This window comes from Oryx dammah, unplaced genomic scaffold, assembly GCF_014754425.2.
Source record: "Oryx dammah isolate SB20612 unplaced genomic scaffold, SCBI_Odam_1.1 HiC_scaffold_18, whole genome shotgun sequence".
In the NCBI taxonomy this organism is placed as follows: domain Eukaryota; kingdom Metazoa; phylum Chordata; class Mammalia; order Artiodactyla; family Bovidae; genus Oryx; species Oryx dammah.
The window spans coordinates 104,983,448-105,055,536 of record NW_024070202.1 but is presented as its reverse complement, the minus strand read 5'-3'; the positions used below and the strand labels follow the sequence as shown (position 1 = coordinate 105,055,536).

Sequence of the window (72,089 nt, the reverse complement as noted above, 5' to 3'; positions counted from 1 at the left end):
GGTTTCCTCAATGGCTCAGTGGGTAAAGAATTTGCCTGCAATGCAGGAGACATGGGTTCGATCCCTGGGTCAGGAAGACCCCTTGGAGGAGGAAATGGCAACTCACTCCAGTATTCTTGCCTGGAAAATCCCATGGACAGAGGAGCCTGGTAGGCTACAGTCCAAACGGTCTCAAAGAGCTGGGCACGACTGAGCAACTAAGCATGCACTCGTAAAATAATATGCATAGCACTTAATTACACGCTACAAATTGTTTTAAGGTAACTGGAGTAAGTCATTTAATTTTCAAGACATGAGGTGAGTTCTATTATTGTCCTCATTTTTAAAGAGGATAAAACTAAGGCTCAGAGATTCTCATAGAGCTAGTAAGCAGCAGAGCAAGGATTCTGACCCAGGCAGTCTGGCTTCAGAATCCACTGCCTTAACTAAAGATCTCAAAAACCACCTATTGGTGACACCTCAATAAATATGAGGGGGGAAAAAAGGGCCTGGAGCAGTAATGTTAGTCACGGACAAGATCTTAGAGCCCCTTTCTTTTATATCACACTGCTTCATCTGCTCTGGTTCCTAATGATCCCTATAAACTCCCAAATCATGGGATGTACCTTAAACCAACAGGTGTTTCATCATTGAGAAACATCTGGGTCCCATTCTCTGCCTTTAACATTCCTCATTTATCTGTATAACACATTTTATCAATTGGTGATCTAATAAATTGGAAAAATCCCCAAAGACAGCAACCTACACTACCTGCACCCTTGCCATAGAAATGCTTTAAGCTAATTGTGTGGGTGGCATCTGGCAAACTTCCTGATCTCTCTGATCCTCAGGTTGGAAAGGTGAGGAGGTAGCAGACAGTCAATATGAATGAATCGTTTAAGGACCTGGGTTCTGGAATCAGGCCTAGATCTGAAATCTGAGTGCCACTGCTCTGCTCATTAATCATCTGAAGCAAACAAATCTTCCTAAACTTCAATGCACTCATCTGTAAAACAGGCATGCAAGTACCTATTTCATAGACTTGTTACAGTAATTAAATAAGATAGTGAGTATAAAAATGTAAAATGCAAGCTTTTTTTTTAAACATTGAAATTTTTTTTTTGGCCACACCACATGGCATGTGGGATCTTAGTTCTCCAACCAGGGATTTAACCCAGGCCCCATGCATTGGAAACACAGTCTTAACCACTGAATGGCCCGGGAACCCTGTAGGAGTGTTTTTTAAACATTAGCTATTAACAGGGTCACTGCCCTATACACTAACCATACTTGGGATATTTTTATGAAAACTGCTATGTTTAATTGATATTTAATACATATAAAAATACATGTGTAACATATATGTAAGCTATAAAGCAAACAAAGTACGTACTCATAATCCCACCATGCAACTTAGGTATCCACAAAGTGGACCACGGCACGTGTGTGTGCTGCTTCGGTCCTACCCCTGTGCCTTGCGGGCTTCCTGTGGAAACTCACCTTGAATTCTGTATTTATCACTCCTTCCCTTTTTGAATAGTTTTATTATATAGGTCCCTATCTATTAAAAATATTGTATACTTGCTTGGTTTTGACCTGTATAAAAACATGCTATACAAATATCCCCTGCAACCTGATATTAATGCAGTATATGTTTATATTCTTGTTACGATATAACTGCATTTACCCAGCTGTATGATAATCCACTGTGTGATCATTTATTTACCCATTCTATGTGGACGAACCTTGGAGTGTTTCCAGATTTGCACTATTACGTGTTGTTGCTAGGAGCACCTCTGGACTTGTTGCTTAGTCTACATGGTCAAGACTGTTCTATAGAGTCTATCTTAAAGGAAGAATAACTAGGTGAAATGTCAACATTACAAGTTAACGTCAAAATGTTTTCTCAAATAAGGCAAGTTATCTCCTCAAAAGTGTCAATTTAATTCCCCCCACTAGTTTCCTTGGTCTACAACATCCTCCTTTACACTGTTCTATCAATGTGTTGACTTGCTAGCACGGAGGTCTTAAAATTAGTTTACTGAAGTTTTTGGTTTTGCATTTCCTGGATTATTAACGAGATTGACCAGTTTTTCATACATTAGTGGATAATTTATATTCCTGTTAAGTGCTTCTGTCTTTGACCATTTTTCTTACTAAGCTCTCATTTCCTTGCTTTGTGTTTTTCATATATTCCAGCTCATATTTTTTGCTCTCTAGGCCTTTCTATATTCCAGACTATTTCAGGGGTATTATTTCAAATATCTTCTCTGCCAGTTTTTGACTTGTCCTTTTGCTTTCTTTGTGGTGATTTCTGGTTTAAAAAGGTTATTTTTAAGTTAAATTTATCACTTGTTTCTATGTTCAAGATTTTATTTTGAAAAACCTGGCCATTATCCTGTACTTTCTTCTAAAATTTTGTTTTTCCTTTCACTCCTTAAATAACGAAGAATTGACTTTTGTATAAGATGTAGAGATTCAGCTTCATTTTTTTCCCATGTGAATAAATTTTCCTAGCAACATTTATTGAATAATCTATATTTAATCTAGTGATATATAATGCCACTTTCACCCTATCATTTCCATATATGCATGGCCTGTTTCTGAGTTCGCTATTCTATACCACTGTTCTATTTGCTTACTTCTGCACCCATAGTATACTTCACTTATTACTTAAAAAAGAAAAAAAACCTGTCTTGCCAACTGGCAGAGCAAGCCCCCATCTCACCCTTCTTCTTTAGGAGCATACTGCCTGGTCTCAGACTTTTGCTTAAGAATACATCTTTACTATCAGCTCATCCAGTTGCCCCCAGAACACTTCTGGGAATTTTTTGATCTGTAAAACATCAACTTGGGGAGAACTGACATCTTTACATTTTGATGCTTCCAATAAACACGACATACCAGTTTGTCGTCTTCTCATGCATTTCAAAAGTTTTATAACATCCTCCAAAGGGACCACACACTTGAGGACACCTTCCATCTTCTGATGCTCTTGTGTATAGGATCTTTTTGAAATTACATTTTCTTGGCTGTTTGCAATTGACTTTTATATACTGATCTTATTTCCAGCAACTCCTAATTACTCATCTATTGATCCCCTTGTATATTCTATGGAATCCCAGCATTTCCAACTTTCTTTGCTATCTTAATACTTTTCCCCCCCTTCCTCACTGTGCCGAAACAACAGGATTAGTTCCTCATGAAAGCTCTCTCTTTACCAGCACTCACAAACAAGAGGTCATGTGAGCACACAGTAAGATGGCGGCCACCTCGAGGCCAGGAGCACAGGCCTCACAAGAAACCATGCTGGCACCCTGATCTTAGGACTCCCTGCCTCCATAATGGTGACAAAATAAATGTCCGTTGTTTATGTCACTTTGTCTATAGTACTTTGTTATAGCAGCCTCAACTAAGATACTCAATGATACAATAAAAACGATGTTAAACTCAGGATTCAGTTACTTTTCCTCTGGGAAATCTCACTCCAGATTACTTGGTCAGCTAGACTGGCAGGGGAAGTATGAGGGGAATATTTCTGTTCTTCGGTGCTCCTTTATTTAACAGGGAGCTGTTAAACTAAGGGTCCTCATTAGGGATTCAAGCAAAATTACACAGTATTTATTTGACAGGGTGCTCAGATTCACTCTTTTTAACACTAACTGTTAAGGTTCTGTGTAGGTCTTATGTCCCAATCTCCTCCTTGAATTCAGAATAAGATTAAGTGAAAAGCCTGGAGGACTGTATGAGCAGAAGTAAGATTTCACTTCTAGTCTCAGTGGAAAGTCATGCAAGAAAAAGGTGAGAGTAATGAGCTGATCATGTGTATGGAGATAAAAGGTTAAAAGTGCGTGTATTTGTTAATTAGATTTAACTGCAAAGCACAAACAAGTGGCTACAAGGTAGATTTATTTGTGTTGCCAAAAGAAGTCCAGAAGTAGAGTGTCCGGGACTGGTATGGTGGCTCCATGGTCATCATGGATCCCAGCTTCCTCTTTCTTCCACAGCCCGAAGACCATCTCACGCTTCAAGATGGCTACTGGAGATTCAGCCACCACTGGAGATTCAGCCACCATGGCCACATTTTAGGCAAGAAAGTCAGCTGACAGTGAAGAGAAGCACACAGGATGAGCCTCCTGGCAGACTTAGGTCACTGAAGGAATTTTCCTGGAAATGCCAACAGATGACTTCTGCTTACACACACACCCCCACCCCCCCGACCCCCCCAGCCCCGAGCAATTCTTAACTGCAAAGGAGAAGAGGAATGCAGGACTTTTGCTGTTTACACCGTCACCCCCAAAAAGTATGAGTTCCATAAATGTAGAAAGAATAACAGATACTGGGCAGCAAATGCATGCTTCTTCTTTTAAACAATGCGTCTTATTTTCTGTATTTTACAACGTTTTGACATCTTGGGGCCCAATAGATCATGGGAGCCACCGCCCCCACCGCACCCCCAAATGGCAGCTGATTCCTAAAAACAGTAGGAGTTGCCCACAAGCATGCCTTTGATATGCACACCAAGCAGCCCTGAGCTCACAGCCCTCACCACGACACTGTTCCTCTGCCTGAAATCCCCCCACGGCCAGGTACCCGACACCTGGGGACCACCCATTACCCACTGCCTACTGAAATGTATTCGAGCTGACTAACCCTAAACTTGCTCGGCTCCCCTCTCCTGTCTCACCCACGCTTCCCCCTTGCTCCCGCTGCCTCCTGACTTACCCTGGCACCTCCCCATGTGTTCATGGTGTGGCCCATGCCCTCCACTCGAGAACTGCAAGTAAGGAACTCTTCTCTCACAGACAGCTGCCTCTGTCATCATACCATTCCTGATTAAAACCATCCCCATATCGTAAAAACAAGTAGACAACTGGCAATCTTTCCCACAGTATGGCTTTCCACATCAGAAAGCTGGAATCCTGGCCACATTTGAAGGTTACCTCACAAAAATCTGCTTACAGAGTGTCTGGAGGGAAGAAAAAAATGTCACTCTTGCCTCAGCATCTCTTCTGAGCACCAGACTCATTAATCTTCACCCTCCCAAATATAAGCTAGAAAGTCTACAACTAAACAAAACTAAACTCAGTATCTTCCATCTTCTCAAATCTGCTCCCACATCCATTTTCCTTGTTGTTGCTCAGTAGCTAAGTCGTGCCGAACTGTTTGTGACCCCGTGAACTGCAGCACGTGAGGTTCTCCCTGTCCTTCACTATCTCCTGGAGCTTGCTCAAACTCATGTCCATAGAATCAGTGATGCCATCCAACCATCTCACCCTCTGTTGCCCCCCCGCCGCCCTGTAGCATACTGGACACCTGACAATCTAGGGGCCTCATCTGTTGTATGTTTCTGCCTTTTCATATTGTTGATGTGGTTCTCAAGGCACAAATACTGGAGTGGCTAGCCATTCCCTCCTCCAGTAGACCACACTTTGTCAGAGCTCTCCGCTATGATCTGTCCATCTTGGAGGGCCCTACACAGCATGGCTCATAGCTTCAGTGAGTTATGCAAGCCCCTTCACCACAACAAGGCTATAATCCATGGAGGGGGATCTTCAAGGCCCCGGTGTCCACGTTCCTTAGTCTCAAATAAAAATGTCACCATCTCCGCAGCTGCCCAAGCAGAAGCTTCAAAATTTTCTTCTGACTTTTCTCTCACCACCAACACAAGTGTTCTGTCACCACTAGATCCTGGGTAAGAGTTACGTGTTCTCTGCGTCCCCAGCTCAGGGCCTAGCACAGGATCTGGCAAACAGCAGGCACACAGATGAATGAGTCCATGTGAATCCCATACGGCCATCATGTCACCTCTCATCCCCACTCTACTAACCCTTCCCAGGCTTATTCAGTAGCTTCCTAATGACCTCTCTGCTTTCCTCCCTCTAACCCTTCCCGTCTGCACAGTTCTTAAAGGATAATTCTGATGAGATGTCCCTGTTGTGAAACCTTCTAAGGCTCCTACTGCCAAAGTTCTCTGCAAGCTTTCAACGCCCTTTGCGGTCTAGCCTCAAACTACTTTTCATGTTTTCTCTTTGAATGTTTCATAGACCTTTAAGTTTCGGGACCTCTGTTCATGCTGCTTTCTGACCTAACTATTCTCTTCTGTGTCTCGCAGGACTGTTTCTACTGTGACTAGAGTATCATACTTGACTACACAGCCTCCTGCTTTCGTCCGCCCCCACCCAATCCCCACCATCCTACACCACGAGTTCCTTCAATGCAGGAGCCCTGTTATATTCAGCCTTACATCCTGGCTGCATAGATGCATGGCATATGACAGGTGCCCACATGGCTTCTGAGTTTAAAAAGATGCCCAGGTTAATGGGAAACAGCCACAGAAGAGTAACAACAAAGCCAAGAAAAAAGAATGACCACAGTGGAATACGTGCTCAGTAATCCACGGGTGTTGACAACACAACCACAAAAAGGTAAAGGACGATAAACTGAAATGCCCTCTAAGGATCCCGTGAGACTCAGTGAGATGGACGTGGAGACTGGAACAGAAATACACCTTATTTAAATAACCGCAACAACAGTAATAACATCCAGTATGTACTGAGCACTTGATGCAGTTACTATGTACTATATAAATTACATGTATTATTTACTATGTTCTTCACAGGAGGGCCATAAAAGTAGGATTACTATTACCCCTGATTTATTCACAGGAAAACAAAACAACAAAAATCATGGTATGGAACATTAGGAAACTCACCAGAGTTCACTCAGCTGTTCTGACCAAAGCAGAGATTCAAATGCAGGCTCTCTGATTGCAGAGCCTTCAGTGAACTATTATGACAGACCACCTTTTTTCCAAGTGACAGGTAGAAGGGAAAAACAAGAAAGTGTCAAGATGTACACCAATATGGACAAGCAGGACCCTGAGGTTCAAAGCATGGCAGAGAGCTAACAGATGGACAGTAAAGAGAGAATGAGAGGGGACGTCAATGATGCTGGTGCCAGCCAAAAATCTCACTCTCTAAAAAGTGAGCCTGACAAATTCTTGAACAATCTTCCAGATTATCTCAACACTCAGAAGGAAGGAAACAACTGGAGGAAACAATAAAAGGAGCAGACACCCTGAACTTATTTTAACCAGTAAAGAGACACTGCTTGATAAAAAAGAGGAGGAATATGTAAAGATAACCTGGTAGGGAAATTAACTGTGACTTATTTTCCTGTGGGAATCATTAAACTGAAAATGAGAAAGAATACTTTAGACTTGGTGGTATTTCCCCATCACTCATAATTCTTCCCCAACTAAAGCCTAGAAGGTACGGAATCCTGGTGTGATTCAGATGCACCCTGCATGGGGCTCCAGGCAGAAGTCAGCAGTGGGGTTCTGGTTATTCAAGGTCAACAGGAATGGGAAGGCGGCTATGCTGCGGTGGGCCCAGTCGCTGTCATTTCTGACTCTTTGTGACCCCATGGACTGTAGCCCACCAGGCTCCTCTGTCCATTTTGTCTGTGGGATTCTCCAGGCAAGAATACCAGAGTGGTTGCCATGCCCTCCTCCAGGGGAATCTTCCCAACCCAGGGATCAAAGCCAGGTCTTTCGCACTGCAGGTGGATTCTTTACCGACTGAGCCACCAGGGAAGCCCAAGAATAGCCTATCCCTTCTCCAGGGGATCTTCCTGACCCAGGAATCGAACTGGGGTCTCCTGCATTGCAGGTGGATTCTTTACCAGCTAACCTACAGGGAAGCCCCTAAGGAGGCTGTGGGCAGAAAGCAAAATGCAAACCTCACCTATCCAAGTTCAAACCCCAGATGTGCCTCTTACAAGCTGCACCACTGACATGTGTCTCAATCTCTCAATTTCAAGTTTCCTCACCTATAAAATGGGGATAATATGACCTTCCTCTTAGTGTAATAATAGTTAAATGAGTCAATAGTAAAAACTACTTAGCTCAGGGCGTGGTGTGCAGCCACTAATATGATTACTGTTACCTTGTAAGATATTTCTCTATAACTCACTAACCTTGTGACAAGCTGATGATTTGCTTGCTGTTACTCTCACCAATCTTCAGGGCATATAATGCAAACCCTGACAGCAAAACAAGTAAGGTGATCCTGCCCTCATTTGCATCTCAATGTCCCAGGGCAGTCTGACAGAACAACAGGCATTTACAAAGCCCTAAACCATCACTGCGCTGAGCTGAGCTGGACAAGGGTGAAAGGGCAGTCTGAGTAAAAGACAACCCTGCCCTCAAGAACTGCACATTATCTTTTAGGAACAATGAGAAACTACCATTAATTTCCCCTAAATGAGCTACGAAGGGTAGGCTGAAACTCAGTTGGCAATGACAGGTAATCCTCTAAACAGCCACAGAAAAATGTCTTTGATGATTCTGGATGTCTTTGGACAAGTAAGCATCCAGCGATTTTTAAGAAAAGGATGACTCTCTGAGAACTGCACCTCGCAGCAAATAGTGGATCTCATATGTGACAGTCTTTAAAGTCAACCCTTCCAGGCTGTATATACTTAAAGAGGAAAATACAAGAAAAAAAGAAAAAAAAGACGACATGTCTAAGCATGAGGTGGTACTAGCTTCATGTGAATGAGAGCAAGCCTGGCTTGGAAATAATGGAAAAGTTGTTTTTTTTTTTTCCCCAAAATGTAAACAGCTTTATTTCTTATTATAAAAGTAATACATACTCAATGCTTTAAAAAAAAAAAAAGAATACACAAAAGTGTAAAGTAAATCATACACAATCTTCCCATTCAGAGATCATCAGAACATTTTGTTTTTTCTCCTTCTAGACTTCTTAAGGTATATATCTATTATCAATTACTTCTTTTTCAAATACAGGATATATTTTCAAACCACACATGCTGTTTGACACTTTTTCTCCCACACTTCCCCGTATCATACTCATCATTAAACTAACATGGAATCCCAAAATCAAAGTCACAGAGCAGTATTCTACAGGTACAGTCCCTGACATTGTAAGCCCATGAAATAAGGAAAAAGACCCCTACAGTCTGTGACTGCTATCGGATTCTCCTCTGAGACCAGCCTGGGAACCGCAGGAGGCTTCTCAGCAGCTGGGGCTGCCTGCAGGGAGGGCAGAGTTGATGCTCCCGCAGCCCCCCAGGTTGTGGACCCCAGGTCCGTAGCATCACGTGCACGCTGAGGCCTCCGCCCTGAACACCTAATTCTGAAAGCCCCACTGCCCACCTCAGAGCCTCTCAAGTGAACTTCAGTGGGAGTCTGCAGAAGAGCCCCTCAGCTCACAGGATCCTGGAGGACACACTCTCTGGCCCCTGCACCCAGACTCAGAATCACTTGGCCAATAAGCTGTTTTGTTCACCATGTCCCTTTCCCAAAGCACAGCTTCATCACCCAGTTTAAACAGGAATACTTATATGCATGACCTCTTACAACTTTGAAGGGGCATAAAAGTAGCTTCCCTGAGGCCAAGAATAAAAAGTTGCCCCAAAGACCAATTTTATCTACTTTACCATTTTGCTTTAAGGAATGTGGGGTCAAAGAGTGAGTACTACACCACCAAACAGTTTTAATGTGGGAACCAAGAGGGCAGATGTAACATGCTGATTAATGGTCCCAGTTACAGGAAAAAAGAAAAGAAAAAGGTGGCTGAAAAAAAATTTTTTTTTAATTTAAAGATGGCTGATATGAGGAAACAGTAATTTTCTCCCATATCTTGGCATGTAAAGGATAAAGTAAGGGAACTCCAATTTTCCTTAGCCAAACTGTAGTATGACTACAAAAAGCTGCTGAAGTGTGCAGAAGATACCTTAAAACAGCCAAGGGCCCATAAAATAATGTGTGAATGCGGTTCTTGTTTAAGTCCAGCAGGATGTAAGCTAGAGTGAGCACCACACTCAGAGGCAGGGGGAGAGGACACACAGCCTGGGACACAAATAACCAGGCTGGGCTAGAGGCGGAGCTGGAGCCTGAGAACAGGGATCCACCGTGTGCCGACAGCCTGCCCAGCAGCAGCCAGCCTCTGTAACACAGCAGCGAATGAGCACGCGCACCTGGCAGGGGCTGATGCCAACCTCAAAAAGTGCAAGACGCATTTAAATCACTGAGTTTATTTTATATAATCGTTACTAGCAAATTATTAGTGCTCTGTGATTTTCAGAATCTTATAATGAAAGTGACTGTGTGTACCCAAGTGTACACAGTATGTACAGCAGAGGACTATGTAGAAAAATTAAAGGGACACATACCTGGGGCGCTAACCTAAGACGCAGTGCCAGAGGCAGCTTAGGGGCTCCCTAAACAGAGAGAGCTCTGCACGAGACTAAAAGGACAGAGAAAGACAGAAAACAGTGAAACCAGAGCCCCTGGATCACCTCCTGGAGAGGAACAATTTCATCCCCAGTTGCACTTTAGGTCTTCACCATTGGTAAACTGTTTCATAAATGCTACTAGTGAAACTGTCCAAAAACAAAAGACGGGACTGAGGTAGCTTAGTCTTGAAGCTATTTAGGTTAGATACTAACTGCTGCTCAGCAAACCCCTTCACTTTGGGCTAAAGCTCATTATCCTATTGGGATCATTCACATGTCAACATTTATTGCCTACTCTGTGCAAAGCACTGGTTAAACACGCAAGTACACAAAGAAGATACAGCCCTTGCTTTCTGGTCTATACACTAGATAAGGAAATCAGTATCTACAACCATGGGATAAATGTCTGACATACAGCAATACTCAAAAACACTGTGGTGGTTGACTCGATGCTATAATAGAAGTGTGCACATAAAAGTGGGGGGGGCGGGGGGCCTTCCCAAAGGACATTCATCCCTTTGCCATAACATGGATGAACGTAAAAGTTCACAAGTTTGTACACAGAAACCATCTCTTAAAGAATAAACAATCAGTGAATACCATTAACAGGCAGGAGCTACCAGAGTTCATGACACAAAAAGAGGAAGGGGAGTGACAGTCAGAAAAATGTTATCACTCGTTTTATAATGAAGAGTACTTTAATTCTTGTCCTTAGAAACTATAAACACTAGCATGATTTGGAAATGAGACTGTACCAAACACCGGCCAGAGAAGAATCGTCCAGTCTACGGCTTCTCTTTCATCTGGTCACTCAGAAATATAATATTATCTGTAAAGAAGCCAAAGCAGAAATGTTATTTTCAGAACTCCTTCTCTACCTCACTTAATCATTCCCTTCTACCACATACGTATTTTAGTGCTAGTCACCAAAAAGACTTTAGACAAATTCTCAAAATACTAGGTTCCTGCTGAGAAGGGGACAACAGAGGATGAGATGGCTGGATGGCATCACTGACTCGATAGACATGCATTTGAGCAAGCTCCAGGAATCGGTGATGGACAGGAAAGCCCAGTGTGCTGCAGTTCATGGGGCCGCAGAGTCGAATACAACTGAGCAATTGAACTAACTGATGTTCTTAACAGGTATCTATGATACGCATAATGGAGGTAAAAGCTGGGCTTTTAATGGTTTATCAATAATTCAGACCTTTGAGAAAAGGTGGGATACTTCTTGTCTTCCCTTACAGTAGCAAAGGTCTTCTCAGTAGTAACTTTCTACAAAAGAGCTCGTCACACACTTTGACGCTTGCAACACTCAGATAGAAGCCAGTAAACCAAGGAGCACATCCTAACACAGAAGAGGATCGTGGCATCACATACCACATGCTGGAGGGAGAGGGAAGGATGGGGTTCAATACGGCCTCATCAGGACAGAGAGATCTATTTGTGTTTTTTAAGTCTGAATACTCATACAGAACACAAGGTACTTTTAAATTTCAAAACAAAATGAGTTTTACACATTTAGTCCAGGAAAATTTTCTAGTAATCAATATTTCAGAGTGAGCATTTTTATCCAAAAACATCAGACACTGCTCCTAAAAGGTTGTCCAGAAACAATTAGTTTAGGACAAGCAAAGGAGAAGCAGCAGTACCTTCTACGTAATACTGAAACACTGACATTCTTAGAACTTTAGAATTATTCCAAAAATGGTTACTAAACAATAACTGAGTATTTGTTCATGACTACAGTCTTCTAAAACTAGAGTATTTTGGTACAGAATGGTTATTTCAGAAGAGATTATCCAAGTTGACATCACTATGTAAAAAGACAAGATTGCCACCTGCTGGTGGTTATTTTGAAGTTACACTGATTTCTAGGAGAAAAAAATATATAGCCTATAAAACAGATGAGCCAAATTATACTCTATTCCCTTCCATCCTAATGGCACTAAAGACCTATTCATTTTACTATTAGCCATAAACTTATGTTAATTGCTTAATCATCCATACTGGTGAATAATAGTGACAAGAAGAAAATGGCAGATAATTTGAAATGTTTCTCTTTGACCTGGGTTATAAAACTTCACACAATTTAAATCTGAAATTTGCCCACACAATAGGTTTACAGTGGAAGATTGAAGTATTAAATGCTTCATAAATATGTCAACTATTTTATTAGAAGGCTTGATTTTCCACTGCTGAAATCACAGGCATAGTTTTATACCATACACAGGTCTGAAAAAAAAATTTTGAACAGTTAGATACCTCTCCAAGAATGAGCCAAGGAAGAACAGGGCAAGCGGGAAGTGATTTACTCAAGACCTCAAGAAATATGAAAGCAAACTGGTCAGAAAGAACCTTCTCTTAGGTTTAATAATGAGGGGAGGAAGATTCCTATATTGGTTCTCAAGGTCAATATATTTTCAAGAAAACAGTAAGAAAATATATGCTTATTATTTATAACAAATTATAATTTATCAATAAGGTATAGTAGTTAAGACATGAACTCTGGAACAAGTGCAAAGAGAAAAAGGAAAATCTGTCGGTTAGGAGACCTAAGTTGTCAGACTTTTAGCCTCCCAAATCTAAATTCTTTTTTTTTAATGAGACTTAAGATATATATAAGCCATGTAATATAATGTATAGATTGCTGTTCATGGAGCAATCAAAAAATTTCAATACTATGACATCTAGTAAAAGATAAATTTAATAATGAGTTCTTTAATACTAGCTCTGATAATAGCACTATAAAGAAGAATCCATACATTTCCAAGACACCTACTGAAATATTTATGGATGATACAATGTTTCAGATTCACTCAAAATGATCCAGGTTGGGGAAAAGTAGGCTGGGGTAGAAATAATATTTGCCATCTGTTGATAACTGGTGAAGCTGCATGATGGGAATTTTTGTTTTTCACGCCTCTCTCCTTTCATGTATGTTTGACATTTTCCATAATAAAAAATTAACTTTTAAATATCTAATTTTGGCATATCTCAGAAGCTCATAAATAGCTCTTTCATCCTCATCTACTTAAGAAAATAAAGTTTCTTGAGTTTTATATCCATAAAAAACAAGAAAACAGAATGAATGTTTAATAACTTTTATTTTAGCAATTAATCCAAAAGACAATGCATCATCTATCTCTTTAAGACACATTTTCAATAAAACGTTACAGCTTTTGTATTTACATATTACAGTTGTTTTGGTCAATTATGTTCTAAAAACAACTGTAATGATAACCTATTCAAGGAGAAACCTAACATTCAGAGCCTCACTATTGCAAAGTTTATTTAAATATTTTAAAATTTCTATTTATGTATGTACTTTTGTTACATTTAACAGAATAATGAAATATTTTTGGCTATATAATATATTATATTAAGATATATTAAGGTACACTTCTAAGGAGAAAATGGGATTGAAAAACAAGTTCAGAGAAAAGGGAATCATAAACTTTCCAAATGTTGAAGAGCTTGTATCTTTTTAATGATGATGGATACCAAATTGTTATGGTATTTAGATCCCTTAATACCTTTAAGAGCAACATAATTTTATATTAAAAAAAACTCTTAATGTCAACTTAAACATGTTCAAAGGGGTATATACTGGTTTCAAAATTCTTGCAGAATTTTCAGAAAAGCTTAAACACTCTCCTCTAGAGGATATCTTCTTAACCTCCTTTAAGCTCTGTGCGTCCATTTTTCTGTGTTGTTTTGTACTTTGTTTAATGAGAACCATAGGAGTTTAAAACAAAATCATCATGTTAAGTACCAAACAGGCTCTGAATGAAGCTGTACAAATGTCTGATGCCAATATTCGTGTAACTCTTCTTGGTACATGAAAATCACAAGTAACTAAAGCTGTGAGTACAGAGATCACTTTCTGAAAGAAGAGATACATATATAGAAACTTAGAGCAGGCCCACAAACTCCACTCAGGATTCTCCTGGTGAGGTGCCTTACAATCTCATAAGCATCAGCACTAATAGCCTCAGGTAAGGCTACAACATAGCCAAGCATTCAAAGAAAGAAAAAAAAAAAAAAAAGAACAGCTGTTATCACAAGAGCCTTACCAGCTATAATTGTTGTTGCTTGTCGTCTCACATTGTTTTTATCCGTATATTCACCATAGTCTACTTTCCCTTCCACATAAATTCGAGACCTGATACAAATAAAATTTACCAGTTTTAGTCTGGAGATTTCAATATGCTTTACAGCAGAGTCAGGTCAGAGAAGAGTAATAAGTATACTCTTCAAGGATGAAATAGATAATCACACATACCACTTCTCAAAATTCAGAATTAAGACTGCTAAAACAGTTTCCTGATGTTAGGACTCCACGCCTTCACTGCCTGATCCAGGAACTGAGATCCTGCAAGCCACGAGGCACAGGCAAAGAACAAGAGTACCGAAACAGAAAGTACACGTGGACGTGCCTTGCCACACTGTGGAAAAAAGGATGTTTTCGTCCTTTAGCTGCCTGTGGCCCTTATGAAGTTTAAAAAAAAAGTTCCAAATTTTAAGTCAAAAAGAAAAGCAACCTTAAGACCCTGAAAATGAAGAGCATCCTTTAAATCTCTATGATTGATTTCCAACATGTGATTTTTCTATCCTCTTTGACCCTGAATTATCTAACAGATTTGTTGATTTTTTTTTTCACTTATTTTTCAGTTCCTTCCTATAGTTAGGTTCATGAACTTACTCTCAAATGACCTTAGATTATTAAAATTCAAAATACAAGTTTTCAGCTTAGTAGTTCACCCAGAGTTAATTACTAAGACTATTCTGCACTCTCTAGAAGGCTGAAATAGGAGACAAATGTAACGCCGATTTTAAAGGGTAGAAAATGGCCACAGTGGCACCAATTTCAGAATTTAACAGCATGGATACTGCACAATACAGAAAGCAGACTAGTAAAACAGCTGGGTGCCAAAGGGAACAGTCACACAGATTCATCAACCAGTAGCTGAAATTGGATACCTTTTCCTTGAAATGTCCTCTGTGTGTTTTCTGTGAGATATATATATTTACATACTATACACACACACAATGGAAGTTCATTTGAAGAAAAGGTATGCAATTATTGAAAAAAATAGAAATTTTAATTATTGCTAAACTTATGTTTCATGAAATGTTTTATTTCTATAATACATTTCTAAACTATGACTACAGCTGCTGTTAAACACAAACTTTTGTCCTTCTAAGGGTTTGGAAAAGACACTTCTTATACATAATCCAAACATTTCAAAAAGGAATTGCTAAGTTCATATAAAATTATCAAATATGAATTAACTGCCCTGAATTATCACCAGAACACCTCACTGCATCAGGCTCCCAACCTCCCAGACCCTCTGTCAAGCCACCACGGGGTGCCAAGGGCAAGACACCCACCATCGGGGTCGCTGGCCATGGCGGCCTGGGAACCCCCACGAGCACTGCTGCGCCCGTGACAGGCACACGGCGCCCTCTGCCTTCTCTCTGGCCTCATCAGTACTGTTCAAGTTCACATCCTACTGTCCTAAGTTCTTAAAAGGCTAAACCATGTTAAAACCTTTAAACTAGTCACATATGACACTATGCATACAGTATTAAACACTGAATAAATACCTCTTGAGCTAACCCAAAGTAATGAGTGGTACTTTATAAATACAAGAGCTACAGAGTCCATGAAAACACGTTCTTAGTCTGTTTTTTAAACCATTCAACCTGTAAGATCCCTCGTTCTTCAACTTACCCCTTTTTCACATACTGATACGCCACATCTCTTAGGCCCGGTCGGAACACTGAAATTCTATGCCATGTTGTCTTTTGACTGACATCACCTAAGTCACAAGAATCACAAGGACAGTAAAGACAACTGCCGAAGGACATCATGTCCAGCTAAGCCATGCCACAGTTTCTAAGAGACAGGACAAGAGTTAAGGAAGATCCTTTCCGAAAGTATTCTTAAAGTATCAATTCACACTAAATAATGTCTAATTACTATAATACTAAAACCCCAGTCTTTTATACTCACCCATTTGGTAGGTTTCACTTTCCCCTGATCGCCACATCTCATTTGTTGCTAGGGAAAATATTGTGACTGGATTTTTTCCTTCTACCTGTCTCATGACAGGGTCCTGACCTACTCGACCAAGCAACTGCACGCGATTCAGAGCTGAAAAGCAATTTGTAGATAACATAAGACTGACAGAAATGTCCAGAAGAACAGCTACAATCACTACTTCAACTTCAATCTTAGCATTAAGCAAAACCCAAGCACTAGAAGGTCAGAAAACAAGTGTGAGGAGCAAATAAAAAGAGGCTTGGAGGGAAAAAAGAGGACTGACAAGAAAGGAGAAAATATCCCTAGAACCCCACAAAACAAGCATTAAGCTCTTTATCTAAATTCCTCTTTTCAGTTCAGTCACTCAGTCGTGTCCAACTCTTTGCAACCCCATGACTACAGCACACCAGGCTTCCCTGTCCATCACCAACTCCCAGAGCTTGCTCAAACTCAAGTCCATCGAGTCGGTGACGCCATCCAACCATCTCATCCTCTGTCGTCCCTTTTGCCTCCTGCCTCCAATCTTTCCCAGCACCAGGGTCTTTTCCAATGAGTCAGTTCTTCGCATCAGGTGGCCAAAGTATTGGAGTTTCAGCTTCAGCATCAGTCCTTCCAATGAATATTCAGGACTGATTTCCTTTAGGATGGACTGGTTGGATTTTCTTGCAGTCCAAGGGACTCTCAAGAGTCTTCTCCAACACCACAGTTCAAAAGCATCGATTCATCTTTTAAATACCTTTAAAAAAACTTTTTTAAACTGTTTGTATGGTTAAAGGAACAAAACTGAGATCTGAAAATCTTTATAAATACAGGGACTATTTCTGTGAAACAACCACTTTTCACAACATTCACTGCTTCAGCCAACTAGCACACAGCCTTGGATGTCTTAGGTAACCAAAAAGGACCCAAGGAACTTCTTTGGCAGGAAAGTAACAATAAGAGGGGTAAAAAGTGTATGATAAGGGAAGAAGGACCAGATTTACAGAAGGCCCCTGCAGCCTGATAGGAAGGCCAAGGACAGAGAGGCAGATATGAACCGAAAGCATGATGGTTAACAGAGTATAACCCAATGAATGCACCTCTTCTGCAATGTATCTGATAAGATGAGCACATTGCTGTAAAAACTGGAAATCAGCTACTACTTACATCTTTCGAGAACCAAACTGCTAGCTACTTCAGACTCATGTCTTACAAACTGACGAAGTACCTAAAGTAGAACAAATGAGTAAAACAGCTTTAGTACAGGGGGAAAGGCAAATGTAATCAGAAGACCAGTTCATACCTGGTCACCACCTAGTCAGCAGCCCCTAAGGCACACACCCACACAGGAGAGGTGCACCCATCACAGTGCCAGGCACGTACGCATGCTCAGTGGCTCCAGTCATGTCAACTCTATGCAAACCTATGGACTATAGCCCGCCAGGCTCCTCTGTCCATGGGATTCTCTAGGCAAGAATACTAGAGTGAGTTTCCATGCCCTCCTCCAAGGAATCTTTCCAACCCAGGGATTGAACCCACATCTCCTCCATCTCCTGCACTGTAGGGAGATTCTTTACCACTGAACCACCGGGGAAACCCCACAGAGCCAGGAGGACCACACAAACACTTAGGGGCAGCCTCCTGCAGAAGCCCACAGGCACAAAGGCGGCTCGAGGGAGTACACCAGAGTCCATTTACAGGTCTTTCCTGCTGCTTCTGTGGCAGCCTCCTGACACGGTGCTTCTGTGCTTGCACATAAAACGGTAAACAACACATGTTGGAAAAATCTGCGCTTCTGACAGGCCCAAGAAAAAAATCTAAGATAAACAAACATGGTTCTTTAAGTACAAAAATAGGACTGTTTGAATCAATCTATCAGAGAAACAGTCACTGCCGTGTAACAATAGCACTCAGTGATAACCGAAGCCGTCATTAACTGAAAGGGCTTCCCAGATAGCTCAGTGGTAAAGGCTGCCTGCCAATGCAAGAGACGAAGGTTTGATTCCTGGGTTGAGAAGATCCCCTGGAGAACAAAATGGCAACCCACTCCCAGTATCTTGTCTGGAAAATTCCATAGACAGAGGAGCTTGGCAAGCTATAGTCCATAGTAGTCCATCATTAGTGAATACTAGGTAAGTGCTTTGCCTCTTATCAATTAATTCTCAGAATAAACCTATAAACTATGTAAAATTACTACCACTTTACAGATGACAAAAATGAAGTTCAGAGACAGAATGAGTAACTTGCCCAAAATCCTACAGGAAAGAAGTGGCAAGTCACAGCTGGAACTCAGGGGCCCCAACCCCAAGGCTGCTGGCTTTCCCACTGCCCTCTGCTGCCTCTGTTTAAGGGCTACTGCCAAGATTTGAGTACACTTACTGAGAGCATCAGTGGATTCAGAGAGCTAACCATTATATCAGAGAAACCTGTGTCCAGAAGTGGCACTGTTAACATACAGCAGGTATCTACCAATTGAAACACCACCCACTACAGGGGTACTTTTGGCTGTGGAATCCCAGCACTACGCTTGGGGGCAGAAGGTGGGTAGAAAAATAAAAAATATGAGTTACCACATAGTAAAAAATCAACCTGCTAACTGGTACCTATGTCATGATTCTAGAAATGTACTAACCTGATGCTCAGATGAGCCAGAGCTCACATGTTTTATGGAATAATAATCTGTCCCACTGGGGGCACACAAAAATCAAGACCTACCAGAGAAGCAAAAATAGGGAATGAATTATTTAACTGGGATAATTTTTTAAAACTAAACTTTTAACCCTTTTATATATGGTATTAAATTTACCTTAATACTGTACAATTGTGTATTAAGACACGAGTAACTTTTCCAGGTTTTAACACATTAAAAGGTATATATTTTAAAAGTACGTACAAGTTAAAACAGGGATCCAAGAATATAGACCCAATTCTGCAGCAGACTGGAGGAGACCTGAACAGGCTCCATTGAGGAAATGATTCTTCCTTAACAAGATGAGAGTTACCAGAGGTGTTATAAAGGAGAATCTATACAACTCGGTGCCCAAATGAGGTAAGCGAGGAAAAGCGGGTCTAGGCTGACTCAAGGCTGGCTAGACTCACTGAAGAGATTTGGTGAGGAGCCTGACCGGGTGAAATGAGGAGTTTTGAACATAGTTCATCTGTAGAGTTGCTAAGACTTTATCTGCTCTCCTCAGCAGGGAGATGGCATGTGGTGGGGGAGGCAGACTGACAACAAAAGTAGGTGATCAGAAAACAAACCACGTGATTTAAAAAAAAAAAAAAGCTGAAACAATTCTCATAGACTTTAGATCAATAAGGACTGTAAATGCTCTCTAATTGCTCTACATGCAAGTAATACGTTTTAAGAAGTAACTATTCTCATCATATATGTGGGTAAATTAGAAAAGTTTTTGTTTGTTTTTGCTTTAGTGAACACTATTTATTCAAGTGGTAAAGAATCTGCATGCCAGTGCAGAAGATGCCAGAGATGCGGGTTCAAGCCCTGGGTCGGGAAGATCCCCTGGAGCAGGAAATGGCCACCTACTCCAGTATTCTTGCCTGGAGAAGCCCAAGGGCACGGAAGCCTGGTGGGCTACAGTCTATGGGGTCGCAAAGAGTCAGACACGGCTGAGCTTGCATCTACCACCAAAATCTGTCCCTAACCCTTATATCAACTAAGTACAGTAAGACAGGTGGGCTCAAAGGACTTCTGCTTCTGCAGGCAAAACCCTAAAGAAACGTGATCGCTATAGTTTACAAAAACACATCTCAATATTAACATGGAGAAGTGATTACCTGTACTACAGGTCTTCGAAACATGGCTTCTACTCTCTCTTCTTCCAATCTAATCTTTAGTCTTTTCCTGAAGAAAAAGAGATTATATCCTATAGCAAGGACACGATTTCACTGAAGTCCTAAATTCCTAACGGCATTCAGGCCTTTTACGCAACCAACCTTGAGACCATAACATAACACGCCCCTGCACATTAGACAAGGATCCTCTCCCACTGCCCAAAACCTCTGGCAACGTTCCTTTTTTTTTTTTTTTTTTTTGGCCCCCCTAACTTCCTCTTCTTTTAACCCATACAAAAATTCTGATTCTACCCCCATTTCTATTCCACTGTTTTCCCAAATTCAGTTAAACGCAAGTTCCCTTCTGGCAGGGATTTCTGCCTCACTTCTTCACCGTTACACCCAATACTTCTAAAACAGCTGCTAAGACAAAGAGCTCAGCAAGTACTAAAATGTTATCATGGCGCTTCAATCTGGAACGTGCTGCCACAAAAATTACTGCCTTCAATCCCGTTTGCAAAGAACAAGGCGATCCCTGGGCTTCGCCGTCTCACCGCTAAAATGTGCAGGCGCCCTTGCTCAAAACTGACGCTCCCAACCAACAAAGTATAGGACCTGCGAGGTAAGACGAAACCACAGAGTCCTCCGCGCGAGAAAAGGAGGTCTACACGCCGACAAAGCAACTCCTCCCGGCCCGCGTACAACCGTACGCACACCTAACGCAATACTCTGGCCTTCCGCCCTTTCGCCCGCCCTCACCTGAGGCTCCGGCCCGCACAGCCTCCAGGCACGGAATCACTTCCGGCTGCTGCCGGGACTCTGGGCTCGCGAGAAGGAAGAACCGGAAAGTCCTCTGCGTGCATCGTGAAAATGCAGCCGGCCGGCGTTGCGGGAAACACGCCCCCTTAACGCGGTAGTTCCGGGAGCCTCCTTCCGGGCGGGAGTAATATATCAACACTCCCTATCGGCGAGCTAACCTGATTTTAACTTTGTAATAAAATGAAATTACTGTATTTGAAGAGTTTCCGGGGTCTGCCCAGGACTCGGCAACGTGAGCGAAACAAAGGATAGCTGTGCCTCTGGAAAACACTAGAAAGGATTAAGCCTCCAAAAACAAGAAAAAAAAAAAAAAAAAACAGTAACAACAAATAAAAATAAATCAGAAAAAGGAATGGGGAAAGAGCTGAAAGTGCAAAATTTAAGGGTCACCAAAAAAAAAAAAAAAGGAGGGAGGTATCAAAATAAATATTAGTGAAATATTTTAAAGTCAGAATTAAGGAAAAATCCGTGAATAAAATATAATTTGTATTAAATACAGTATATGAGCCAAGTAGATTCCTAAGTCACCAGGAAAAACGTGCACACCTATGTACGTTACGTATTTGAACATTTTTTTCCCAGAACATTAAAGTACTTGAAAATATTGAATATTTTAAAATTAGGTGTATTAAAACTCACAACACTGTTATTTTTTAATACCAAAAACAATTATTTTACCTTCCTACCTTGATTGGCAGTATAATAACCGATAATATTTTCAAAAGCCTTTGCTTACCTTATTTCCAACTGCAAGAATTTCCATCTCTGATAATTTTTCTCGAGGAAGTGGCATTCTTAATTAACTTAAGATTACCGATCTTGCCTTTATTTAGAATTCATTGTGGATTTCATTAATTTTAATAATTTTAAAATGAAGCATTAGTCTTGAATGCTGGGTTTCCTAGCCATCCCTTAAATTTTGTCTTGCACCCGCTAATCCTGGCCTTGGTGACAGAGAGGAAAGAAGGCTGGCAGATTGTAGGATACAGGTGAAGGGCACCTCCCCGGGCCTCTCCATCATCTGGTCCTGGCACTGTCCAACTTCTAGAAAATGTACAGCCACATCATCCTAATCAGCAAATCTCCTCAGAACCCTACTTAAAACTCTTCAATGGCCCATTTTTGCCCTAAAAGGAAAGATATCAACTATTTCATGGTTCCAACACATATCTTATCCCAGTCTTAATAGTATGACTTCCTAGTTGGTATATTTCATGATGCTTACCTGTTTTACTTCTACCTTCAACAGGTTTTGTCCTGGAAACATACCATGTTAATTGCCTTCAGGCCTTGCTCAGACATTAATCATCCTACACGCCCCCATTTACTGCTGTAACTTGCCCTCTGATGATTCCCTATTTAAAAATCCTACTTTCACTTGAGCTGTTGAGTCAAGGGAAAAACCAGATTCATCCTTTCCTTCAAAGCCAGTTTCCCTCTTCTAAGTGCCTTGTGTGTTTTAATAGGGCCAAGATTCTGCCAGACCTGAACTTGAAATCACTTTTGAAACTTCTCCCTGATCACCCACATCTGCTCATCCACATCCAATCACTTGGCCTTAAAAGTTCTTTATTAGGCCACAAATCACTCCCTCTTCCTTTCTGTTCACAAACACTTTGGAGAAAGGAATGTGGAAAAGTTTATTTAAAAAAAAAAAAGGGCAGAAAGTACTGTGCAAATTGAAAGTCACACGCAAAACTTTACGAATCATATCTTAGTGGGGAATCTGGGCTAATCTGAATTCTCTCTCAGACAGGAATTATCAATCCACATTCTCCTTTGTTGGCTGGAGAAAGTTGCAAGTGCTGTCTTCTTTGACAAAGAAAATCATATTAAGATGTATGATATCCTGGCAGAATGGAGTTAAAACATCTTCTGTTATCAAACAGATCCTCCTTCCCAACATGGCAGATACTTCAGCGTTGCTTTGCTCTATCTCCATCATCAGAAGTGTTCTTTCCTGTAATTTCAAAATTGTTTATGCAAAATTCTTTATTATCATCCTTCCTTTGTTCTCCTATTTCACTTTCTTTACACCCTAAGTCTTATCTTGTATTAAAATTTAAATGCCCATGAAGGTACCGCCTCTTCCCCATTGACTGTGAGCTCTTAGAGAACAGGAACCTTCTTGTGAATATCCAGTCAGCAGTTATGCTTTAAACAAGAATAGACCACAGGTGAGAACAAATAAATAGAACACAGAAGGATATTCAAGTAGGCCTGAAATTAGAAATTAAAAAAAAAATAATCTGGAAGAGTAGCTTAAAAAAATTTATTAAACATACTGCTTTTGCAAGAAATCTGCAGTTTGCATTTTGGTGAGGAATTCCTGAAACCTTTTCATGATGTGCATAGACCTGCACCCACTATTTAACATAATCGTAAGCTTTTTCTGTGCAGCAGCAACAAGGTTTTTCTGTAGTTCGTCCGTGGACCCAGAAAGGAAGGACCTTCCCATTACTGAGAAGTGGTGAAAGCATCATGCCTTTAGTCAGCTATCATTACCGCTGGTCTTAGTGAAATAATTCAGGGCTTTGATCCTTTGCAAAGCTAGCTGAGAAAGAGACAAGTCTACAGTGTATGCCCAAGGCTACAGAGCTATCTTTGGCCTTGCCTTTTTTTTTCCCCCTAAATTAAAACAAAGTCTCAGCTGTAGGTATCAACTGGTACAAACCATGGTTGGCAATGCTTTCTCACAGATAGGAAGCTTTGGACAATTCCAATGCTGTACAAGCACACTTTTTATACATTTTAATCAAAGTTTTCACTTTGCTCTTAAATCAGTTTTTCCCAAAGCCTCATAATAACTGTTAGAAAAAAATTACAGCACTTATTACCTAACCTGATTGCTGCTGCTGCTACGTCGCTTCAGTCGTGTCTGACTCTGTGCGACCCCATAGACAGCAGCCCACCAGGCTCCCTCGTCCCTGGTATTCTCCAGGCAAGAACACTGGAGTGGGTTGCCATTTCCTTCTCCAATGCATGAGAGTGAAAAGTGAAAAGTTAAAGTGAAGTCGCTCAGTCATGTCCAACTCTTAGCGACCCCACAGACTGCAGCCCACCAGGCTCCTCTGTCCATGGGATTTTCCAGGCAAGAGTACTGGAGTGGCATGCCATTTCCTTCTCCAACCTAACCTGATTAAAAGCATCTATTTTACAGTGATTCAAATCTACTTTAGCAATACTCTATAACAAAAAGTAGCCATGGTTAACTAAATTTTTAAAAATCAACCTAACAATTTTTATGTAATTCAGATTGACATAATGGTTTATACAGAGATTTTTTTTCAAACCTAATTGTTCAGGCCAAAATATTGACATTTATCTTTCAGTGTTCATCTTTCTACAGCTTTTAGATAAACAGCTTCTATGAATTGGTAGATACATTGGTGGTTTAGTCACTCAGTTGTGTCAGTTCTTTGCAACCCAGTGGGCTGTTGCCTGCAAGGCTCCCCTGTCCATGGGGTTTTCCAGGCAAGAATACTGGAGTGGGTTGCCGTTTCATTCTCCAGAGGAACTTCCCAACCCAGGGATTGAACTCTGGACTCCTGTATTGCAGGCAGTCTCCTGCACTGCATGTGTATTCTTTACTGACTGAGCCACCAGGGAAGCCTCAGGAAAGCCCAGTAGTATCTCTTTATAAGGTTTCTCTAACTCAAGATGATCTATTGGCACCTGATTGTCAGTGTTCGTATTTAAGCAACAGAACTTCATGCCTGAGGACGGAGCTTCTCGCTGAGGCCAGGGGTCAACTTCCAACCGAAATGGAAGAGATTAAGCCCTGCGCCCAGAGAAGACGCAGTCCACATCACGTGCAGGGTCTATGCAGCTTCCTGCTCTTCTGGTGACTTCCTGCTTCCGTGGAGCACAGCAGAGAGAAAGGGAGGGAAATGGACAGTCTGGCTTCAGGTGCTAGAAGAGGCTCTGAGGAACACCATAGAGAAGGCCTGTGACCCTAATAATAGTTGTCAGTGCCTTCCCTGGTGGCTCATCTGGTGAAGAATCTGCCTACAGTGCAGGAGACCTGGGTTCGATCCCTGGGTTGGGAAGATCCCCTGGAGAAGGGAAAGGCTGCCCACTCCAGTATTCTGGCCTGGAGAATTCCAGGGACTGTATAGTCCATGGGGTCGCAAAGAGTGGACATGACTGAGCCACTTTCACTTCACTTGAAGAAGACAGGTGTAGACACAGAACTTGGGGCTATATATTGCTTGTGCTCAGTTGCTCAGTTGTGTCCAACTCTTTGCAACCCTTTGGACTGAAGCTGACCAGGCTCCTCTGTCCATGGAATTTTCCAGGCAACAGTACTGGAGTGGGTTGCCACTTCCTCCTCCAGGGCATCTTCCCACCCAGGGATCGAACACAGGCGTCCTGTGTCTCCTGCACTGGCAGGTGGATTCTTTACCACTGCGCCACCTGGGAAGGCCAATACATTGCTTACTCTTAATAATATACCTGTTTATAAATCACAAAGTGTGGTTGACCTTGCACTATACTGCAAGGGACATGGCTATTGTCAGGGAGGCAAGACATAAATTCAGTTTGAAAACCTAAATATCAACTGTATTCCAATATGTTTTAAAAATAAATAAAAATAAAATACACAAGTGTATACAGAAAAAAAAAAACTTGAATAAAGACTAATTTTTTAAAATGTCAGTGGGCAGTTTAGAGCACTATACCTCCTTTAATTGCAGGGAAGAAATTGCTACTCCAAAACGTAAGAATGAGGTGATGGTTTGTTCACTGGTTTCTTCAATTTTTAAAACTTAATTTGCTTTTAAAAATTAAGGGTAAAGAAGAAAATAAGGCAGCCAAAAAGCCTACAGGCCACAACAGGAGTAACGTCATTAAAAGACACAACTAGTTGTTCTCAAATGCTTTTGTGACCAACACGATTGTGTGTCATAGCCTGGCCATTACTATCTGTGAACTGAGCCTTAAAGCCAAGAGCTGTTAGCCCTAGCCTACTAAATTCTCTCTCCTATCTACTGTGGTTTCCAACATGAATTTCTCATTCTTTGTTAGTTACATATTTACAAAGAAGAGTGCTTTACTCCTATTTGGCTTTGGACAAGATTAAAAAAAAACAACTTTATTTACAAACATTCTATTCCTTTGAATATATATACAGAGTAAAGGACTTGGATAAAATAGGCTAAAATCACAGGAAGCAAAGCCAACTTTTCATAAAATCCAGGAGAAATTAGTAACACTCAGAAAAATCAAAACCCGTTATAACAGTTACAAGAGAGTCAAAGCAAATAGATTGGGGGACAGCAAACCACATCAGATTTCCCTCAAACCCTCTAGCCAGCGTTTTTGTTCCGAAAGTTAATAGCCAGCTCAGAAATTTCAAGTCACATAGAGTCTTACTTCTACCTATCTCACATAGTGAAGTCATTTACTTTGTAAAAACAGTATCAGAGAAAGGGATTGTCTCCATTCAGAGAATACAGTAGGAAAACCACTCACTCAAAGCGACTGAGAATTTTTTGAGGAATAAAATCATCTAGCCTGGGAAGTGTTGTTGAAATCCAGGCATACTTTCTTATAAAAATGCTACCTCAACTCAAAACAAAATTGACTTTCTTTCTGTGTGCCCTGGGATTCTTGGTTGGTAGGCAGGTAGGTAGGCAGCCTCGTAGTCCACAGGCTGCAGGGGCTGGGGGGGAGTGGGGGGGAGGCGGCTGCTTTTAGTTCAAAGGCCCATGCTTTCCCATTGTGCATCAGCAAATCTGAGAAGTCACTGAGCTGCTGACAGGTGGTGTTAGGAATGTAACAAGAGAAGAAAAATGGCTGCTAATGGTAGTACCTGCCACCAGTGCTGCTAGGAAGCCTTGGTGGCTATAGGATCTTGGCTGAAAATGCTAAATTAGGGTGGCTCTTGAAATCTTCAGCCTCCCAAGTCTGTTAGTTCCTCCCTTTACACGAGAAAGGTTGACACAGCCAGTATCTATTTTGAGGATAAAGAATAAGTTGATGGGAGAGACGTTCTTAAGGGAAAGTCTGCCCCAAGGTGAAGCTTGAAGACTTGGCACTCTTTCCTCCTACCAGACGTTTGGCACTCCTTGACCCGGTGGGGGTCTCAGAGACCCTGGGGACACTGAGTCCATCCTTGGGGGACTGGGCCTGCTGGGCTTTCAGTTCCCTGACAATGAAAAAGGAAAAGTGTACATTCCTCAGTCCTAAATTAGAGATGATATTTATGATCAAAACCAGCATAGATTTTTCTTTTTATTTCTGTATTTATAGAAACAAGCATGAATGATACACAGAATAGAAAGTTAACTCCTGTGATTATCTTTAGAAAGGGCTAGCACACAAGTGCCTCAACACATTGCAAGTTTGCCTTCCTGAATTCTACGGCTGCTGCCGCTGCTAAGTCACTTCAGTCGTGTCCAACTCTTCATGACCCCATGACCACAGCCTACCAGGCTCCTCTGTCCAAGAGATTTTCCAGGTAAGAGTACTGGAGTGGGCTGCCATTGCCTTCTCCGGAATTCTACTGATTGGGGCATAAACGGTCTTTAAAATTAAAGAAAAATAAGGAGACGACTCTACAGGGGTCAGCAAAGGACGGCTCATGGGTCAAATCCGGCCTGCCACCTGTTTTTGTAAATAAAGTCTTACCGGAATTCAGCCATTCACATTCATTTTTATATGGTCTCTGATCACTTTCACATCACTCCAGCAGAGTTGAGTCATTGCAGCTAAGATCATATGGCCCACAAAGGATAAAATACTACCTTGGTCTTACAGAAGAGTGTGCCAGCCCCTGGTCTAGACAATTTCAAGAAGGCATCTGCCTCATCTCCACGATGGGTGCTCACTACCGGTAATGACCAATGACACACCTGTACATCCACGTCTGGCTTCACAGATATACACACCACACCTTAAGGAATACTTATAGTCCTGTGACAGCATATATACTCGTATTTTATTTGTTAGCAGAAATAGAGCAAAAATATATATATATATAAGGAAGGATTATTAGGAAGTTCCTTACAAGGAAGGATTACTTCACTAAAGTCTTCATTAGAGTTTCCACAATTCATTGCCAAAAAATTATCTGGGGGGGACTTTAAAACTAATCATTCTAAGATAGACTGTGTATCCAAAAGAAATTGGACTTAAGTATACTTTAGACAATGGAAGTGACAAATAGATTGCAGGGATTAGATCTTATAGACAGATTAGATCTGACAGTGCCTGAAGAACTATGGAAGGAGGTTTGTGACATTGTGCAGAAGGCAGTGATCAAAACCATCCCCAGAGAAAGAAATGCAAAAAGGCAAAATGGTTGTCTGGGGAGGCCTTATAAACCACTACGAAAAGAAGAGAAGCTAAAGGCAAAGGAGAAAAGGAAAGATATAGCCACTTGAATGCAGAGTTCCAAAGAATAGCAAGGAGAGATAAGAAAGCCTTTCTCAGTGATCAATGCAAAGAAAGAGAGGAAAACAATAGAATGACTAGAGATCTCTTCAAGAAAATTAAAGATACCAAGGGAACTTTTCATGCAAAGATGGGCACAATAAAGACCAGAAATGGTATGGAAGCAGAAAATATTAAGAAAAGGTGGCAAGAATACACAGAAGAACTATACAAAAAAGATCTTCATGACCAAGATAATCACGATGGTGTGATCACTCACCTAGAGCCAGACATCCTGGAATGCGAACTCAAGTGGGCCTTAGGAAGCATCAGTACCAACAAAACCGGTGGAGGTGATGGAATTCCAGTAGAGCTATTTCAACTCCTGAAAGATGATGCTGTGAAAGTGCTGCAATCTATATGCCAGCAAATGTGGAAAACTCAGCAGTAGCCACAGGACTGGAAAAGCTCAGTTTTCATTCCAATCCCAAAGAAAGGCAATGCCTAAGAATGCTCAAACTACAACACAATTGCAATCATATCACACGCTAGCAAAATAATGCTCAAAATTCTCCAAGCCAACTTCAGTAGTACATGAACTGTGAACTTCCAGACGTTCAAGCTGCATTTAGAAAAGGCAGAGGAACCAGAGATCAAATTGCCAACATCCATGGATTATCAAAAGAGAAAGAGAGTTTCAGAAAAATATCTACTTCTGCTTCATTGACTATGCCAAAGCCTTTGACTCTGTGGATCACCACAAACTGTGGAAAATTCTGAAAGAGATGGGAATACCAGACCACCTGACCTGCCTCTTGAGAAATCTGTTTGCAGGTCAAGAAGCAACAGTTAGAACTGGACATGGAACAACAGACTGATTCCAACTCGGAAAAGGGGTACGTCAAGGCTGTATATTGTCACCCTGCTTATTTAACTTATATGCAGAGTACATCATGCGAAATCCTACTCTGGATGAAGCACAAGCTAGAATCAAGATTGCTGGGAGAAATATCATAACCTCAGATATGCAGATGACACCACACTTATGGCAGAAAGCAAAGAAGAGCTAGAGCTTCTTGATGAAAGTTAAAGAGGAGAGTGAAAAAGTAGGCTTAAAGCTCAACTTTCAGAAAACTAAGATCATGGCATCCAGTCCCATCACTTTGTGGCAAATAGATGGAGAGACAGTGGAACAGTGTCAGACTTTATTTTGGGGGGCTCCAAAATCACTGCAGATGATGACTGCAGCCACGAAATTAAAAGACACTTGCTCCTTGAAAGAAAAGTTATGACCAACCTAGACAGCATATTAAAAAACAGAGACATTACTTTGCCAACAAAGGTCTGTCTAGTCAAAGCTATGGTTTTCCCAGTAGTCATGTATGGATGTGAGAGTTGGACTATAAAGAAAGCTGAGCCCTGAAGAATTGATGCTTTTGAACTGTGGTGTTGGACAAGACCATTCAGATTCCCTTGGACTGCAGGAGATCCAACCAGTCCATTCTAAAGGAGATCAGTCCTGAATATTCATTGGAAGGACTGATACTGAAAGCTGAAACTCCAGTACTTTGGCCACATGATGTGAAGAACTGACTCATTGGAAACGACCCTGATGCTGGGTCTTTTCGACTCCTTTTATATTTTCAACAATTCACTGGATTGTAATGATTACTTTAAAAGGCCTTCAGGATCCTGCTCAACCATCACTGCCTGACCTTTATACTACCAGGTCCATGCCATCTAATTAATTCCTACTTGTTAAATGAAGGAATAGATTAATAAATGCATGCATGAATACAATCTTACATGCATAAGATATAGGATTGCTTCCTTAGGCTTAGAAAAATACCTCTGTCTTAAATATGGGCCAAGACAGAATTTTTTTGCTGTTTTTTTAGTTTATTTATTTTTACTTGAAGGATAATTGCTCCACAATATTGCATTGGCTTCTGCCATACATCAACATGAATCAGCCATAGGATCTGTAACAATCAAGACAGAATATCCTCCTGCCCTATGATTTAATGGATTTGTGATGGGTCCCCTGTCTAACTCAATGAAACTAAGCCATGCCCTGTGGGGCCACCCAAGACGGGCGGGCATGGTGGAGAGGTCTGACACAATGTGGTCCACTGAAGAAGGGAATGGCAAACCACTTCAGTATTCTTGCCTTGAGAACCCCATGAACAGTAGGAAAAGGCAAAATGATAGGATACTGAAAGAGGAACTCCCCAGGTCAGTAGGTGCCCAATATGCTACGGGAGATCAGTGGAGAAATAACTCCAGAAAGAATGAAGGGATGGAGGCAAAGCAAAAACAATGCCCAGCTGTAGATGTGACCAGTGATAGAAACAAGGTCCAATGCTATAAAGAGCAATATTGCATAGGAACCTGGAATATCAGGTCCATGAATCAAGGCAAATTGGAAGTGGTCAAACAAGAGATGGCAAGAGTGAACGCTGACATTCTAGGAATCAGCGAACAAAAATGGACTGGAATGGGTGAATTTAACTCAGATGACCATTATATCTACTACTGTGGGCAGGGATCCCTCAGAAGAAATGGAATAGCCATCATGGTCAACAAAAGAGTCTGAAATGCGGTACTTGGATGCAATCTCAAAAACGACAGAATGATCTCTGTTCATTTCCAAGCAATCCATTCAATATCACGGTAATCCAAGTCTATGCCCCAACCAGTAAGGGTGAAGAAGCTGAAGCTGAACAGTTCTATGAAAACCTACAAGACCTTTTAGAACTAACACCCAAAAAAGGTGTCCTTTTCATTATAGGGGACTGGAATGCAAAAGTAGGAAGTCAAGAAACACCTGGAGGAACAGGCAAATTTGGCCTTGGAATGTGGAATGAAGCAGGGCAAAGACTAATAGAGCTTTGCCAAGAAAATGCACTGGTCATAGCAAACACTCTCTTCCAACAACACAAGAGAAGACTCTAAACATGGACATCACCAGATGGTCAACACCGAAATCAGATCAATTATATTCTTTGCAGCCAAAGATGGAGAAGCTCTATACAGTCAACAAAAACAAGACCAGGAGCTGCCTGTGGCTCAGATCATGAACTCCTTATTACCAAATTCAGACTCAAATTGAAGAAAGTAGGGAAAACCACTAGACCATTCAGGTATGACCTAAATGAAATCCCTTATGATTATACAGTGGACATGAGAAATAGATTTAAGGGCCTAGATCTGATAGATAGAGTGCCTGATGAACTATGGACTGAGGTTCGTGACATTGTACAGGAGACAGGGATCAAGACCATCCCCATGGAAAAGAAATGCAAAACAGCAAATGGCTGTCTGGGGAGGGCTTACAAATCACTGTGAAAAGAAGAGAGGTGAAAAGCAAAGGAGAAACGGAAAGATACAAGCATCTGAATGGAGAATTTCAAAGAATAGCAAGAAGAGGTAAGAAAGCCTTCCTCAGTGATCAATGCAAAGAAATGGAGGAAAACAACAAAATGGGAACGACTAGAGATCTCTTCAAGAAAATTAGAGACACCAAGGGAACATTTCATGCAAAGATGGGCTCGATAAAGGACAGAAATGGTATGGACCTAACCGAAGCAGAAGGTATTAAGAAGAGGTGGCAAGAATACACAGAAGAACTGTACAAAAAAGATCTTCACGACCAAGATAATCATGATGGTGTGATCACTCACCTAGAGCCAGACATCCTGGCATGTGAAGTCAAGTGGGCCTTAGGAAGCATCACTACGAACAAAGCTAGTGGAGGTGATGGAATTCCAGTTGAGCTATTTCAAATCCTGAAAGATGACGCTGTGAGAGTGCTGCACTCAATATGCCAGCAAATGTGGAAAACTCAGCAGTGGCCACAGGACTGGAAAAGGTCAGTTTTCATTCCAATCTCAAAGAAAGGCAATGCCAAAGAATGCTCAAACTACTGCACAATTGCACTCATCATCCACACTTGTAAAGTAATGCTCAAAATTCTCCAAGCCAGGCTTCAAGCAATACGTGAACCATGAACTTCCAGATGTTCCAGCTGGTTTTAGAAAAGGCAGAGGAACCAGAGATCAAATTGCCAACATCTGCTGGATCATGGTAAAAGCAAGAGTGTTCCAGAAAAACATCTATTTCTGCTTTATTGACTATGCCAAAGCCTTTGACTGTGTGGATCACAATAAACTGTGGAAAATTCTTCAAGAGATGGGAATACCAGACCACCTGACCTGCCTCTTGAGAAACCTATATGCAGGTCAGGAAGCAAAAGTTAGAACTGGACATGGAACAGACTGGTTTCAAATAGGAAAAGGAGTATGTCAAGGCTGTATATTGTCACCTTGCTTATTTAACTTCTATGCAGAGTACATCATGAGAAACGCTGGGCTGGAAGAAGCACAAGCTGGAATCAAGATTGCTGGGAGAAATATCAATAACCTCAGATATATAGATGACACCACCCTTATGGCAGAAAGTGAAGAGGAACTAAAACGTCTCTTGATGTAAGTGAAAGAGGAGAGTGAAAAAGTTGGCTTAAAGCTCAACATTCAGAAAATGAAGATCATGGCATCTGGTCCCATCACTTCATGGGAAATAGATGGGGAAACAATGGAAAGAGTGTCAGACTTTATTTTTGGGGGGCTCCAAAATCACTGCAGATGGGGATTGCAGCCATGAAATTAAAAGACGCTTACTCCTTGGAAGTAAAGTTATGACCAACCTAGATAGCATATTGATAAGCAGAGACATTACTTTGCCAACCAAGGTCCGTCTAGTCAAGGCTATGGTTTTTCCAGTAGTCATGTATGGATGTAAAAGTTGGACTGTGAAGAAAGCTGAGCACCAAAGAATTGATGCTTTTGAACTGTGGTGCTGGAGAAGACTCTTGAGAGTCCCTTGGACTGCAAGGAGATCCAACCAGTCCATTCTGAAGGAGATCAGCCCTGGGATTTCTTTGGAGAGAATGATGCTGAAGCTGAAGCTCCAGTACTTTGGCCACCTCATGTGAAGAGTTGACTCATTGGAAAAGACTCTGATGCTGGGAGGGATTGGGGGCAGGAGGAGGAGGGGACGACAGAGGAGGAGATGGCTGGATGGCATCACTGACTCAACGGACGTGAGTCTGAGTGAACTCCGGGAGTTGGTGATGGACAGGGAGGCCTGGCGTGCTGCAATTCATGGGGTCGCAAAGAGTCGGACACGACTGAGTGACTGAACTGAACTGAACGGGTTCCTTCCCACCTTAGTTATAGTTATCTTACTTTGGGTAGTCATCTCCCAGTTACTTGAATACTTCTGTCACTTAGAATCCTAATTTTTCTTTACCGGTTGTATTTCCTTGCATTTATTGGCATTAAGTGGAATTGTCTCTCTCAAGCTCTCTACTCACAGAGCACCCATCCCCTTGTCACACAGGGCCCCTCTTTCTGAACAGGAACCTCTGTGTCACAATATTGAATTCCACTTGAATCCATAGAGAAGATACACCCGACCAGTTGTCACTGTGAGTACCACATAAATAGGTTCTTCCTCAACTCCAGCATCCAAAAATCTACCTTTCCAGTGTGGCTGTCTTGAACTTTTCCAAGTTCAACTGGTGCTGAAGCTCTTCTGTTTTCCCCAGGGAGGGACAGAGGACTCGGCTCTTGGCCAGAGCTGCTGCAGACGGTCTCTCTGCTGGATCAGGGAGGATCATGCTCTGATGAGGTGGGACCAAAAGGGAGGAAACAGAAGCTTCATTCTTGAGAAAATCTCCCCACCCAACCAACTCCAACCCAGCTTCTGCTGGTGGGTTTTTTGAAACTCAATTCTCCTTTGTGCAAAGGAAAGAAATAAATGAAAACTTAGCTCCACCCAGGACAGAAATACTATCCTTATGTGATAGCATTCATCATCCATACCTTTGACTTTTTCATGTATCATCTTTTAAAGCTGATTGAATGATGAACTAGTCTAATGTCTTAATTTTCAACAGAGGAAACTGAGGTCCTGCGATAAAGTGGCTTGTCCGAGTTATTGACAGGACCAAGACTAAAACCTGGGTTACCCCTATTGCTAGTTCAGCTCACTTACTTCCATCATGTGTCAATTTTTCACTTAAAATTAATTAAGGATATCCCACCATGACAGTATTCCTGCAGCCTTTGTCTTCAGAGGATGTCTATAGCCTAAGATGACTGGAATACAGTAGAAAATACCTCATTGTAAACAGCAATTAGTGTCAAATAATGAAGAAAACACTGACCCTCCATTTGAGGAGCAACGTTCAGAGTCCGCTCCACTACTTAGTATGTAGCCTGAGCAAGTCACAACACTTTGCTGAAACTCAGTCTTCCTTTACTGGCATTTGGAATAGCAATATTCACCTTCTGGACTGTTGTGAGAACTAAATGAATTAGCATAGACTTATTACCTAGGACAGGACCAACACTGAGCTCCTCAGTAGGTATAAGTATCAACTAACTCTAAGAACGATTTACACATAGAAATAGGTGGACATCTATTTGCCAAGACATTAAAAAAAAATACATTTCCATCTTTTCTTCACAAGAGACAGCACCTTGAGTAGTTGGTGGAATTCCCTGGAGAGCTCCTGAGGAATGTCTGGAAGGTTCCCCTCACGAATGTGATGCCACTTGGCGCCGTTGGTGGGCAACGACTCTGCTCCTGCAGCCACCACGATGGTCAACCCCAAGGCAAATATGTCAGCTTTGGGGAGGTGCTGATAATTCTTCAAAAGAGAAGACAGGAAGGCTGGTTAGTTTGCCAAGTGAAGCGAGTCTAGACTAAAACACAACTGGTAAGAGAGAGTTGCTTGAACGCACATGACCTTAAACAGACACAGTGGGCAGGTCGTATCTGCTATGGTTAGCAGTCTCTTTCTAGAGAAGACAGAGGACAGGGCATCAATCCACCTGAGTAATACTGCCCTGGTCCTGGGAACCCAAAGCTGGTGCTCTGTGATGACCTAGATGGGTGGGATGGAGAAGGAGGTGGGAGGGTGGCTTAGGAGGGGGAGAACGTATGTGTACCTATGGCTGGTTCATGTTGATGTATGGCAGAAACTATCACAATATTGTACAGTAATTATGCTCCAATTAAAAATTAAATAAATTTTTTTTAAAAAAATATGCTGCCCTGAAGAGTCAGAGGCAGAATCTCAGCACTCTTTTGTTCTCTCAGTTTCAAAAAGGCTTGAAACTTAGATTGACTGATCATAAAGAGGAAAGACTCCTCTTTTTTCCCCCAACTATCATCCTGTAGAAAGTTATATCCTTCCTAGGCCAGACTCATAGACATGTTAAAAGATGAGCAATAACTGAAGGCCATTTCAGTGCCCAAGGCTGATGGTGCTGTCAAAAGGCTAGTCTCATGATAAAGTTTGGGTTGGACCAATAAAGGCTTCCTTTCTGCTAGGAAATTCATAATGCTAAGAATTCTAAAAAATATTAGAAATAGCAAAAGAACTTTACAAAAAAAAAAAAAAACAGGAAAAATGTTGTTTAATCCATTGATTGAGCCACCCTCTTTGCAAACATTTCAATGGACTATTAAAAACCCTTTGTTCCCCAAATCTATACCTCTTGCAAAATCTCATTAGCCAGGAAGCGACTGTCCCCCTCTTCCACTTTGGGATTGCTTATTGATGTCACATGACCCAAGTCACCTAAAAAAAGAAAAAAGAAGTAGAGTTCTTTCAAAGCATGTTTTTCTTAAAACTGGAATAAATGGATTAGAGTCATCAGCATACATTTTGTAGGATAAGAGTATACCAATCAAGTTACAAAACAGACTCACCAATTTTATACATCACATCAGCAGAGAGAAACCAATCAGCTTCATTTTCAGCCTCTTCCAGGACTACGGGAGAGTCGCTTTCCATCTTATGACAAAGGAAGATGTTACCTGAGAAAAAATACAGAACTGTCGTAAGGAATGATTCCTAAACCTTTCACCTCAAAGATTCTTTTCTGTAAATGACATTTCAATCATCCTCCTCTTCTGTGTATGTGCAGGTAACAAGACTACCAAGGTTTCTTTTCTTCCATGGAATCTCTCACACTACTTCCAAACAGCTCAGCGATTGATAATACCTATTTCAGTGGAACTTAAACCTCAAATCTCTTTGAAGAGGCTGGTGACCTCAAAACAAAGAAATAATCAACACAGGATAGTAAGATTTCCTTGCATTTCACATGAATGCCTTAACCCACTAGTTGTAAACAGTCATTTTGCAGTCTCTTATCTATGCAGTAAATTCAATACTTATTTTCATACTTGGGCTTCACTATCTGGGAGTCTTTTCTTTCTGTCCTCTTGGCGCAATGGGAAAGTAGTTAAAGCTGTTTGACTGGAATGTGGGCAGGGGGAGAGGGACGTGGAGGGATTCTGCCAGCTAACAGCCTCTTTGACAGTCATGCAGGCACAGATTCTGACAACAATGGGGAAGGAATTCAACACAGCCAGAGGAGCAGAGGAGAGCTGGACTGACTGGGCTTGATGTCCAGGTGCACCATGCCGGAGCTGTGGATGTATCTGAGCCCAAAGGAAATCTGTAGAAGGATGTCCTTGAGTCTGGGCTCTGGGAAATGATTGCCAGACTTTGCGTTTTCAGTTACTGCAGCCTGCAAGCTCCCACCTAGGAAAGAACAACAGAATAACCCCACCGAGTGAGAGAAAAAGGTGTGACTCTTATACATGAAAGCCTAGTACATATTCAATACATTCCTCATGAATGAACTCAGTCGAACAAGTCTAAACTGCTTCAGTGTCGGTGCGATATTATGTCTCTCCCATAGACATAATATCAGCTCCCTGTCTATACCACAAACATATTGGAAAGAATAATTAAGGACCTTTAAAGAGGAAAAAGAAAATGCTATATCCTAGGTAGCCAATATGTGGCTCTATTGCCTTGAGTATGCCCCCAACTAACATTTAAAAAGCTTTACCTTGTTATCAACAGAAGATCAGTTAGGCCTAGTCATATAGCTTCTATGGTATCGATGAATAATTTCATGTTGGTGTCAAGCTAGTGATTATAGGCCATTAGTAACTTTAATGTAATTGATTTCAAGTTTCCTTCCATTAAAACATATATCACGAAATAAGAATATTTAATGATGGCTGACCCAAAGAAAATACTAAACCTCCACGTACACCTAAACCCTCTTTGAGCCACTGTGTGTGTTTATCAACTCTATTACTATTGTCAATAAAAAGATAAGCCCTGAGCTCATCTGACTACCTGACCTCAGATGCCCCTGCCCTAAGGTATTAGAATGCTTCTGAACCTTTTGATTCATTAATTAGCATTTGTCTGTAGCCTCCTCAGTCAAATTAGAGAATTCTGGGACCCCCATCAGTTATAAGTAAATCCCCCTACAGATATGTATCAGAACAGTAGGGTCTGAGATGGTAACTGTACTTTTAAGGAAATCTATATTTAAAACTCTCTTATGTAAAATTGAACCTAAAGGTTGACCTGCCACATTCAAATAAATTCAGAACAGAGAATTCACCAGCTTTCAGAAACCGAAAAAAAAGGGAGGGGCTAAATAGAAGGTTTCTGTTTCTCCCTGGAAATCTCCTTAGGAAAGAATTTATGAACTGTAGATGATGTTAGAAAGGAAGAATAAGTAAAGAGTGCATTGGGGTTATTATAAACAAAGCCACCTTGAGGCTAAGTTTGCAGATGAGTTTATGAGATGTGATGGAGGAAAAGGGAGGTTGCATCAAGGCCCCTGGGTCTCCACTAGCCTGGCTGTTCCTTTAGGACAGGCCCACAGCTCATTCATCCTTCCTGTCCCACGGTCTGGCATGTAATCACTATTTTCTGAACTGAATGTCTATCCTGGCAAAAGAGGGAAAAGATTGAGTGAAGGCCCCTATGAAATGTATGGAAAGAAATAAGCATCGTAAGTTACTTAGCATTCCTTTAATATGTTCCTTTAGATTATAAGTAGATGGATTTCTAATCCCCTGAAGTGTGATGGGTATTTAGTAAGAGGAAGTAGACCAGTGATTGCAGCACTTTCAATTACTTAGAATCTCTATAGGTAGTGTTAAAGTTAGCCAAGTGATTAAACAGTAGAAGAGAAGTTACTGAAAAGTACTCATTCATATGACTGTATTAGAATATCCTTATTTTGCTTGAGCTAAAACTGATCGTCCACACACTCTTGTAGAACAGCATAATGAACTGTTCTTTACTAAACAGTATTAACAAGAAGTATCCATTGACAGGGGGCTTCCCCAGTGACTCAGATGGTAAAGAATCCACCTGCCATGCAGAAGACTCAGGTTCGATCCCTGGATCGGGAAGATCCTCTGGAGAAGGGAATGGCTACCCATCCCAGTATTCTTGCCTGGAGAATTCCATGTACAGAGGAACCTGGCGGGTTACAGTCTGTGGGGTCGCAGAGTCACACATGACTGAGTGACTAACACGTTTCACCTCACTTTCACGCATGTACAGACATAGCAAGACTGAATGAACTGTAAGCTGCATCCCTCTTAATCCACCCGGGTGCACTGAAGCCTTAGCTCCGTAACCCAAGGTAGCCCCTGGCGTTGGTGACTTAGGAGGTGCCCTAGGAGGAATACCACCAGTTCCCGGGCAGTTCTTTTCAAACCATCTTTGTTAGATGAGTTGCTGAATTCCTTCCTTTAGACAAATGTATTTGCCCCACTTAGTAGGAAAAAAGATACTTCAGAAAAATACATCCTTGTTTTCCTGTCTGCTCATAAGACCTAACAGATGCCAAAACAAAGAAATAGCAAATACCTTCCGACAATGAAATGCAAAAAGCAGGCCAGCAGTTCAACAGCATGTCTTAGTTATGTTTTTGTATTCTCACTATGCTACTTTGCTGCCAACCACACAAGCCTACTTTTCTGCTGGGAAAATTGTCCCTTATCTGGTGGGAAAATATAACCTGTATTCACGGTGCTCCAACTTCTGGATGTCATATCACTTGAGCAAATGTGCTGTGTTCTAGGGGATCGTGCTCTGTAAAACTTCTATGCCAGAAGACGTCACAAGAAAACACTGCGATTAGGGAGAGACTGGGCTTCCCCGGTGGTACTAGTGGTAAAGAACCTGCCTGCCAAAGCAGGAGATGTAAGACACATGGGTTTGATCCCTGAATCGGGAAGATCCCCTGGAGGAGGGCATGGCAACCCACTCCAATATTCTTGCCTGGAGAATCCCATGGACAGAGGAGCCTGGCAGGCTACAGCCCATACGGTCACAATGAATCGGAGATGACTGAAGCGACTGAGCACACACACACGCACAGGGAGAGAGTAATTATCCAGCGCTGAGCCGGTTAGAATCCTGGTTGTTGCAGAATCAGTGGGCTACTGGAGACCTCAGATCTGAGGCTGGCCCAGAGGTGACCTTGTAGGGGACCTTGGCTAGGGTGGCGGAGAGGGAGGAACCTTGTGATTGGTTCAGGATTTATGAGGGACAAGAGGGAAATCAGATGATTGTTAGTCTCTCACAGTTAAAATCTATGTTATCTACATCGTCTAATTTATAAATGAAGTTAAAACTGTAACCATGCATGTTCCAGCCGGACTGCTATGAGAGGCTGAGTAGAGGGGCTTGGGTTGCTATGGGTGGGTAAGGGTGGGTATGGGGAAACAGGCCGTAGGATGAAGAGGTGAGACAGAGGAGGAGGGGGAGGATGTGGGAGCAGAGGGAAAGAAGCCCCAGCTACCTGACACATACTTTGGATTTCTTATCCTTTACTTAGACCCACTCCAGTATTCTTGCCTGGAGGATCCCACGGACAGAGGAGCCTGGCAGGCTCAGTCCAAGGGGTCACCAGAGTGTGACACCATTTAGCGACTAGACCACCAGCACCACCGGGAAAAGTCTCACCATGGATCATCCTCAACGACAAACAAGGTTTGCATGTGTGCGAAGTCACTCCGGTCGTGTCCAACTCTGCGCCACCCTATGCGCTGCAGCCTGCCAGGCTTCTCTGCCTGTGGGATTCTCCAGGCAAGAGTACTGGAGTGGGCTGCTGAGCCGTCCTTCAGAGGGCCTTCCCGACCCAGGGATCAAACTTGTGTCTCTTACGTCTACCTTCATTGGCCTGCGGGGTCCTTTACCACTAGCACCACCCGGGAAAGTCCCACAGAAGGGCATGCTTTATTTTCTATTATCAGTTCACATTTGAAAGGTTCAATGTATGTGATTTAGATCTTGCTAAATCACAGTTACGTTTGAGTTGGCAAGTATTGAGTGAAGTTAGCTGAATTACCACAATGAACGAACACTGATTTCCCATAGTATCTAACATCTAATCCACACTCGCTGCCTGGCTTTCAACGCCCACTACAGGCTTCCCACACTTCACCTTGCTGGTCTGATTTCCTCCTACAGGGGTCAGCTCAGTCCTGTTTAGTCTCCTTTCTATCTACTAGGCCAGATGCAAGCCCAGTACCATGCTTCCAGCTTGCACGCTGGTCTTCCCTCTGCTTCCATAAACTCAAGGAATCCTCCTGCAAGGTTTCGTTCAAGTCTTAGCTCCTACATGACATTTTCTCAGGCTATGCTAATAGCAAGTATTACCATGTTCTTACTATGAATTCGGACTTAATGATGTGCTAGCATTTGACACACACTGTTGCTAATTTCGCAGATGACTCCATTAAGTAAATATTACTGTCTCTTTACTCAGTGAGATTAAATGATGACTCAGTGATCCTGAGAGAACTGAAGTGAAGTGAAAGTCACTCAGTCATGTCTGACTCTTTGCAACCCCATGGACTGCATAGTCCCTGGAATTCTCCAGGCCAGAATACTGGAGTGGATAGCCTTTCCCTTCTCCAGGGGATCTTCCCAACCCAGGGATCGAACCCAGGTCTCCTGTATTGCAAGCAAATTCTTTACCAGCTGAGCCACAAGGGAAGCCCAAAAATACTGGGGTGGGTAGCCTATCCCTTCTCCAGGAGATCTTCCCCACCCAGGAATCAAACTGGGGTCTCCTGCACGGCAGGCAGATTCTTTACCAACTGAGCTGTGTGACAGAGCTGGGCTTTGAGCTCCAGTCTGCCGACTCTAAAGCCCAGGCCCATCTCACCACTCCCTGCTACCTTTGCCCACATTCCCCCTCTCTGGCCACTTTCTGTGCTCATTATAAGAGAGCAAATGGAATAAAGCTTCTTGAAGTAAGGATTTACCTCACTCCACAGGATTTTGCACCCGAGAGCTTAATACAGTGTCAAGCCCGAAGAAGATATTCAAATGTTGAAAAGAATGAGATGATTTTGTAATAGATTGCTTCATCTTATTCTTTTTGAAAATTTGAAACTTTTACATTGCCCCAGTTAAAATTTTACATTGCCCACAGGTTAAAATTAGTTAATTTTGCTTTATTGACTGATTTTTAAATTTGATATTATCTTTGTTAATAGGTAAATGTTATGGAAATAAAATCAATCTTCTCTATAGAGAGAGGGAAGAAAAAAAGAATAGGGACCCTCAGGTTATGATAAAAAGAAATTAAGAGAAGATGATTAAAAACAAGGTCTCAACTACTCAATCACAAGTATAAGGAAAGGGTCCATTTTGTTTTAACCCAAAGAAACGATTAGAAAAAGGGATTTTGGCTGAGCTTATTAAAGAAAAAAACTCATGAAGTTCACAAGTAAGGCTATGGGAAAATCAGGCTATAAGGAAATAACAAGGAAGATGCCAAATTATTATTTTGTAGAATATGTGTACCATTTTCTATGCTTCTAGCATCTCATATTATTTACTTACCCTACCAGTGAAAGTAATCATGTATACAGTGTTGAAGCTTTATCACTGATCACTGTCCTCAAAAGCCAGTCTATCTGGTGGTAACTAAACTTACCCAAAGACAGACTGCACCATTAAAAAAAACACTCAGGGTAGCTGTATATGTTGGGGGGATGCCATTATCCAGTATTGTGAAGTCTCTCAGTCGTGTCTGACTCTTCGCGACCCCATGGACTGTAGCCCACCAGGCTCCTCCGTCCATGGGATTCTCCTGGCAAGAATACTGGAGTGGGTTGCCATTTCCTTCTCCAAATTACTGGGGCTAAAATAGGGATTACAAAATGTGGATGTATCCTAAAACAATGACTAGCTTCTATCCAATTGATAGCACTTTCCTACTGTATCACTAGATGTTTTGATAAAAATGTATTTCCAAGAATAACAATACATAACTGCTGTTATGTAACCCCTTAATTATAGATATAAGAACTATTAAATCATGAGTTAGAAATACGTTAATCCAAAGGACCATGCTTTGTGATTTAAGTAGCCCAGAAAAAAGTTTTACTGGTTACTGTGTATACATAGTCCTGAAGGACCTAGGAGGATGTATCTGAATCACTAGATTTCAGTCCCTGCACCCCACCCCATGCCCCTACTCTTGTGAAAACACTTAAAGCTCCAAAGTAAGAAGCAGCAAGAAACGTGAACAATCCCCAAACACAGGAATCCACTTCCAAATTAATCAAAAGTTGGCTATGTAAGTTTACCACTCCCTCCTCCAAAATAGTAGAGACTATGGCTTACATCTTTTAGAGCACCTAGTAAACGGTAAAAAGATGATTTACCATTCAAACCACTAGCATAAAAGTTTTCTAAGTATTAAAGTGTAAAGGACATGATAGCTCCTGTGTACCAACTACTCATCAGCTTTGAAAGAAACACCTAATAGCATAAGCCTGAGATTCCTTTCCAGCTCAGCTCATTTCCTCCAGCTCTCTGCTTCCAAGCAAAACAGACTTGTAGATATGATTCTGCTATACCTGCTATTAAGTACAAGAAGGAAGCAAAGATTTTTTTTCCCAAAGACTTAAAAGCTAATCCTCCTTCTCCATAGATATGAGCCCACATACGTACCATTGCAGTATTCATTTTGAATGATCATGTAGTCATCTTCTGCCCACGCAGAGTAGTAACGAACCACATGCGGGTGGTGTCCCAGCACCGCATGGGCATAAACTTCATGCATAGCCAGAGTCCTAAGAGATGGGAAAGCACTGAGGAAACTGAAAATAATACACATACAAGTTCTTTAAAGGCGAGATATGAGGCATTATTCACAGTGGCAGAACATTTGCTGAATGCTCACTGCTTGCTTACTTACTATCTTATCACATTTAATGTTTGTAACTCCTCTATATGATATAGTGACAAGGATGAAGCCTTTAAAAGGTTAAGTGATTGGCCCAAAGTTGAGCTGGTGATAGTAGATCTAAGACCAGAACCTTGGTTGTCCTGGGCCCAAGCCCACAGTTTTTTGATTGAACAGGATATATGTAGAGAGGAATCTTAGGTGTCCATTACCTCAGGAGCAGACTTGTTTTGATTCTAATTTTTACAATCTAAAACCCTGATGGGCTAACAAGAAATGGACTTGATTGTGGATATTGCGATGGGCCCTCTTCCATCCCTATGAAAGCTAGACAGTTGCTATGTCTGTGCTTAGTCGCTCAGTCGTGTCCAACTCTTTGCGACCCCTTGGACTATAGTCTGCCAGGCTCCTGTGTCCTTGGAATTTTCCAGGCAAGATTACTGGAGTGGGTTGCCATTTTCTACTCCAGGGCATCTGCCAGACCGAGGAATCGAACCCAGGTCTCCCGTTTCTCCTGAATTGCAGGCAGATTCTTTACCCACCAAGCCGACAGGGAAGCCTTAATTATAGTCAGTACTAAACTCTGCTGTTATGATGTAGCCACAGGGACAGTCCTGAAGACAGATATCCATTATAGAATAGAAAATCCAACACACAAAAAAAGAAGCAAAATGCAGTGCTTGATCGATTTCAGTATATAAATGAAGAATTCCAAAGACTAATTTCAGATTCAGCATTTTAGTATTATATTTCCCAGAGTTCACAAAAAGCAATGGCTGAATCTGAAAATACTTGTTTTCCTTGTGAAAAGGAAGAACTTTTGAACAATTAGTTCTAGGAATGAAATTTAAATTTTTGTTAGTTTTTCCTGGCTTGGAGTTTTTCAAACTTGACTATTGAATTTATTATTAATACAAAGTAGCGGAAACAGTGTCAGACTTTATTTTGGGGGGGCTCCAAAATCACTGCAGATGGTGACTGCAGCCATGAAATTAAAAGATGCTTACTCCTTGGAAGGAAAATTATGACCAACCTAGATAGCATATTCAAAAGCAGAGACATTACTTTGCCAACAAAGGTCCATCTAGTCAAGGCTATGGTTTTTCCAGTGGTCATGTATGGATGTGAGAGTTGGACTGTGAAGAAAGCTGAGTGCCAAAGAATTGATGCTTTTGAACTGTGGTGTTGGAGAAGACTCTTGAGAGTCCCTTGGACTGCAAGGAGATCCGACCAGTCCGTTCTGAAGAAGATCAGCCCTGGGTGTTCTTTGGAAGGAATGATGCTAAAGCTGAAACTCCAGTACTTTGGCCACCTCATGCGAAGAACTGACTCACTGAAAAAGACTCTGACGCTGGGAGGTATTGGGGGTAGGAGGAGAAGGGGACGACAGAGGATGAGATGGCTGGATGGCATCACGGAGTCAATGGTCGTGAGTCTGAGTGAACTCCGGGAGCTGGTGATGGACAGGGAGGCCTGGCGTGCTGTGATTCATGGGGTTGCAAAGAGTCGGACACGACTGAGCGACTGAACTGAACTGAGAGATAACCAATGAGTTAACAATAACTCACTGGTTGGTAGTATTTCTGATGAGCTAAACAGATACCAGAAGATCCTTTCCTAAATCCATTCATTAGGAAAAAAAAAAGTAGTAAGACCAGCAGTAAAAGCCATGAGAAATAAAAAAAAAAACCCACAGCACAATTCCAATTGCTCGTGGTATATTTCAGGAAATAACTTATCTCTGATCTTGAAAATTCAGAAAGGTTACAAATGTGAGACAAATTTCAGTTGTAAGGTTGACTTTTTAAAAGTAGCAAATGACATCAGTGCTCTTATTCAAAATATTTTGATAAATCCAAGTGTGTATTTATAGTACATTTTAAAGGTACTCACTCATCTGATAATCCTCCCAAAGGTTTCGTTGAGCGTTTTATTGCATAAACACATCCATCCAGCCTCTTAATGCACTTGTAGACTGTACCAAAGTCCCCGACCCCAATTTTTTCTACCTCCAAGAATTCTTTTTCATAGCGGGAAGCCATGTTGGTTTCTCGTAAAACACACCTCTGAAATATTTTAGCAAAAAGTGAAATATTTTAGAATAAAATTAAGGTATATTAGATCCCTCAATTTCCCTAAGTTTCCAAAAAGACTTTTGAGGCAAATCATTGCAGCCTGTCTGTGTAAATATTCATGGTGGCAAGAACCACCCCTTTCCCACCGCCCTGCCACAGTTGCCGACTACCTTCTCTGTGCTCTTTATAGCCTTCCATACAACTCTGTACCGACATTTCTCTTGGCTAACTTATTAAATCTTACTCTGTATTATTTCCTTTTTGGGTTTTCTTCCCTATGTTTGTCCCTAGAGGGAACACCGCCCCCATAGCCAAAGCTACTGTCCTCAGTGGAAAGGAGTGATGGGCTCTTAGAGGAGGATGCCAAACAGACCACCTCTCTTTGACTCTTGTTTACTTGTTTCACACTCTGGCTGCTAATATTTCATCTTAAGTGCAATAAACATACTTTTTAGTTTGCTTCCCCCAAAGCCTTAGTCTAGAGAACAAAATTGTCAAATTGATTTATTTCAGACTGTGTGCTCAGCTACAGCAACCGCTCCCCCTACTGGCCAACCGTGACATCACTCATTGCTCTTCTAGGTAAGGAACTCGAGCAAGTCACTGAACTCCTGTATCAGTTTTCTCATTTGTCAGATGAGGATCAGAGCAACTATGTCTCATGGTCCTTTCAAATATTGTATGAGAATTACATATATCACGAATACATATAAATTCTCAGTAAACAGTAGCTCTGATGATGGAAATATCCATAGATTTATAAGAATCTCAGTCCAAACTGATTCATCTCTGTGAAATCACCTTTTCCCAATATCTCCATCAGTAAGAACTTTCCCCATCTAACTTTAAATGTTTAAAAAATCTTGACACTTACCAGCTCTTCATTTTCAACATCCAGGCCCAGTCAGTCTTCATCAACAAGATCGATAATTTTCCCTTGCCCTTACCAATCTTAAGCTCAATTTCCTCCACCTCTGGACTTGCTCCAGCTGCCAGCCCTTTCTCTGTCTCCTCTATCAGTAAGATTATTTTTGTGAAATGATGCCATAGAATGAGACAGACCTAATTGTTTCCCATGAGGAATCCTCACCTCTTATCAGAGGCCTGAAGGCTCTGGTAGTGCTTATCCTTATATCCTCATCTCAGACACCAAGTACCAGCTTACTATCCGTATCACCCCTTCCCCATCCTCCTTCCTGCCCTGTACAGACACTGAACATTATAATATCATGAAAACATGCCTATGTCCAACATGTCATCTTGATGGCAATTTAATATTCCACTGACTTTATGGTCTAATTTACTTAACCATTCTTCCATTACTGGATATTTGGTACTTCCTCTATTTTCTTTTCTTTTTCTGCTCTTATAGTTAAGGCTGAAACAAACATCTCTGGTGGTAATATTTATGGCATTATTTTCTTAGTTTAGATTATCAAATGAGTGATACTAGATCAAAGATTGTGAACATTATAAAAATCAGTAAATATTGACACATTTCAGAGCTAAAGCTTTTACATATAAACCTCTGGCTTTATGCTATTTTTCTGTTGTTGTTGTTTTTTTTTTTTTCTTTTTGGACCTTAGATATCTTGATGTTCCTTTTACTTCAGTACCCCAGCAATACAGAACTTTCCCCCAGATCAAAGACAGAAACAGTAGCTTTGAATTTAAGAATAGTCCAAGGTAATGATTCAGCGGTATAGATGTTAGACACTGTCTGATAAAGTAACAGCTAGGTAAGAATATAGACCCTGATTACAGTCCAGATAAATTCACCTGCAAGATATATTTACTATAAGTGTCAAGGTTTGGGGAGGGAGGAAGGGAGGGAGAAAGAAGAGGTATTAGAATGAAATGGCTGTGTTACAACAGCTGGTCCAAAGAGCAGTGCTCACCTTAGCAGGCAGTCCTTGTTCTCCCTTGCCTTCTCCTGGACTGGATTCCTCACTTGGGGGGAAAAAATGATTATCAATGTATGATTAACACTTACAGACCCTGGTACTGTGCTAGGTTTGGGTACAGTACAAGTAAATAAGACAATTATTCTCCCTCTTCAATCTATATTTAGAAGCAGGAATAAATGGAACTTTTTAATACAAGAACCTAGGACAGTATTAAAAACAAGACATGAAGGCTACTCTAGACAGTACTATGTACTCCATTTTGAAAGTAAAAGCCTTTCTGCAAAAAAGAGGATATATAAGCTAAGATTCCAAAAATGAGGAGGAAACAGCTAAGAGAAAAGAAAAAGGGTTTCAGACAAATGGAACAAGGCATGCTGAGATGTGGAGTCAAGAGAGCTTACAGGACATGTGGGAAGCTCTAAGGCTGTTCTCCCCCACAGTGTAACATGTCCCCTGCCCTGCTTGCCTTCCCCAGAGCCTGGCCTGTCAGGCTCACGAGCTGACTGCAGGCATAGCAAAATGCACTCTAATCCTAGCTAAGATGTTTTCAATTACTTTTCAATAAGCTGAAGTCTCTGACGGATATTCTCTTTTGGCATGAGCAGATGCATTCTGGAATCTTTAAGCAAAATTCAGTTTCTAGATCAGTTAGGTTTCTTTTCTGGACAAGGACAGGATCAAAATGGCAAATGGAGGACGTCATATTTACACAAAGAAATTGATGCAGGCAAACTTGTGACTTAAATTTAATACTACATTCAAATCTTTATAAAATAACACCACCACAATGAAAAAGAAGGGAAAATACCCTCTCAGAATCACTAAGTGATTTTATGAAAGCATCATCACTTTCGGAGCCAGGAATTCAAATCAGCAGTCTTTTCCTGCTAGCTTCAGTGAGAGATGAATCCATTCACTCGGCAGGTTTACAAAGAATCCTGAAGAGCTAAAAACCAGTGGAATACACAGTAACAAGAATAGACCCAGTGTACTTGTGCTCGAGTCCTATTTACTTAAGATCCAAGAAACAGTATTGAGAAAAACCTATTCTGGCTACAAGGCTGATTAATATATGGTCACTGATTCCAAAAGAACACAACACGTTAAATGCTCTGTAGACTTTAAGATTGTTAGTTCTACCTTTATTTTGCCGAGTACATCTGAGCACAAAAGACTGCCCTGTTTTAGAGGTGCTTCCATTCTATTAAAAAAAAAAAAAAAGCAGCACTGAAGATAAAGAAATGTCCTTGAGGGACTTCCTTGATGGTCTTGTGGTTATGATTCCTCATTTCATTGACGGGGGCACAGGTTCCCCCGTCCGTAGTCAGGGAACTAAGATCCCACATACTGCCAAAAAATAAATAAATAAAAATGAAAGCAAGTACCCCTTCACTCCCTCACATATGGATAGGGTCACTTAAAAAAAAAAAAGCCCCTGAGTAATCTGCAAACTCCTTATGTAGCCAATTTCTGCCACTGAATGACCATTCTAGAATAATGTAGTAAGCTTTGCATCTATTAGCACCTCCAAAAGCAACGCTCTTTTTCTCTTCAGCCAATCTTCCATCACCTGCAGAGGAGTTCGAATTCTGGCTCTATAGCTCTCATTGCCAGTCATACCACTGAATTCAAAACAGCAATGTACTCTCTGAAATGAGAACGACACCTTCCCCAACTGCAAGCTTCACTGTAACCAGAGGGGAGCCCTTAAGAGCAATTCCACTGCCTGTTCGACTTCCTAATATTAAAGTCAGATCTTCACTTACTCTGCTCTGTTCTTTCAAAGAGAAAGTATTTTACTGTGTACTTCATTATGGAAAGGTGTTAGGATCTCTGTGATGAAGAAGGTTATAGCCAACACTGACATTTAGGAAGGAGGGGATACATAAACATGATGTTTATCATTCAAACAAACATTGTTTATTGCTAGTCTTTAACACTCTCCTTTCCTTTTGACAATAGTAAGACCAGTTCTCAAGAGTCGTAGCAACAGGACACTTACAGATCGCCTCGGGTTTTCCTCTTGCCATTGGATTTAAGGAATTGTTTTCTATAGGACTCCGGAGTGAAGGGATTAATGTTGACCAGAGCCAATGAGGTCATCTCATTGATGAAGGGGCCAGGTGTGAGCTTCAGATGCTTAGAGCTTCGGGGGAGAGGCTTCCCTGTTGAAGAAATCATTGACTGGCTCACCTGGCCCTGAATGAGGATGACAAAAGGCACATCAGAATGGAATTAATTAAAAAAAAACAAGATTCTGTATCAGTTAGGTAGTTAACACTTGAACCAGAAAAAAAGTTATTGCTGAAAGGGATCTTCGAGGGTACCTGGTACAGTGCAAACTAGTTGCGTGGTAACTAGTCCTCTTGTGAAACATACAGATCCCCAGACTACCTCTAGACATCCTGATTCTTGGGATCCACACAGCAATCTGTACTTTCATTTTAATGTTTTTTTTTTTATTGTAAAAGTCACAGAATATAAAACATACTATTTTAACCATACTTACCTGTATGTTACGTTCAGTATGTTCGGTGGCAGTGAGTACATTCACGTTGGTGTACAACTCGCACGCAATCTGTACTTGTGTCAAGCTCCACCCGCTTCCCCTGGGCAATCCTGGCTAGCCAGCTATGAGACCACCAGTTCCAGTCCTACCTCCAGCTTTTTAAAGGTGACACTGAAGCTTAGACAAACACAAATGACTCTAGAAGGCCCGGCACTTTGGTTCCCAGAGTGGATACTTTAATTTCCCCTCAGTCATTCATTCCAGTATCTGTTGCCTCCTACGTAGCACGTGGGTTCCCTGGCGGCTCAGACAGTAAAGGACTTGCCTGCAATTCCGGAGACCTGGGTTCTTGCTGGGCTGGGTGCTGAAGGATGAATTCCAGCTCTTAAAAAACATGAAGTCCACTAGTCAGCAGCTCACAATCACTTTGTAAGGGAAAGATTTCATAGACTAAGCATGGAAGAAGTTTCCAATTCCACTTAAAACATAGCACCAGTTGAGAGGAGCTCCATGAAATGGGGTAAAAAGATTGAAAAGGAATAGTCTAAGCCCTTAAGATGCAAGGCTCTGCAAGGGCTGTAACTAGCATACTAATCCATAGGAAAATGTGCAGGACTTACCACTCCAAGGGGGTACAGCCTAAAACCTAACCAGAATTAAATCAAACCACAGAGGTAAGAAATCAAAGAATTCTGATGAGACAGCAGGATGCTATTATGACCTAAGCACCAGGAGCCAGAGGAATGGCTGTGTTATAGATTCAAGAGGACAGTAGTAGACCCAGGGGCCAAGATATTACCTCACAGTATAATTACTGTGGGCTTCCCCAGTGGCTCAGACTGTAAAGAATCTGCCTGCAGTGCAGGAGACCTGGGTTCAATCTCTGGGTCAGGAAAATCCCCTGCAGAAGGGAGTGGCTACCCACTTCAGTATTCTTGCCTGGAGAATTCCATGGACAGAAGAGCCTGGCAGACTACAGTCCATGAGGTCACAAAGAGCAGGACACAACTGAGTGACTAACTATAGCCATTGTATTGTGAGGCTCTTTCAAAAAGAATTCTACCATTTTGATTGTCCCTGCCCATGACTTTTGAGTGTAAAAGCTGAAACTAGGTTACAACATGACTCACTACATAAAAAGGTAATTAAAATGTGAATCTACAAAGAATGTATCCTGAACTTATTAATAAATACTCATTAAATGGTTGATAGAAGCAGAAATGAAGGAAGCGACAGAGTACACATAGTAACCTAACATTGTTTTAAATGAAGCAAAAATGGACCCAGTGAAGAGTTTTGATAAGGGCTTACATAGGTCTTAGGCTTCCCTGGTGGCCCAGAGGTTAAAGCGTCTGCCCGCAGTGTGGGAGACCTGGGTTCGATCCCTGGGTCGGGAAGATCCCCTGGAGAAGGAAATGGCAACCCACTCCAGTATTCTTGCCTGGAGAATCCCATGGACGGAGTAGACTACACAGTCCACGAGGTCGCAAAGGGTCGGACACGACTGAGTGACTTAACTAACTACATAGGTCTTAGAGTTCAGAGGGTCAACAACCTTGGAGCTGTCATTGTTCAAAGTCATCAACGACAATCCATTTTCCCATAAGTTTACTGTATGTTTACTGTTGAGCATTGGTTCAAAAGAAATAAAACTACACAATATGGTATTTCTCAATGGTCAATGTGATTCAGGAAGCGAATTTAGAATTATAGTAAATCATTTTCTGAAACAGTTTTGTGTGTGTGTGTGTGATGCTGATTATCACAGAAAATAAAGTACATCTGTCATGTATGAAGCAGTAGGGCACCCACTCCTGGAACACTGCACATAATCCCAGTTGCTACAATTCAAGGGCAACAAAAAGGGCCTCGAAACTTTTCAGCTAAAAGTAAGGAAAAGTGTTCGTATCAAGGCAGATAGTACCAGAATTCCTAGTCCGGAAATATGAGGGCTGATTTTGTGAACACCACTTAAAATATGGGGAAAGATATTAATACAGATTTTGTTGCCAGAGTGATGGAATTATGAGTAATCCTTTTGAAATTCAAAAGGACAGTTTGCAAGAAGATTTATGATGAAAATGAGCTCTGCTTGGAAATAAAACAGACTGAAAACATGGAAAGATGATCAGGTGGAAAGTAAAAGTGTGTCCCTGAGAGTATAGCTAGTTCTGTATAAGTAGCAGCTCTTATGACAGGTGATTAAGAGAAAGTAAGGACATTTGGGGAATAGCTCCTTGACTTTTGAAGATGGTGAGAGAAGGTGGCAACCTCCCATAAGACACAACATCACAGGGACTGAGAAAGACTTTTAAGGCCTAGTACCAACCAGTCCATCCTAAAGGAAATCAGTGATGGGTATTCATTGGAAGGACTGATGCTGAAGCTGAAACTCCAATACTGTGGCCACCTGATGCAAAGAGCTGACTCATTGGAAAAGACCCTGATACTGGGAGGGATTGGGGGCAAGAGGAGAAGGGGATGACAGAGGATGAGATGGTTGGATGGCATCACCGACTCGATGGACATGAGTTTGAGTGAACTCTGGGAGTTGGTGATGGACAGGGAGGCCTGGCGTGCTGTGATTCATGGGGTCAAAAAAAGAGTCAGACACGACCGAGTGACTGAACTGAACTGAATCAACTGTTAGCTTCCTGATGCTTGAATCCCTGCTACAGTTATTCCTACACTAGTCATCAACTAGTGTTCCATGCATTTAGCCACAGGAAACTTGCTACCTCCTAAGGAAACTCTTCTATATCTAGATAATTCTGCTAGGAAGTCCTTATGGTGACCTGGTCATTTCACATGATTTCTGGTCCTATCCCTGCAGCAAGGCTGAACTAAGCCAACCCTCCTTCGCTCTGCATCCCTGTCTTTAGTACATGTGTGTTGCTATTCAGTCACGTGCAACTCTTTCCGACCCCATGGACTGTAGCCCACAAGGCTCCTCTGTCTATGAGACTTTCCAGGCAAGAATACTGGAGTGGGTTACCATTCCCTTCTCCAGGGGATCTTCCCGACTGAGTGATCCAACCCACAGCTGCTGTATCTCCTGCACTGGCAGGTCAATTCTTTACCACTGAGCCACCTGGGAAGCCCATCTTTAGTATAACATCACCAAGTACCATCACCCTGGCCTCTCTCCTCTGATCGTGATCCCAGCTATATTTTTCATAAAGTGTGTACTTTTTCAGTTGCTTTCCAGTTTCCCTCCCAAGCTCTGTTTTCTTTCTGTCCCTTAAATCTTGGTGTTTCTAGAGTTCCTAACTTTTACCACTTCTCTTCTTACTCTGGCAGACAGGTTACATAAACTTAAACACACCCATGGCTTCAACAGCTTCCTAAATGCCGGTTATATCCAAGTATAGCTCTCCAACTGGGGTTGTTTTCCTGCAGTGTAGAGCCATGTATCCAACAACTTACACCATATCTCTTTCTCCAAACCTATACATCCTCTAAGGTCACCTAACTTGATTCAAAGTACCACCTACTCAATCAGACAAGCAGGAAGCCTCACAGCCCCTGAGACCACTCCTTTCCCGGCGACCCCTCCATCTAGTCAGTTACCAATTCCTAAACATCTCTCAGCTTACCACAGTCCACCACTGTCCTAGTTCAGGCCTTTTTGAGAAAAGCCCCTTCTCTTTTCTCAACAGATCGATTGGGAACACTGCCCTGCCTCATTGGTCTCTCCCACTCCATTCCATCCTTCACATAAAAGTCATGATTTCTCAAAAATGTTTCTGACCAAAACCACCTAATGGCTCTCTCAGCACTTTCAGGATAAAATCCTGGTCTAGCTCCTACCTACCTGCCTACTCTGGCCCCTCTGCCTGCCCTCTCGCACACCCAGACCCCTGCTGCTCTGAATAACATGGAGTTTTCCAGGTGTGGCATGATCTTTTCCCTCCAGGACTTGGTAGAAATTTTTCCCCTGGCCTTGAGTTCTCGATCCTTCTCTTCCTAGCAAACTCCAACTCATTCTGTAAGATTGCTCTCAAATATTGCTTTCTTTGGAAAGGTTCCCTGGTTGTCTTGAGACTTCATGCCTCATTAGTTTTCACCACACTCTACCACTCCCCTTAACTTACTATTGCTTACTATTATATATCTTTTTCAATCTGTCTCCCAGAATGATGGAAATAAAAACAAAAATAAACAAATGGGACCTAATTAAACTCAAAAGCCTTTGCACAGCAAAGGAAACCATAAACAAAATCAAAAGACAGACCTCAGATAGGGAGAAAACATTTGCAAATGATGCGATCGACGAGATTTAGCCTCCAAAATTGACAAACTGCTCATGAGGCTTAATATCATTAAAAAAAAAAACAATCCAATCAAAAACTGGGCAGAAGACCTGAACAGACATTTGTGAAAAAAAAGACAGACAGATGGCCAAGAGGCACATGAAAAAATGTTCAACATCACTAATTATTAGAGAAATGCAAGTCAAAACTACAATGAGCTTTTGCCTGACACCATTTTGCAGGCACTTGCTGAGGCAGTGTGTGGCTTATCAGCAGAAGGTCTGCGAGTGTATCAGGGTGTTAAAAGTCTTCAGCGAATGGATGAAAATACACATACTATGCCGCCTCCTTGCCTGTGCACTCTTGCTCAGAACCATATGCTCTCAATCCACTCTTCCCCTAATTGCCAAGTGTTAAAACCATACCTACTTTCATTGACTTTCTTATTTGCTTTACTTTCATTTCTTTCCTGACCAACTACTGAGAAGCAATCCACCCAAAGAACTCTGACCACCCCTCAATCACCTACCACGTGGTATCTGCAGACACATCTCCCCTCCTGGAGACTGCCATATGCTCCCAGCCCACAGTAGGTTCTCAAAAAATAAATGGATGATTGATTGGTTATCGGGACCATTGAAAACTCCACAGATGGATGCATGAAGGTATGAAAGTAGTTTGTCTACCACTCAGACAGGAAGCCTGGTATTTCCTGGTAGATGTGGCAGTCACCCTCAGCAGGTACACAGGAGATCTCTGACAGTGACTGTGCTGCCATCGGAAGCAGAGATGTTATTACCATGATCTTAAGTGCCTCAAGCTCAGCCAGCAGGAAGCAGAGCTAATTCCAGGCCTAAGGCTCTTGTGCCATGGCACCAGTCTATCAGAGGTACCCCTGCCCAATCCTAGCTTTAATAGAATGCATGATACAATAGGAGACCAAGCACAGCAAAAGAAAGGAAAATGCTTTCTCGGGACTTTTGCTTGTTTGCCATCCTCAACTTATAAAGTAGTATCAACGTTACCTCTTTGTTCACCTATAAGAGCCTGTTCATCACTAGACCAAGAAAGGGTGAGGACTTCTTTCTGAAAAGAGCATCAGCAAAGATATATATATGTTCAAACAGTGAAGTAAACATATTAGGCAATAATAGTAAATAATCACAGAAAAATAGAGCCAGTTGGCATAATGGAAAGAACAATAGACTAGGCTCCAAAGATTGTATATCCAGTCCTTTCACTGCCATTGGCTGAATAACAGGCCAGTTTTTCTCCTAAGACCTTGGTTTTCTCATAGGTAGAGTGCAGGCTGGGCTTCCCTGGAGGCTCAGTGGTAAAGAATCTGCCTGCCAGTGCAGGAGACATGGGTTTGATCCCTGGGTCGGGAAGATCTCTTGGAAAAGGAAATGCAACCCACTCCAGTATTCTTACCTGGGAAATCCCATGGCCAGAGGAGCCTCATGTGGGTCCCAAAAAGTTGGACATGACTTAGCAACTAAACAACAGGGTACAGGTTGGCCTATAGACCTCTATTTGTTCCAGCTCCAATATTCTTTCACTAGGAAAGTTTTCCCCATCCAAGATTTATCTGGGGCCTACAGCAATGGTTTTCAGTAGACAGATGGCAAGACAATTCTGTTTTCTGGTAGCTTTCAACTCTTTTTCATTTTCACCAGCAAATACATACTTGAAGACATACACAGAGCATGAAGCACCTCCGTCACACACCTAGGACCGCACCCTCATTTTCTATCAGCTGAACTGAAGGACCACAGGCCTAGGTGGCCTGGCTCCCTCTCCCCGCATAGTGGACTTACTTTGGGAGTGAAGGGGCTCTCGCAGTGTGACGGCCTGCTCTTGTCTGGTGGGGCTGGTGGTGTTTCAGGGAATGCCAGGGAGTGTGACACTGGAGTCCCGAGACCCTGACCTGGACTCGCTTGGTCTCTCTCGCGAAGTGCGCTGAGGTCACATTCGTTACTAAGGGGCGTCCTGGGAGGTGTGAGCTTCGCCTCTGAATCCTGACCTCTAGGCCTCTCTGGGGTTTGACTCTGGGCCTCCTCGCTTTCCTGTGCTTCCTTCTGCCCCTTGTTCTCATGATCCTCTTCACAACAGGAAAAGTTTAACTTCTGCTTCAGTTCTTTGTTCTCCTCGTTGTCACCCATCTCAGCCAAAGCACTTTACCACCTGGGCAAGAAGGCCTAGCAGAAGGAAACGGAGCTACTGAAACAAGGAGGAGAAAGAATGTAAGCTGACAAGTTCCCCAGTCCCAGCCCTGCTTTCCTTCGGCCAACTAACAGCTACACGGAGACATGCCATTGGTTTTCTCACTTAAGTACCATGCACCTGTAAGCTCTCAGCTCCTCCCTATCTCCATCCTGATTAAAGAAGGCTGCAGTAACTTTTTGAGTAATTAAATCCAATGTATGTATAGAACTCCCACAGTCTCCCTGAACCCATATGCTACCAACTACTAGGGAGACACTTGGATTCTTTACTTTAGCATGGCTTTAAACATACACATAGGTATCTGTAATTTTACTTAACAATAAAGTATTACAATAAATTTTTAAAAATACACATTTGCTAATTAGGAACAAGCTCATTATTGGAAAGACATCATTTTCACTCTTGGCCCTCTTCTCTCCCCACACTCACCACCCACTCAGTGGCTAATAGCAGTTCCTTAGAATTCAGTATCACCTGGATAGCATAATGATCCTTAAACAGCAGCTAACGTATCTTGGCTGGAGTTCATCTCTCTAATAGACACACACCTGAGATCTCTACGGGGCTTCCCTGGTGGCTCAGAGGATAAAGCGTCTGCCTGCAATGCAGGAGACCCAGGTTCAATCCCTGGTGTTGGGAAGATCCCCTAGAGAAGGAAATGGCAACCCATTCCAATATTCTTGCCTGGAGAATCCCATGGACAGAGGAGCCTGGTGGGCTACAGTCCATGGGGTCACACAGAGTTGGATACAATTGAGCGACTTCGCTTTGAGATCTCTACCAGACACACCTGTCCAAATTTAGGCATCTCCACACTCTCCTCTTACCCATGGGAATGATCGATTAAAACTTTTAGAGAACTGGACACATTTTTATACCCCAAAGAAAGGTAGAAAGATCAGCAACACAGAGACAGATAAATGTATTACTAGAAAATGGTGACTACTTGGGCCCCAAATGCCTTATTTTATAAAATGTATTTTCTTACTGTTTAGATATCTTTTACACACATTATTCAATTTCTTTCTCAGAGTGGTCCCTATTGCTGGGGTAGGGGAGCGGTAGGAAATATAAAAAATGCTTTGAGGAGCAAATTAAGGCCACTGATATCATCTTATAGGAGAAACCATGTGAAAGCAATCTGTGAAAAAGGAAGATGATGTAATGAGCCCCTGGTGCCCTCAAGGGAGACTCTGGAGGGACTGGACAGGAGAAATTAACTGCATGACAGATGTGGACCCAAAGTGAGAGAACTGGTGAGCATGAGTGTGCTGTTAGTTTTTTAATTTGGCTGTGCTAGGTCTCAGCTGTGGCATGCAAACTCTCAGTTGCAGCAAGTGGGATCTAGCTCCCGACCAGGGATCGAACCCAGGTCCCCTGCATTGACAGCGGGGATTTTTAGCCACTGGACCCCCAGGAAGTCCTGGGTTTGGTCTTGAATGAAACAAACTCACTGTCCCATCTCTTGATGGTATTTGATCACCCGTTACTTGGCACCCACCTTCCACCTTCTCTCTCTTTAACAATCCTTCCACTCCTTTCTCCCCTCTCACTCCCTTCCTATTCCCCACCTGAACTCACGAGGAGCTTGATCCAAGAGAATAGTAACTGGGGGTATATGACAGTGTCTTTTCAGCTAAACACCTTCTCATGCCCCAGCTTTTTAGGTGTGCACACCACCCAAGCCTTCTTTTGTCCTTCCCAGTCCCTCCTGCTATGCCGACTTTCCAGATCATTCAACAGGGGAGCCCCTGCTCACCTTGGTCAGAGATCTGGCATCCCACAGGCTTCCCTGGTGGCTCAGATGGTAAAGAATCTGCCTGCAATGCAGGAGACCTAGGTCCGATCCTTGAGTCTTCAGGAAGATCCCCTGGGTTAGGAAGATCCCCTGGAGAAGGAAATAGCAACCGACTCCAGTGTTCTTGCCTGGGGAATCCCACAGACAGAGGAGCCTGGGGGGGGTCCATGGGGTTACAAGGAGTCGGACATGACTGAGCAACTAATGCTTTCACTTTTTTACAAAGAAGTTCCTGTTAACTGAGATTCTGGGCTTTGGAGTTGGGTTCTTGTTTACAAACCAGGGGGCTTCCCTGGTGGCTCAGAGGTTAAAGCATCTGCCTCCAATGCGGGAAACCCGGGTTCGATCCCTGGGCTGGGAAGATCCCCTGGAGAAGGAAATGGCAACCCACTCCAGTATTCTTGCCTGGAGAATCCCATGGACAGAGGAGCTTAGTAGGCTACAGTCCACAGGGGTCACAAAGAGTCGGACATGACTGAGCGACTTCACTTTCACTTTCACTTTACAAACCAGGAAGCCATATGATATAATTCCTTCACTACAGCCTTGGTGCTGATCAATTTTCCCCTCTTGAGGTCATAACTAGTCATTCTCACCTCTCCAGGGCAGCCGGAGACTGGCTCTGCTCTCAGGGAGGATGAGCCTAACCCAAAACAGTCTGGATCACAGGCCTGCAGGCAGAGAACAGGGTTGCTCCGTTTGTATTCACCATCACCCCTGGCTTTCCTCTCTGCCTTGCTAGAATTCTCAATTACCTTTATTTAGGACTGCACTGTTTCCCTAGGGCAGCAACTATGCCATCATGATGACTTACATCTTATGTTATCAACAGTAATTCTATCAGAAACTTGTGCCATTCACCTTCTGCGTATTAGCACTCAGCAGATGAATTTGCACTCAATATGCCAGCAAATTTGGAAAACTCAGCAGTGGCCACAGGACTGGAAAAGTTCAGTTCATTCTAATCCCAAAGAAAGGCAATGCCAAAGAATACTCAAAATACCACACGATTGTACTCATCTTACACGTTAGTAAGTTCAGTTCAGTTCAGTTCAGTCGCTCAGTCGTGTCCAACTCTTTGCGACTCAATGAATCGCAGCACGCCAGGCCTCCTAGTCCATCACCATCTCCCGGAGTTCACTCAGACTCACGTCCATCGAGTCCATGATGCCATCCAGCCATCTCATCCTCTGTCGTCCCCTTCTCCTCCTGCCCCCAATCCCTCCCAGCATCAGAGTCTTTTCCAATGAGTCAACTATTCGCATGAGGTGTCCAAAGTACTGGAGCTTTAACTTCAGCATCATTCCTTCCAAAGAAATTCCAGGGTTGATCTCCTTCAGAATGGACTGGTCGGATCTCCTGGCAATCCAAGGGACTCTCAAGAGTCTTCTCCAACACCACGGTTCAAAAGCATCAATTCTTCGGCTCTCAGCCTTCTTCACAGTCCAACTCTCACATCCATACATGACCACAGGAAAAACCATAGCCTTGACTAGATGGACATTAGTCATCAAAGTAATGTCTCTGCTTTTGAATATACTATCTAGGTTGGTCATAACTTTTCTTCCAAGGAGTAAGTGTCTTTTAATTTCATGGCTGCAGTCACCATCTGCAGTGATTTTGGAGCCCCCCAAAATAAAGTCTGACACTGTTTCCACTGTTTCCCCATCCATTTCCCATGAAGTGATGGGACCGGATGCCATGATCTTCGTTTTCTGAATGTTGAGCTTTAAGCCGACTTTTTCGCTCTCCTCTTTCACTTTCATCAAGAAGCTTTTTAGCTCCTCTTCACTTTCTGCCATAAGGGTGGTGTCATCTGCATATCTGAGGTTATTGATATTTCTCCCAGCAATCTTGATTCCAGCTTGTGCTTCTTCCAGCCCAGCGTTTCTCATGATGTACTCTGCATAGAAGTTAAATAAGCAGGGTGACAATATACAGCCTTGACATACTCATTTTCCTATTTGAAACCAGTCTGTTGTTCCATGTCCAGTTCTAACTTTTGCTTCCTGACCTGCATATAGGTTTCTCAAGAGGCAGGTCAGGTGGTCTGGTATTCCCATCTCTTGAAGAATTTTCCACAGTTTATTGTGATCCACACAGTCAAAGGCTTTGGCATGGTCAATAAAGCAGAAATTGATGTTTTTCTGGAACTCTCTTGCTTTTTCCATGATCCAGTGGATGTTGGCAATTTGAACTCTGGTTCCTCTGGCTTTCCTAATACCAGCTTGAACATCTGGATGTTCACAGTTCACATATTGCTTGAAACCTGGCTTGGAGAATTTTGAGCATTACTTTACTAGCATGTGAGATAAGTGCAATTGTGCGGTAGTTTGAGCATTCTTTTGCATTGCCTTTCTTTGGAACTGGAATGAAAACTGACCTTTTCCAGTCCTGTGGCCACTGCTGAGTTTTCCACATTTGCTGGCATATTGAGTGCAGCACTTTCACAGCATCATCTTTCAGGAGTTGAAATAGCTATACTGGAATTCCATCACCTCTGCTAGCTTTGTTCATAGTGATGCTTTCTAAGGCCCACTTGACTTCACATTCCAAGATGTCTGGCTCTAGATTAGTGATCACATCATCATGATTATCTGGGTTGTTAAGATCTTTTTTGTACAGTTCTTCCATGTATTCTTGTCACCTCTTCTTAATATCTTCTGCTTCTGTTAGGTCCAGACCATTTCTGTCCTTTATCGAGCCCATCTTTGCATTAAATGTTCCCTTGGTATCTCTAATTTTCTTGAAGAGATCTCTAGTCTTTCCCATTCTGTTGTTTTCCTGTATTTCTTTGCATTGATCGCTGAAGAAGGTTTTCTTATCTCTTCTTGCTATTCTTTGGAACTCTGCATTCAGATGCTTATATCTTTCCTTTTCGCCTCTCTTCTTTTCATAGCTATTTGTAAGGCCTCCCCAGACAGCCATTTTGCTTTTTTTGCATTTCTTTTCCATGGGGATGGTCTTGATCCCTGTCTCCTGTACAATGTCACAAACTTCAGTCCATAGTTCATCAGGCACTCTATCTATCAGATCTAGGCCCTTAAATCTATTTCTCACGTCCACTGTATAATCACAAGGGATTTGATTTAGGTCATACCTGAATGGTCTAGCGGTTTTCCCTACTTTCTTCAATTTGAGTCTGAATTTGGTAATAAGGAGTTCATGATCTGAGCCACAGTCAGCTCCTGGTCTTGTTTTTGTTGACTCTATAGAGCTTCTCCATCTTTGGCTGCAAAGAATATAATCAATCTGATTTCGGTGTTGACCATCTGGTGATGTCCATGTGTAGAGTCTTCTCTTGCGTTGTTGGAAGAGGGTGTTTGCTATGACCAGTACATTTTCTTGGCAAAACTCTATTAGTCTTTGCCCTGCTTCATTCCACATTCCAAGGCCAAATTTGCCTGTTCCTCCAGGTGTTTCTTGACTTCCTACTTTTGCATTCCAGTCCCCTATAATGAAAAGGACATCTTTTTTGGGTGTTAGTTCTAAAAGGTCTTGTAGGTCTTCATAAAACCATTCAACTTCAGCTTCTTCAGCATTACTGGTTGGGGCATAGACTTGGATTACCATGATATTGAATGGTTTGCCTTGGAGATGAACAGAGATCATTCTGTCGTTTTTGAGATTGCATCCAAGTACTGCATCTTGGACTCTTTTGTTGACCATGATGGCTACTCCATTTCTTCTGAGGGATTCCTGCCTGCAGTAGTAGATATAATGGTCATCTGAGTTAAATTCACCCATTCCAGTCCATTTTAGTTCACTGATTCCTAGAATGTTGACGTTCACTCTTGCCATGTCCTATTTGACCACTTCCAATTTGCCTTGATTCATGGACCTGACATTCCAGGTTCCTATGCAATATTGCTCTTTACAGCATCGGATCATGCTTCTATCACCAGTCGCATCCACAACTGGGTACTGTTTTTGCTTTGGCTCCATCCCTTCATTCTTTCTGGAGTTATTTCTCCACTGATCTCCAGTAGCATATTGGGCACCTAATGACCTGGGGAGTTCCTCTTTTGGTATCCTATCATTTTGCCCTGTTAGTAAAGTAATGCTCAAAATTCTCCAAGCCAGGCATCAACAGTACATAACCATGGAAATTCCAGATGGAATTTCCTGATGTGGAATAGTGAAATTCCAGATGTTCAAGTTAGTTTTAGAAAAGGCAGAGGAACCTGAGATCAAACTGCCAGCATCTGTTGGATTATCAAAAAAGCAGGAGAGTTCTAGAAAAACATCTATTTCTGCTTTATTGACTATGCCAAAGCCTTTGACTGTGTGGATCACAATAAACTGTGGAAAATTCTGAAAGAGATAGGAATACCAGACCACCTGACCTGCCTCTTGAGAAACCTGTATGCAGGTCAGGAAGCAACAGTTAGAACTGGACATGGAACAACAGACTAGTTCCAAATCAGAAAAGGAGTACATCAAGGCTGTATATTGTCACCTTGCTTATTTAACTTATATGCAGAGTACATCATGAGAAATGCTGGGCTGGAGGAAGCACAAGCTGGAATCAAGATTGCCAGGAGAAATATCGATAACCTCAGATATGCAGATAACACCACCCTTATGGCAGAAAGTGAAGAAGAATTAAAGAGCCTCTTGATGAAAGTGAAAGAAAGGAGTGAAAAAGTTGGCTTAAAGCTCAACATTCAGAAAACAAAGATCATGGCATCTGGTCCCATCACTTCATGGGACATGGATGGGGAAACAGTGGAAACAGTGTCAGACTTTATTTTTTTGGGCTCCAAAATCACTGCAGATGGCGACTGCAGCCATGAAATTAAAAGACACTTGCTCCTTGGAAGAAAAATTATGACCAACCTAGACAGTATATTAAAAAGCAGAGACATTACTTTGCCAACAAAGGTCCATCTAGTCAAGGCTATGGTTTTTCCAGTGGTCACGTAGGGATGTGAGAGTTGGACTATAAAGAAACTGAGCCCTGAAGAATTGATGCTTTTGAACTGTGGTGTTGGAGAATACTCTTGAGAGTCCCTTGGACTGCAAGGAGATCCGACCAGTCCATCCTAAAGGAGATCAGTCCTGATTGGAAGGACAGATACTAAAGCTGAAACTGCAATACTTTGGCCACCTGATGCGAAGAACTGACTCATTTGAAAAGACCCTGATGCTGGGAAAGATTGAAGGAGGGAGAAGAAGGGGACGACAGAGGATGAGATGGTTGGATGGCATCACTGACTCAATGGACATGAGTTTGAGTAGGCTCCAGGAGTTGGTGATAGACAGGCAGGCCTGGCGTGCTGCAGTCCATAGGGTTGCAAAGAGTCGGATACGACTGAGCAACTGAACTGAACTGATGATTGTCGCTAAGGCCTCAGATATAACTAGTTATAATGCATGCGTGCGTGCTGAAGTCGCTACGGTCTTGTCTGACTCTGTGGGCCTGTGGACTGTAGCCCGCCAGGATCCTCTGCCCGTGGGATTCTCCAGGCAGGAACACAGGAGTGGGTTGCCACCTCCTCCTGCAGGAGCTCTTCCCAACCTAGGGATCAAATCCACGTCTGTTGCATCTCTTTCACTGGCAGGCAGGTTCTTTACCGCAAGTGCCACCTCGAAAGCCCAACTAGTTATAATAACAAGTACAAAAAAAAAATTCCCAGTCTGGAAAATAGAACAGTCAGGATTGTGCAGTCGCTGACCTTGATAGCCCAAGGGTCCCAGGGGATACACATCTTCTGTCTGGTCCACCGCCCTGCTGGTTTTGGTGTCATGCTTTATTCTTTTCTTTGTCCTTATCCTCTTTACATTGTGCAAGATTGCATCTTTGCTTCAGTGCGTGTTAATAGGCACCCATCCCAGGCACAAAGCTTCCCATCACAGTTGAGATGAGATGTCAGAAGGGGAACCCAAATAATCTGTGGCAATAAGAGGAAAAGACGGGGGAAGGATTTTTCTCTTAAAGTGGAACGCATTATGGGTGTTCCATAAGCTGTTTTTGAATGGACTTGGGAAAATAAAATTAATGTATCTCAGTTTTTGTTAAAAGTACTCAGTATTGGACTTTGTTTTGTTTTGAAATTCAAACATTTCTCATATTGTTACAAGGATTTCTGCAGAGCAGGAAGGTCATGTCCTCAGGAGTGAGATCTACAAGGAGGAACTCACCTTTGAATCTCAGGGCTGGGTTCCCGAAATCATGTGCCTGGGGAAAGCTCGCATTCTACTGACACTGCTGAGTGATGAGAAAGCTCCTAAACTCAGAGCCCTGACCAAACTTCAATTTTGACATCTCTGAATGTCTCTGACGTTCTCTGATGGGAAGAACAGAAGCAGGAAAATCCAGCTAATTCCAGTCGGATTTGCAAGCGGTAGAAATTTACATTTACGTTGAAAAGGCATACTGTTCCTTTTCAAAAGTAAAACTAAGGCATGGAAAATATTTGAGAGTCTATATCCCAAAGAGTCGGATATGTCTGACTTTCACTTTCTTTTTCACTTGTCTTGGGAAGAGGGCTCTTAGAAGCAGGAACACCTGGGACCCCTGCTGGGATGCCTCTAGGACTGGGACAGCTGTGCCCATCTTTGGACCTGCTCTAGGCTAGGGCCGCTGAGGAACTGTCCAGGTTGCTAAGTAATACGTGTCACATATCGGTAATGAACGTGAGAGCTCCAAGAAGGAACATGCCGACCTGATCTTCTCCTCAGCAAGGAGGGAGAAATGTAAAAAATGTTTGAACAAGCTAAAGTGAAGCTCTGCCACATTTTCCCGGAAGACTGAATTAAAAGTGAGACTCTGAAAAACTACGAATGTTGGATCATGGTGTATTTGATAGGACTGCCCCACTGGGAACCACGGGGAGGTCTGGTTTCCCAGGTAAGAATTGGGCGTTTTTACCGCCAGACTTTCTGGGAAGGGGAGAAAAGCTGACCTTTATCCCCAGCATGTGCCCTATAGAGGCAATAGGGAGATAGTGAGGGACAGCGAAGCCTGGCGTGCTGCAGTCCATGGGGACACAAAGAGCCAGACACGACGGAACGACTGAAGGACAACCACAGAGGCAACAGAGCAGCAGTCAAGGTTTTCAGGAAAGGACCCGAGGCCTCGTTAACAGGTAGAGGCATCACTGCCAGCTCACTGAGGAAACAGGAAGTCTAGGCAGTGATATCTCGAAGGTCCCTCAGGCTTCAACCCCATTGTCTTCCTTGTCCTTATTTCGCTCAGTCTTTCATTACAACCGGAAATCCGGAAATGTTTCTTCAACCCTGGTGGGGGCGGGGGAGGGGTGATGGGGCAGAAATTTGCAATAACTTAAGAGAAAAGCAGAACACGTTCATTATCGACATAAGACATTTATTACTTAGCAACCTGGACAGTTCCTCAGCGGCCCTGGCCTAGAGCAGGTCCAAAGATGGGCACAGCTGTCCCAGTCCTAGAGCCATCCCAGCACGGGTCCCAGGTGTCCCTGCTTCTAAGAGCCCTCTTCCCAAGACAAGTGAAAAAGAAAGTGAAAGTCAGACATATCCCACTCTTTGCTATCCCATGAACTATATAGTCCATGGAATTCTCCAGACCAGAATACTGGAGTGGGTAGCCTTTCCCTCCTCCAGGGGATCTTCCCAACCCAGGGATTGAGCCCAGGTCTCTTGCACTGTGGGTGGATTCTTTACCAGCTGAGCCACCAGGGAAGCCCAAGAAAACTGAAGTGGGTAGTCTATCCCTTCGCCAGGGGATCTTCCCGACCCAGGAATCAAACCAGGGTCATCCTTCATTGCAGGAGGATTCTTTACCAGCTGAGCTACCAGGGAATCTCTCCCATGATAAGGGTGGTCAGCAAAGCCAAGAGCCACGAAGGGGACTTTATCTTGAGCTCCTCCCTCAACTAAGAGAGAGTGCACAGAGACAGCACCACCAGCCCCAGTCAATCTACCGATAATCACATCAATCATTAACAATACTCACTAACAATGCTTCTGTTAGGTCCATACCATTTCTGTCCTTTATCAAGCCCATCTTTGCATGAAATGTTCCCTTGGTAGCTCTAATTTTCTTGAAGAGATCTCTAGTCTTTCCCATTCTGTTGTTTTCCTCTATTTCTTTGCATTGATCACTGAGAAAGGCTTTCTTATCTCTTCTTGCTATTATTTGGAATTCTGCATTCAGATGCTTGTATCTTTGCTTTTCTCCTTTGCTTTTGGCTTATCTTCTTTTCACAGCTATTTGTAAGGCTTCCTCAGACAGCCATTTTGTTTTTGTGAATTTCCAGACCACCTGACCTGCCTCTTGAGAAACCTATATGCAGATCAGGAAGCAACAGTTAGAACTGGACATGGAACACCAGACCAGTTCCAAATAGGAAAAGGAGTACGTCAAGGCTGTATATTGTCACCCTGCTTATTTAACTTATATGCAGAGTACATCATGAGAAACGCTGGGCTGGAAGAAGCACAAGCTGGAATCAAGATTGCTGGGAGAAATATCAATAACCTCAGATATGCAGATGATACCACCCTTATGGCACAAAGTGAAGAGGAACTAAAAAGCCTCTTGATGAAAATGAAAGAGGGGAGTGAAAAAGTTGGCTTAAAGCTCAACATTTAGAAAACTAAGATCATGGCATCTGGTCCCATCACTTCATGGGACATGGATGGGGAAACAGTGGAAACAGTGTCAGACTTTATTTTGGGGGGCTCCAAAATCACTGCAGATGGTGACTGCAGCCATGAAATTAAAAGATGCTTACTCCTTGGAAGAAAAGTTATGACCAACCTAGATAGCATATTCAAAAGCAGAGACATTACTTTGCCAACAAAGGTCCGTCTAGTCAAGGCTATGGTTTTTCCAGTAGTCATGTATGGATGTGAGATTTAGACTGTGAAGAAAGCTGAGTGCCAAAGAATTGATGCTTTTGAACTGCGGTGTTGGATAAGACTCTTGAGAGTCCCTTGGACTGCAAGGAGATCCAACCAGTCCATTCTGAAGGAGATCAGTCCTGGGTGTTCTTTGGAAGAAATGATGCTAAAGCTGAAACTCCAGTACTTTGGCCACCTCATGAGAAGAGTTGACTCATTGGAAAAGACTTTGATGCTGGGAGGGATTGGGGGCAGGAGGAAAAGGGGACAACAGAGGATCAGATGGCTGGATGGCATCCACCAACTCGATGGACGTGAGTTTGAGTGAACTCCAGGAGATGGTGATGGACAGGGAGACTTGGCGTGCTGCGATTCATGGGGTCGCAAAGAGTCGCACACAACAGAGTGACTGAACTGAACTGAACTGAACAATGCTTATATTTGGCCTCCACGTTTCTCCTTTGTAAGTGCTTATACATCTATGTCTAATAAATAGCATTTGCAGCAGAACAGAATTCCAAGGAAAGATTGTGGGCCAGTTAAGATAAAGCCTGGAAGTCATTTTAAAGCTGATGAGTCTATCATGAATACTTTTCTTGTTCTGTTTTTTCTTGTGGAAATGTTCAAATGCATCAAAAGTAGAGGGAATATGGTATAATGAGTCCTGAAGGACCAATAATTTAGGTTCCAAAAATTAAGAGCAATTTTACAATCTTGTTTCACTTACATTTGCACTTTCCTTGGGGGTGGGTGCTAGAATATTTTACAGCCCATCGTGGATAACATGTCCTTTAACCCATGAATACTTTGGTGTCGTTAGTAAAAATCCTTAGATTAATCTATTTATTTGAAACCTACTATAAAACTATATAATAAATCAGATTCTAATGAATTGCTCCTCTTGCCATAGTTGCCTGTTTGCTAGAACTAGAGGATATTCATCAAAATGGCTGTTAAAACAGAGATAAACTACTTGTCTGCTCACAAGACAGTGTTCTTCTTAGAATAGGAACAAAGTTCTAACCTGAAATCCCAGTAATTTAGAGATGTCTGGTGTACTGCCCATACTTTAAGGAGCAGAGAGTTTAAAATGATATAGAGTCATTAGACTGATCTTTTCTCTGTGGGCACAGTTGGAAGAATTTACGTGGCATTTGACCATCCCCAGGATCTCTACAATTACAGCAGTATTGCCTATGTGACCAAGTCCAAGGCCAGCCCTGCAGCCACAAAGATGAGGTTCTTTGTGTCTGTGTCTCTTTTTCTCTGTGTCTCTTTCTCACATACACAAACACATACACACTCACTACTTTAAAGGGAAGAAATTATTATGGATGAAAAAGCCTCATTCTAAGGGCTGGGTCTGTTGTGCCTCATTCTTGACTCTCTCTCTCTACTCCGAGGGGTGGGCTCAGGAAGTCCCAAGAAATTTGCCCAAACATTCTCAGTCATTTCTTCCTACTTCTGATTCAATGACAAGATCCCCACACTGAAGTTTTGCCTTTATCAGTTCAGTTCAGTTGCTCAGTCGTGTCTGACTCTTTGCGACCCCATGAACCGCAGCATGCCAGGCCTCCCTGTCCATCACCAACTCCCAGAGTTCACCCAAACCCATGTCCATTGATTGAGTCAGTGATGTCATCCAACCATCTCATCCTATGTTGTCCCCATCTCCTCCTGCCCTCAATCTTTCCCAACATCAGGGTATTTTCCAATGAGTCAACTCTTCGCATGAGGTGGCCAAACTATTGGAGTTTCAGCTTCAGCATCAGTCCTTCCAGTGAACACCCAGGACTGATCTCCTTTAGGATGGACTGGTTGGATCTCCTTGCAGTCCAAGGGACTCTCAAGAGTCTTCTCCAACACCACAGTTCAAAAGTATCAATTCTTCTGCACTTTGCTTTCTTTATAGTGCAACTCTCACATTCATATATGACCACTGGAAAACCCATAGCCTTGACTAGATGGACCTTTGTTGGCAAAGTAATGTCTCTGCTTTTTAATATGCTGTCTTGGTTGGCCATAACTTTCCTTCCAAGGAGTAAGCATCTTTTAATTTCATGGCTGCAATCACCATCTGCAGTGATTTTGGAACCCAGAAAAATAAAGTCTGACACTGTTTCCACTGTTTGCCCATCTATTTGCCATGAAGTGATGGGACTGGATGCCATGATCTTACTTTTCTGAATGCTGAGCTTTAAGCCAACTTTTACACTCCTCTCCTTCACTTTCAAGAGGCTCTTTAGTTCTTCTTCACTTTGTGCCATAAGGGTGGTGTCATCTGCATACCTGATGTTATTAATATTTCTCCTGGCAATCTTGATTCCAGCTTGTGCGTCTTCCAGCCCAGCGTATCTCATGATGTACTCCACATAGAAGTTCAATAAGCAGGGTGACAATATACAGCCTTGATGTACTCCTTTTCCTATTTGAAACCAGTCTGTTGTTCCATGTCCAGTTCTAACTGTTGCTTCCTGACTTGCATACAGGTTTCTCAAGAGGCAGGTCAGGTGGTCTGGGATTCCCATCTCTTTCAGAATTTTCCACAGTTGATTGTGATCCACACAGTCAAAGGTTTTGGCATAGTCCATAAAGGAGAAATAGATGTTTTTCTGGAACTCTCTTACTTTTTGTGGTGATCCAGCGGATGTCATGTGGTTCAAACCTGCATTATTTAGGGGTCAAATCTCATTCAGTTAGACCTGAAAATAATTCGTAGTCTTTTGGAAACTGGATAAAATGATTTTAAATTTCACATGGAAAAATGATTGTCAAAGAAATAGCCGATGACTTTTTAAAAAAAAAAAAATGAGTAAAGAAAGAAGACTACATCTCCTAGAAATAGCAATTTATATGTGAATTTATATATGTGGTTTCCCAGGTGGTTCAGTTGTAGAGGACCTGACTGCCAATTCAGGAGACAGAGAAATGCAGGTTTGATCCCTAGGTTGGGAAAATCCCCTGGAATAGGAAATGGCACGCCACTGCAATATCCTTGCCTGGAGAATCCTGTGGACAGAGGGGCCTGGCAGGCTACCATCCACGGAGTAACAAAGACTTGGACACGACTGAGGGACTGAGCACACAGCACACACACACACACACATATTAATATTCTACATTAATAACAGACATACAAGATGAATATTCTTGCTGCATAAAGAACTCATGCCAGTTGATAACAATTCTTCAGACAGTGTCTTCTGGCACTACCCTGAAGAGGAACCACAAATCACCAACATTTATTTCAAAACCATGATTAGATTCAGTCACAAAAGATTAACTTAAAATACCACGGCCATCTGACAACTGGCAATAAAAAAAAAAAGATTTTAAATGGCACTATCTATTTGGGATGAGAGGGAAGTGAGATTGAGGCCCTTGTACACTTGTGACTCAACAATTTGGCAGTACGATCAAAACATGGATGCACCTTAAGCCAGTATTGCCACCTCTGGCAATCTGTCCTAAGTCAGCAGCCTGAGTGACCGATTGTACTTGCCCTGTTTGTCGTCCCTCATTCTAGATTTCAATTTTTCCCTGATAGCTGCCTTGTCTGCTAGGCTGAAAGCCTGACGGGAAGGGATGTCTGTTTTCTTCACAGCAGGACTTGGCATAGAGTAAGTACCTATTGTGAGTTCAGAGTGAAATTCAGCCACAGCAAAAAAGGGAAAAGCTTGATTGTCCAACAATGAGAATGGGTAAATAAATTTTCAGAATGCATACAAGAGGAACCATTAAAATGATGTGTATAAAGTTTCTAATAGAATGGCAAATTGTTCACAGTTTGATAAGTGAAAAAAAAGAATACAAAATTGATATACAGTATGATTTCAACATGTAAACACCCAGGAAGAAAAACATCTAAATCTATCATTTATTTTAAGATACACCATTATTTTACTGTTATTTTCACATACCACTGAGAATAAAAAATGTCCGTGATGCTAAGTGTAATATGATGTTGTCTACATAGCTTCGACAAATAAACCTCCCATGTAGAGAAGGCTGGGCAAGGGAGCTTGCTTGTCTCAACTTTGTCATTGGGTGCAGAGAAGAAAAAAAAAAAATCTCACCTAAGAATTATAAGGTAGGGCTCACACTAGCTTGCATTTTGAATTCACACTACCAGCATGGTCCAAAGAACCTCCAGCAGAGAATTTAACTCAGGGCAATTTAACTCAGAGCATCAACTCAGGTTGCTGTTGCCTCAGATGGCTGCAAAAACAGACACACATCTCCCTGTGAGACCTAGACCTCAACAGGGCTGGCAGCATATATGAGCCACCATAGCAATCCTAACAAGTGAAAAATTTTGCACCCTACAATTGATGAGATAGACTAAACAAAATGTTAACAGGGGCCAACTCAGTGGTAAGATGATAAAGCAAAAATACTTTAATATATCTTATATACAATGTATTTTTATATATTATAGATACATAATATAGATGTTTTATGCAACGTGTTTTACATAATGTAGACATATTGATATTTGGAAAAGTAAAATAATTTCATTTAAAATTTGAGATATATGGGATTCTAGGGGAACTCATTAAAAAATTTAACATTGGGACTTACCTGGTGGTCTAGTGACTAAGACGTCATGCTTCCACTGCAGAGGGTGTGGATTCAGTCCCTGGTTGGGGAATAAAAATTTTGTATGCTGTGTGGCTGAGTGCCAAAAAATTGATGCTTTCAAACTGTGGTGCTAGAGAAGACTCTTGAGAATCCCTTGGACACCAGGAGATCAAACCAGTCAGTCCTAAAGGAAATCAACCCTGAATATTCATTGGAAGGACTGATGCTGATGCTGAAGCTCCAATACTTGGCTACCTGATATGGAGAGTCAACTTATTAGAGAAGACCCTGATGTTAGGAAAGATTAAGGACAAGAGAAGGGGGTGACAGGGGATGAGATGGTTGAATGGCATCACCGATTCAATGGACATGAGCTTGAGCAAACCCCAGGAGACAGTGAAGGACAAGGAAGCCTAGCATGCTGCAATCCATGGAGTCATATAAAAAGTAGGAGATGACTTAGAGGCTGAACAATGACAACAATCCTACGTGGCGTCACCAGAAAATAAAGTAAATTCAACAGTATCCTCAGGTCTCTGA

At 42.1% G+C, this 72,089-nt stretch overlaps 2 protein-coding genes and 1 long non-coding RNA gene across 4 annotated transcripts in view; 1 reads left to right on the top strand and 2 right to left on the bottom strand.

Annotated features, from left to right (window-relative positions):
* Positions 1-10,025: 10,025 nt before the first annotated feature.
* SSBP1 (single stranded DNA binding protein 1) lies at positions 10,026-20,911 on the bottom strand. 2 transcript variants are annotated; one of them, XM_040260017.1, is made up of 7 exons: positions 20,822-20,911; positions 20,066-20,132; positions 17,438-17,498; positions 16,262-16,402; positions 15,980-16,067; positions 14,319-14,407; positions 10,026-11,071 (listed from the first exon to the last, which is right to left on the bottom strand). In XM_040260017.1, exons 2-7 carry the CDS (start codon positions 20,087-20,089, stop codon positions 11,028-11,030), a joined length of 447 nt encoding a protein of 148 aa, XP_040115951.1. In that variant the 5' UTR covers positions 20,090-20,132; positions 20,822-20,911; the 3' UTR covers positions 10,026-11,027. The 2 variants fall into 2 exon arrangements, with proteins under 2 accessions (XP_040115951.1, XP_040115952.1); XM_040260018.1 differs by having other exon boundaries at positions 20,617-20,859.
* A 5,599-nt stretch (positions 20,912-26,510) lies between these two features.
* Positions 26,511-56,282, bottom strand: WEE2 (WEE2 oocyte meiosis inhibiting kinase). The gene is made up of 11 exons (XM_040260016.1): positions 55,933-56,282; positions 49,356-49,552; positions 47,345-47,396; positions 45,265-45,437; positions 43,137-43,258; positions 36,735-36,881; positions 36,041-36,148; positions 35,824-35,909; positions 34,803-34,973; positions 33,799-33,941; positions 26,511-27,032 (listed from the first exon to the last, which is right to left on the bottom strand). Exons 1-11 carry the CDS (start codon positions 56,275-56,277, stop codon positions 26,879-26,881), a joined length of 1,698 nt encoding a protein of 565 aa, XP_040115950.1. The 5' UTR covers positions 56,278-56,282; the 3' UTR covers positions 26,511-26,878.
* Positions 56,283-60,639: 4,357 nt separating this feature from the next.
* LOC120877663 overlaps positions 60,640-72,089 on the top strand; it is a 13,524-nt gene continuing 2,074 nt past the window's right edge. Inside the window, exons 1-2 of the long non-coding RNA XR_005724376.1 lie at positions 60,640-60,650; positions 61,456-61,460. This is a non-coding gene — a long non-coding RNA (uncharacterized LOC120877663). The remainder of the gene's footprint in view (positions 60,651-61,455; positions 61,461-72,089) is intronic.

Coding starts and splice junctions, on each gene's coding strand:
- SSBP1 (XM_040260017.1), bottom strand. CDS start 20,089: ATGTTTCGAAGACCTGTAGTACAG. Junction 17,499..20,065: donor TTCGAAGACCTGTAGTACAG/GTAATCACTTCT, acceptor GTTCTACTTTAG/GTACTTCGTCAGTTTGTAAG. Junction 16,403..17,437: donor CAGTTTGGTTCTCGAAAGAT/GTAAGTAGTAGC, acceptor ATTGCTTTTCAG/CTCTGAATCGCGTGCAGTTG.
- WEE2 (XM_040260016.1), bottom strand. CDS start 56,277: ATGGGTGACAACGAGGAGAACAAAGAACTGAAGCAGAAGTTAAACTTT. Junction 36,149..36,734: donor GCACCTGGACATCAAGCCCA/GTCAGTCCAGCT, acceptor ATTTTTTCTCAG/GTAACATCTTCCTTTGTCAT. Junction 34,974..35,823: donor CTAATGAGATTTTGCAAGAG/GTATAGATTTGG, acceptor TCTCTTTTGAAG/AATTATCAGCACCTCCCCAA.